We start from the raw sequence: 72,089 nt of genomic DNA, 5'->3' as shown, positions 1-72,089 counted from the left end.
TTCTTCTAATAGAATTGTTACAAAAATGTGTTTAGTAATATATTTATAATTGGGCTTGGGGTCTTATCATCTCTGGTCTATAGTTTAACGTGGCATCCATAACTAGAGGGAATTAATGAATTGTAATGGTAATTGTAGTAAACCAAAAGTTGAAAATTGGGACAGTATGCCTTGACGACTGTGACTTATATTTGTCTTTTTAGAAAGTACGAAGACCTAAAATCAAGGCTTTTAAGGAGGTTTTAGTTGAGGTGCCCCAATGCTCAAAGGTAGCGTCTTATGTTGAGCCATCTTCTGTTCAAGCTATTGGTGCTTTTATTTTCTCAGGTTGACGGCGATCACTCTTAGCAATTAGCTTAGGTGACTAGCTTTAATGAATAATGATGGTGACCAACCTTAGTGATCATCTTTAGTGATCATCTTAGAGATCAACATAGTATTTTTCTTGAGCAATTAACTTCAACTTTCATTATTAGCATTCTGAGATAATTTATTTTTATCCTTGGCACTGCTCTGTGCTTTAAAGGATTTTATATGAAAATTTTAACCGTCCACTTTTTTGAGTTCGGGGTAATTTTCAAATCATTTTGTTCCGTGGCACTTTTGTGCCTTAGAGGAAACTTGAAATCCTCGAACTCTTGAAGTCCGAAGATTAATTTTATTCCTCAGCAGCTCTGTGTGCCTTAGAGGATTTAAAAATGAGAAGAGAATACGTAATGACCCGGTCATTTCCTTCCTTTCCTTTTTCCTCAGAATTTTACGGATGAAATTTTTTCGTTGAAATTTCTTTTCTGAATTCAGTTTCTCGTCACTTAGTGTCGTCTTGAGTGCTCGAAAATGGTTTCTGAGACTTTTTTCTTTGGATTGACAAATTCCTTTAAGGACCGAGTCATTTCCACATTTTTCGTTTTTCAACACTATTCACTTTTCGTCATTTTCCCTATTTTGTCTTTTCCCCGTTTGTCACTTTGTTGGCATAACCTCACTCCTTGTGTTTGGAGTTGGTTTTTGACTTCACGTATCTTCATTCTAAGTGGTTTCTATGAAATATGTATTTTTTACTTTTGTAGAAAAGTACCTTGGTTGCTCTCGGTGTCCATAGGGGCATGGATGCATAGTTCTTCAGAAACTTTTTCTTTTCTTGGAGTGTTTTTCGTAAATATCTTTTGGAGATATTTTATTTCAGGGGTTTTTAAGAAAATATTTTTGGAAGATATTTTCATTCTGGGTCATTAGTGCAGTTTTCACTTTTTGGAGGCATCATTGTGCAATTAATGAAAGTTATTGCAAAATGTCTTGTTTTGAGTGTGGATTCTCGTACAGGACTCATTTTCACTTTTTGTTGAGTCACGTACTCTTAGAATTTCCTTCTGGTTATTTTTCTCCAGTTTCAGGGTTTTTGGCCCCTGTTGCCGCTGAACTTATTCGGGGCATATCTTCCTGCACGGGACTCAGTTTTCGACAAAATTTTTCTGTTGTTCATCTTTACTCATTTTGGTTCTTTTTCATTCACAAAGTTTTTTCATTTGAGCGTGTCTACTCAAATTTCACTTTTTCGGACCCGGTAGGGCCCTTTTAGGGTTTTTCTATAAATAGGGTGACCTAAGATGAAAAAGAGATATTTTTCTCTCTTTGCCCTCTCTTGATCGGCAGCCATGGCAGCCAAGGGGCTGCCACCTTCTCTTTCTTCTTTTGAACCTCTTCACTCGTGTAAAATGTTATAGTGCCTTAGTGTTTTATGCTTGCCTTGGCGACGCGCATCTTTCCCTCCTATTAGAACCCATTTCTGACCATTTTTCGAGTTCGGGTTTGAAGCCAAGTTTGGATTTTCATGGTACCTTTTTGGTGTTTAATGTTCACCGTGTTGTCCTCAACAAAACCTAGAAGTTTCGTCGGATTTGGAGCCGTTTCATTTCGGTGGGGATTTGAGATTTCATCTCAAATGGAGGTAGGGATGTTTTAAGTTTATATTAATGTTGTATTGATTATTTTATAAGCATATACAACTTATGACCATACCTTTGTTTAAGATCTAGAATTTAATTTAATTATTTTCTATGTTTAAGATTTAATTCTTATGATGGTAGGCATCTTGGAATTAAATTATGGTATCCTAGTAAATTAGGCCTTGGAATGTTTATCAACATATATTAAATTGGGAGCATTTGAATAAGAATTGCAAATTTTATTTAATATTTATCTTTTATGAAAGTTTAATTCACATAGTTGTATCAAACATGAAATCAACTTGTAATGTGATATTAAAGTAGGCCTTGGTGAATTCTTTAACATATGTTAAATTGAGGATATTTAGAGTTGTTTAAAAATTTAGAGAAAATTTATTAATTAGCTTAATTAATTTTATTTTAAGTGTTGTAGTCACTTAAATTGATTTTGGGTAGAATATATGTGATGACATGTTATATCATTTTACAGATATTAATTTGAGCTTAATTGGAATTTATTTGAAATCTAGAGACTTTTCATGTTAAGATGATAATCTCATGAAATGTAGTGCAATAAATTACCTTGTGAGCATTTTACTAATTAGATGTAGAACTAGTACTTGGGGCATCTTAAAATGGTAATTGGACTTAGCTTGATATGTGATATCATTGTCTTGAATAGCTTATTTAAATATATCTTGTGTAGGTATATAGCTTGTTTAGAGTATTACAATTGTTTACCTTGAAAGTTAGTTACTAATTTGAAGCTTATTTAGTACTTGTGGCTTAGGATGGTAATGTGGCTCAATTATTGTAAAATATTCTTACTTTGTGTATAAGTTGCATATTGAGGACATGACATGTCATATGCGATTTAGACTTGGATTCTAGGACATGGTTTGTATGGATTCAACTTACTTGTGCATGGAATGTAGTAACTTGCATTTGATTTTGTATAAGTTTTGAACTTATTGATTTTGGAAAGCTTGTGAGAACATAATTTATGTGATGGCTAGGTTTTGGCTCTAGTACAGAGACAAGAGTCTTCTAAGACATAAGTGCGCACTAGGTGGTACCTTGTGGGTCGTAATTACTCAAAAATACTTGCTTGGTCTAGCGACCGCATGTTCTAGTCTTTCCACTATGTGATTTTGCATTTAATTTCAAGTTGTTAATCATGGATTACTTGTAGCTTGAGAATTGAAGCTTGCTTTGGATATTTGAATCCTATTTAGTATACTTGAACTTGTATACTTGCTTCATGATTTTAAATTTCATTTAGTATGCTTGTGCCGTGTATACTTGTTTTAGGCGTATCTCTTTTAGCTTAGTATACTTGTATTCGTATACTTGATTTATGAGTACTCTGCATATATTGAATACTTATGTTGTACACTTGATTTACAAGATTTCCATATAAAATGTACACTTGTGCAAATATGCTTAGACATTGTATGACTTCTCTAAATATGGTTTATTATATTTGGAAATGTATGCTTGTATGTCGTATAACATGTTTTAACATTGTTTAGTATACTTGAGCATGTGTACTTGTATGTCGTTGTTCACTTTAAATTGCATGAGTAGTTTAGGATGCTCCCTGAGTCTCATTCTGACATAGACATTAGGTGACATGAGCCCCTTTGACTTGTTTCACCTTAAGGTGATGATTTTGTAAAATGCTAGGTTTATGCATGCTCATCTCCTACGAGTAGCTTTATATTACTCTCCCCGAAGTTACTGGGGATTTGTTTCAGGTACGAAGGCTTGGTTCATGATGCTCATCATTCCTTAGATGACTTGTAACTTTTAAATTTTCATATCATGCAAATGTTAGCATGAAATGTCAATTGTAGCTTCATTTTATGTGTATGACATGAGGCCAAGGGCCAAGCATATTAAATTTAGCACTTGTACTCATTGGGCGACATATTTTGTTTAAAGATGTATTTTTACCAACTATAGAGGTTTGGCATGTAAAATTTTGTAAATGAAATGTAATGAGGCCGTAGGCTATTGTAACATGTTCAAAATGCTATATTACACTTGCGTGTATGTTTACATTCTCAATCTCCCTTAAAAAGATTCAGTTTTTGACCTATGCATGTGGGTGGAATGAATCCTATAGGTCCCTTGCAAATCTCACATGTTTAGTAGAGCTTTCAGCAAGATTTGAGGAGTTTCGGTCGTTTGAAACTCCATTTTGGTCGACTGATGGCTTATTTCAGTCTACCGAAGTAACCTCCCTTCAAAATTATGTTTTCAGGAAAGTTTCTGCCCAGTTTGGTCATCCGAAACTCTAGTTTGGTAGACCAAAATAGCCCTCATTCACCAGCCTCTTCAGCTTTGTTTCAGCATTGATGTTTTGACTTTAAATGGTCATATCTCCTTCATTTCTAATCCAAATGGGATGATTCTTGAGCCTAAATTCATAAATTTTGAGTCCTCTTTCCAATGGTACCAATACCATTCTCATATTCAAATCACAGTGGGAGTTATTAAAGTTTTAGTGAAGTAGTGTCAGGATTCAGTTCGAATCGAGAAAGGGCGTTTCGTGGAATTCGTGTCCAAAGTTCTTAGAACCTCTTGGAATGTTGTAAAATAATTATTTTAGGTTGTATGGACCTTATTTGACTTGCTTGGAGTCAAATTTCTCTTCTTAGTTGTAAATTGACCATTTTGCCCTTGATTAACGGATTTTGCTCGTTTTTCTGTATCTTGTCATATCTCCTTCGTTCGGACTCCGAATCATGCGATTCTTGAGTCCATCTTGATTAGTTTTTTGTTCTTTCTCCAGTGGTGTACTCAGTGGCACCTGAATCCATAATTTCAAAAATAACTATTTTGTCCCTAGGGGCTTAATTGTTATTTTCCCTATCTCTTGCCTACACACTTTTTTCTTTTGGGTTCCGTGACTTCATGGAAGGTCATCTCAGGGTCTTAGAGGTGTGTTATACCTTGAGAGACCATTATCTTATTTCTTTCTTCCACATCTAGATCCGTTAATGGGTTAATCTTCGGTTCATCACTGACGCACCGGGTTGAATAAAACTCAGATCACTACAGAACACTTAAAAATAGTAACCGTGATTAGGTAATCGGCAAAGTGTGACATCCATAAATAATATTTGCTCCCACTTGGGTTTAGATCCATTGACGTAACTTCGGACTTTTGACGTCCGAAGCAGCTAGTTCCTTGGTAGTTGAGTATGCCATGGAGGAATACTTTAATGACTCCGGACACTTAGGGTCCAAAGCATGTAATTCCTAGGCTATGAGCCTAAGAGGAATTGTTAATTTATACCGGACACTTAGGGTTCGAAACATGTAATTCCTCGGCTATGAGCCTGAGAGGAATTGTTGATTTGTACCGGACACGTAGGATTCGAAGCATGTAATTCCTCGGTTATGAGCCTGAGAGGAATTGTTGATTTGCACCGGACACTTAGGGTCCGAAGCATGTAATTCCTTAGTTATGAGCCTGAGAGGAATTATTGATTTGCACCAGATACTTAGGGTTCGAAGCATGTAATTCCTCGGTTATGAGCTTGAGAGGAATTATTGATTTGCACCGGACACTTAGGGTCCGAAACATGTAATTCGTCGGCTATGAGCCTCAGAGGAATTGTTGATTTGCACCGGATACTTAGGGTCTGAAACATGTAATTCCTTGGCTATGAGCCTAAGAGGAATTGTTGATTTGCACCAAATACTTAGGGTCTGACGCAGGTAATTCCTTGGCAATGAGCCTGAGAGGAATTGTTGATTTGTACCAGATACTTAGGGTTTGAAGCACGTAATTCCTCGGCAATGAACTTGAGAGGAATTGTTGATTTGTACCAGACACTTAGGGTCCAAAGCATGTAATTCCTCGGCTATGAGCCAGAGAAGAATTATGTTGTACCCTTTGGACTCTTGAGGTCTGAAGTCCGAGTTAGAGAAGATACCACGTATGTGGGAGATTATATTCTATTCTTTTTTGCATTCGATGTGGGATAAAATATAATAGAGTTAACGTATATTGGGCCAAGTATTTTGGGCTTTCTGTTTGTAAAAAATGGGGGAAGAATTATTGCAAAGAGTATCATTTGGATACAGGGCTTGGAGATCGCTCGTGGGCTGCCTCTGTTACCAATGGATCCTCTTTGTAATATGCTTATATGTTTTTGAGTATTTCTTTATCTAAAGGAGTCGATAAAGTTGTACTTTATAGATGTGGGACAACATATATAGTTTTGTTTGTGTCAGCCGAAGAAAGAAAAAGAGAGAATATATTTTCTTTTCTTGATATCTCTTTAGGGTTACTTATCTTGCCCCCATTACGGAAGGTATTGCCCCATTAAGGAAAGAAAAATATGTTTCGTTTTTGCTTTGCTTTTGTTATATGCCATTTGCTTGAAAAGCTGGGATAATATGCCTTGATGGCAGCAGTGTAGGTAATTTTCATGAAAAGTTAACCTTCGACTTCATTGAGCTTGAGGTAATTTTCATGAAAGTTTATTCATCGGCACTATTTTGTGCCTTGGAGGATTTTACATGAAAATTTAACCTTCAACTTATTTGAGTTTGAGGTAATTTTCATGTAATTGTATTTATCGGCACTATTTTGTGCCTTAGAGGATTTTACATGACAATTTAACCTTCGACTTATTTGAGTTCAAGGTAATTTTCATGTAATTTTATTTATTGGCACTATTTTATGCCTCAGAGAATTGTGTATGAAAATTTAACCTTTGACTTATTTGAGTTCAAGGTAATTTTCATGAAAGTTTATTTATCGGCACTATTTTGTGCCTTAGAAAATTTTACATGAAAATTTAACCTTTAACTTCTTTGAGTTCGATGTAATTTTCATATAATTTTATTTCTCGGCAGCTCTTTGTGCCTTAGAGGAAATTTAAAGTCCTCAGACTCTTAAGGTCTGAAGACGAATTTTCTTCCTCGGCAGCTCATTGTGCCTTAGAAGAAACATGAAGTCCTCGGACTCTTGAGGTCCGAAGACGAATTTTCTTCCTAGACAGCTCGTTGTGCCTTAGAGGAAATTTGAAGTCCTTGGACTCTTGAGGTTCGAAGATGAATTTTCTTCCTCGGCAGCTCTTTGTGCGTTAGAGGAAACTTGAAGTCCGAAGATGAATTTTCTTCCTCGGCAGTTCGTTGTGCCTTAGAGAAAATTTGAAGTCCTCGGATTCTTGAGGTCCGAAGATGAATTTTCTTCCTCTTTGCAACTCGTTGTGCCTTAGAGGAAATTTGAAGTCCTCGGACTCTTGAGGTCCAAAGATGAATTTTCTTCCTCGGCAGCTCTTTGTGCCTTAAAGGAAACTTGAAGTCCTCGGACTCTTGAGGTCCGAATACGAATTTTCTTTCTTGGCAGCTCGTTGTGCCTTAAAGGAAATTTGAAGTCCTAGGACTCTTGAGGTCCGAAGATGTGATAACCCTCAGATCCGAGACACGGGTTGATCAGACTCAGGCCTAAACCCGAGGGAATATCAAACAATTAATATTTAACAAACACAGAATACAAATCAAAATAAGGAATAAATAAATAATAGCTGAAAAGAATTCTAATTGAAAATCTTCAAAATATAATTATTAAAATCTAATACTCCAAAATAACTTCATAAAGTTAACAACTTGGGAATCCCTCAAATGGACCCCTAATAATAAAATCCCAAACTGAAAAGGAAATAACTGTAATCCAAATCCAAAGCTAAATAAGAAAGTAGTCCTACGTAATCGGAGGAATGAATGTCTGTATCTGCTCTGCACGATCAAGCTCTAACCCTGGAATTGACGAGCACCTGAAAAATAAGAGAGTGGGTCAGGCCCACATGCAAGTCCTATTCTACTACGATCCATACAGAAACCCGATACGTAGATACATCCTAGATAGCTCAACAATATCTAGAGTAGTCCATATATGTATAAGTACACACTATATGACGCTCACTAGTCCAAAAGGTCTGTCTCAGCCTAAGTAGATTTACCATGTAAATCGCACATAATGTGGTCATATGTACCTAGATCTATCAGGGAACAACACCTCTATTCAGTTATCCATCCTAGGTGATATACGCACCCTAACTATGATCCTGAGACTCAAGCTCATACCATGGCACCATATCATAAATATATAAAGTCCGTGTCCTCCTAATACAAAATATCATCCATCTGGTACAGTGGCTTGATACATGTATAACAATCAATCCCAGAAACCAAATTATGTCGTTCAGTTATTTACTGACCAGACACCAATATGAGTCGGACTTAACCTTTATGGTTAATCCATACCTCAATCCAGATTAGGTAGAACTTAGTGTTTGAATTAATCCCTACCTAGTATGCCATCGTCCCATACCGGTGCATACAATCCTCCAGCTAACATAGTTGACAAAATAATATAAATATTCATCAACGACATTCCAAAATAAGCGTAAATACAGTCTATCATGTGAATAACCAAATTATGCATCCAATATAAGATTTAGAAACCCTATTCCAGTCCTTTAAATTGATAAAGTAAGACTACGCAATTAACTCCTCCAAACAGTACCATAACTGATGCAATATACAGTAGATTTAAACATCAGTTAATTCCATCTAAGCATACATATATTTAAACAACTCTATGTTTATAACACAGCTGAAAAACATAATTCACAATATAAGATCATGTAGAGAAACCAATCTGCTAACAACAGTAAGCAATTTAAGTTACTTGTCCAACCTTCCACATGCCAGTTTATTATATAACCTTGGTTGTTTTATGCTTCAATATTAATATCAACATGTTTCCCAATCATTTTTACATCTCTAAAACAGTTGTCTAGATCATCCACAGCCCTTGAAATAATTTAGAAAACTCCCTACAGGCCAAACTGAACCCAGAACCACGAAAAACCAAAAAATTAGAGAATGAGCCATCTCCCAAAAGAGGGAGCCGGCTCTTCCCTTGGGGGTAGAGCCGGCTCCCACAAGAGGGAGCCGGCTCTTCCCTTGGTAGAGCCGGCTCCACCCTTGTGGGGGCCGGCTCTACCCCTTATAGAGCTGGCTCCACCGGCTCCACTTTGTGGGAGCCGGCTCTCTCATCCCTAGAGCTGGCTCCCTCCTTTGGTAAGCCGTCTCTTTTCCGTTGAGAGCCGTAACGCCTAACTTGTTCATCTTCTTCTCCTCCGGCAAAATTCAGAGCCTCTGTACTGTTTTAATACGTGTTCTAAGGTTCCATCATAGTTCCAAACTAATCATAAAGGAGTATAATCCAACCATGACAGGAAATTAAACAACAATTTCAAGCAACGGCAGTAGGATTACAGTTAGAAATTTTAAACAAAACTCAAACCAAATTAATTCAATGCAATTACACGGTTTAAACATGCATACAAGATATATTTTAGCATCAGTTTAATCCCCTGGAGTTTACCTAGGCATGCACAGAACACAGGTTAAAGGAAAAGAGTAGAACAGAGACTTACCTTGAGTTTCAGTTTTGAAACTTTAAACTGTCGTCTCTAGCAACTTCAGCAACGTCAGTTGTTTTTACCGACCTCTGCTGTTCCTTGTTCAACCCACAAGCATACGCCAAACTCCCCTCCTTGATTCAGTCTTAGCCTAAGCCAAAACCCTAGCCTTCCTCTCTTTTTCTCTCTCTGTATCTCTCTCTCTCTGTTTTACAAAATTACGCTTAATTTTCTAAAACCCTAAACCACCGTAATGTTTAAATTTATAGGTTTATAACAATAACCCTAGTCCATGTATAATTAGAGATTAAGCCCTAATCCAATCCTAGTCGGCCCATAAAGCAACCTAAGTTGTAACATACGTCGGCTACATATATGAACCCTCTTAGAAAACCCTACTGTTTAATTAAACTCCTGTTAATAAGTTAATTTAATACATTATCATGTTACTACTTTAATCTAATTACACAAATTAATCTCATAACATATTTAATTAAACTAATTTACACACATACAATTACCAAATAAGCAAATAGTCACACAAAAATAAAATAAAAGAAAAAATAAAATGGCATATTTAATTAAGCTAATTTACACACTAAACAATTACCAAATAAGCAAATAGGCACACAAAAATAAAATAAAAGAATAAATAAAATGGCATATTTAATTAAGCTAATTTACACACTAAACAATTACCAAATAAACAAATAGTCACACAAAAATAAAATAAAAGAATAAATAAAATGCCGAGATTATCCTATTAAAATTAGGGGTATTACAGAAGATGAATTTTCTTCCTCTTTGCAGCTCGTTGTGCCTTAGAGGAAATTTTATTTTTTGGTACCTACGGATTCTTGAGGTCCAAGACTTTTTGTGGTTAGGCTTGCCCCCACTTTTTTTTCTTTATTTTTGACGCTCTGACGTCATAGCTGGGTAATTGGGCTATTTACCACTTCACTTGGGGATCGATCTTTATTGCAATGCGAATAAATCAAACCCACATATTAATCAACATACGAACAAGGAGCAAATACAAAGTTATTTGTAAACAAAGTTATCAGAAGTATGTAAAAGAATTACATGCAGCATACACCAACTAATTGATGGCAAGAAAGAATTTCATATATTTCTCGATTGAAATTGGGAGTTCCAACAATTAGTGAGCATTTATACGTTTACTACATATATGTTCTCTTCTAAAAATTATTTGTGGCATGCTATATGTTTAGAACCTTTAAATAACAGATCCTACATCACATCTTAGTGGAGAGTCAAAAGTAATACCTATAGGAGTGTATGACTAGATTATGTAATCAATCAGAATATATATATATATACATATATATGTACAATCACATGTAAACACATGCTGGATAAAGTAATTTGACATGCAATCATCAAAATCAAGATTCCTACACTAAAATTTGACAAGTCAGAAAGTGAAGTGATATGAATTAAACTTCACACATGCATATTTGAGAGTCATGCGTGATTGTATGGGATTTGAAAATGCAAATTATATATTTGCTTTCAATCTGTCCACTGGTAAAATATGTAGCAGCTGCATATACAATATATAGCAGCTGAATATATATATATATATATATATGCCTAGATGGGCAAAATTATTTTATCTTTATTGCCTAATTTATTGTACTGGCAAAGAGAGAAACCGTAGGCCTCCGGCTAATATTTTTGTCTTATGTAACAGTAAAAATAATATTAAATACTAGATATTTATTGTGTTCATAGAGATAAGAGTGTGCAGAAAAATTGTATTTCTTGTTTCCTGGATGAAAGAAATAGACGAAATTGTCTGTCAAATCAATTGATTGTAGTGAAAGATATAGCATGAAGTGGCCAGCAATATATACATATATATATATATATATATAATGATTATGATTTGGGTGAATGCAAGCAGCGATAGTAGTGTTGTTAGATGCAAGAAGTGAAGAAATCAAGATTCGCAAAATAACACAGGTAACAAGGTGTACATGAGCAATATTTGTAAGAGGAAAAATATTGAAATAAGGAAAGAGACGGAGTGAGATCACCGTATGAAGCGTGAGTTCACATAGAGAAATCTTTCATTTTTCATGGCAGCAAGTGCAAAATTGCAGCCCAAATCAGTAGATCAATCAGCCCAAACTAGTAGATCAATAGAGGAGGCGAGTAAGGAGAAGCTCGGATGTGGTGGACGGCGGGCTGTTCCGCCTGTGGGCGACGGCTTGTTGAGGATGAAGATGGACAGCGAGCTCATGGCAGAGATAGACGGCTGGTGAGATAAAAACTGCCGGTGAGATAGATCCGTGAGCTTAGTGAGGACTTGCAGCCGGCGATGATGGAGGTAGCAGTGCAGACGGGTGGTTCGGCTGGGATGAGCTCTGGTTCGGTCATAAGGAAGCGGTGTGAACTCTCGGCGGTGCACCGGCAGGCTTGGCCGGTAGTGACAGTCTAGGCCACTGAGGTGATGGCGGCTTGTGCAACTGTGGGCGACGGTCCGGCTCAGATGAGAGCGGTTCGCAACATATTAGACGAGAGAGACGGTGAGCATGGGCCTGATGGCGGTACAGCGGCTGTTGATGGGTTTGATGGTAGCCGGCTCGAATGGATTCTGTTCCACCTTTTAGAGCTTAAATGCCTGCTGTTTGCATAGAACCATCAACTTCTACTTTGACAGCATAGTAATATATATATATTTGATTACTACATAATTTTTCTTTGCTCCTATCTCCTATCTGTTGTCATGGTCACATGTGTGGAGGAGCAATCTCGTCAATTATAACAGTTTACTACTATGTGATACATTTTTGTATTGTTCCCCCACATTTTGCCTTGAACTTTGGTTGAACTCGCGGTGGGCTTAATGTGCAGCCGGTGATGGGTGAAGATGGTTGGTCTGATTGCAAAGGATTGGATTCAAATCTTAGAGAATCACTTTGCTGGATTTGAATGCGCAGACTTCGCCTGGATGAATACCGATTATAATTTTGGTGGTTGGATAGATCAGGTTCAAATCTCATACATCAAGTTATGGCTGGAGATAACTAATCACTTGTGGGGGTATATTTCTATACGTTTCCCACAGACGGTGTCAAAGTGTAAGTGCAAACATTCGTTCAACTTTGATAAGTCAATGAATTCTCAACAATTATTACACCCAAAATAAAAATAGAGAAAAAATAATGAACTAGAGATATTATATAGAGATGAGGGGGTATTTTAATGATATGACCGAACCTAGGATTACCTAGATTGCCTACGTATCCCACCTCATGGGGCATGGGAATCAGGTTGGAACGTAGTTCTGGCTATGAGAATTGGATCTCTCTTTAGAGACTTGCCCTTTTTTCTGTCTCCCCTTTATTGAGGGTCTTTGATAAGCGCTGAATATTGCATATTCAAGCACCCTTATTTACATTAGTTAAATCCATTATTTTATCATATTGCATATTCTAGCTTCATTTGCATGCTTTTGTTTATTTTCAGGGTGGTTCCCCAAAGAGAGTTAAAAGAGATGCTTTGACGAGTTCTTAAAGAATCAAAGCACGCCGTTGCCAGGGGCTTTCATTTTGGCCAAGATTAATGATCTACGAGACTCATGACGCTCTATGCAAAAAGTTCTAGGAAGAATTGTCACGTCTTCGGGCCGAGCCAAATCATTTCAGGTTGCAAGTAGCAAATTGGTGCATGGCTGTAGCAGCGCGGGCGCCGGTTCATTTTCCATCAGATTTTGGCCTCCAATTCTGACCCTTTGTATGTGTGAATTTGGTCTTTAGTAAAACATGAAATATGAAGGACTATGAGTCAGCTTTCCATAGACATAAAGTTTGCCTCATTTGGAGTTCGGAATAAAGAGTTATGTCATTTTTACCAAAGGTGCGCCGAACAGCCTGGCAGCAGTGAAGTTCGACTTTGCTCTTCATTTTAGACCCACCAAACTTGAGAACTAGACTTCCATTAAAACATGGCGTACTTAGAGCTTTGAATTAGCTTTCCAAATCTTCAAACGGTTTGTCATTTGGAGTTTGGAACAGAAAGTTGTGGCCATTTTACCAAAGTAGTGCAAAGGAGATCAAGTGGAAGAGTGCAAGCTGATGAAACTTCTAGCGCTCGAAGGGCTTACTTCGAGCGCTCAAAAATTGGGCAGAATGCTCTCCGGGAACCATCATTTCAGCCCACTTGCACCTTGATTCCCTCAATTCTAATTTCCATCTTTATGAATTAGTTGGAGATGTCTTTTAGTAGAAAAAAGAAGGGCCTTGTTTGGTACGGTTTGGTGGATAACATGTCTACAAGGTGGGGGGAACCACACATAATATATCATATCTCATCTTGGCAAGATTTTTAGAGAGAGAAAGAAGAGGAGAAGATAGAGTTCCTGTGGCCAAGAATAGGGAACTCGAAAATGGAAGGATCTTCCAAGCTTCTTCCTTCTTCTAGGGCTTCCATGGGTAACTAATTCCTCCTCTAGGGAGGTGATGAAGCCCCTCCCTTGTAAGCATGATCTAGTATAGCTCTATTTGATTACAATGTATTTTTTATGGTCTTTTCATAACCAAGAGCACTTCATTTATTGTAATGAATGTTGATATTTGTGTGGATGATTTTTTTAAGTTGATTATCTTGTTTTAGATGACATCTTATATTAATCATATTGCTTGAGTTTTCATGGTGAGAATGGAGACAAGGTTATGAAATGGTTTAATGGCATGTTGATAAGTACTTTGATAGATCATTGCTTGGGCGATGCCTTTGATGGTTTATGCTTATTTCTTACCTTCATGTGCTTCATCATTTTATCTAGGGCTTGATAATCTTTCATTCAAGTAAATGTGGTTAAGCTACACCTTAGTTAGGTAGTCTAAACATGTTCACCTTTGATGGGTCATGCTTGCTTTAGATTTAATGTGCATCTTGTTGATCATATGGCAACTATGTGTTGCTATATATTTCTTGACCATCATATATTGTTTTTCCCCCAATTTAGCTCTAATCTAGCATGTGTATAGGGATGGAGGCGGATTCACTTCCCTAGTCCTCTTTACTTGTATTTCATCTCCTTTAAATTCTTGCAAGCTTTTATTTTATGCATCTTAATTTCATAACTTAAGTGACAACCAACAAATCCTCTATGAACACCCCGTATCATTCTAAAAAGACTCTAGACACTTAGGTTGTCATAGATTAGCGTAGTCCCAGTGGTTCGACTTACCCGACCAATAGCCCTATTTTACAATGATTCGTGCTATTGCGAAGGTTGATTTATTATAGATCGAATTCTCAACCGATCAATTTTTTGCGCCATTGCCGGGGACTGCATACGGTTTAGCAACCGAAGTTTTAGGGTTAATTTTAGTGTGATTGTTAATATCATGAATAGTGAATATTTCTTGTGTAATTTGACCATCTTGTGTTGTAAGTGAGATTCTAGGGACTCGAAGTTCACCGAGGGAAAGCTAGCTAATTTGTAAGTCTAGAGGACCCAGGTAAGTCTCTTGACCTTTTAGTTTCGACATTGTGAACATTGTGCATGTGCTAAACTTAGTGATAATTTAGTTTTGAAGCCCTTGTTGAGGTTATTATCTTGTTTAAATTTCGTGTACAAGCATCGGTCCTTATCGTGGCCATTTAAATTCTGTCTAAATAATTGAGGAGAAAGGGAACATTGTATGTGGAGTTGATAATGATGAATTGTTGTGTTGATTGCATTATGTATTGTTGATGTTTGGCCGTAGGTCACTTTCCTTACCAACTCTTGACTCGCCAGTTGACATAAATTCACTTGAAAGAAGTCTTAGACGAAACCTTAGGGAATCTTCTAGCGTAAGAGAACTTGAAACTGAATTTAACACAATGGCTGAAAATGTAGGAAATGTCAGAAATGAGGGAATTAATAATGATAGGGCCGAAATTCCAAATGTAGAGCCAATGACTCTCAGAGACCATTTCATCCCTACCACCTATGTTTCACCCTCATGCATAGTGATGCTAAACATCGATGCGGCTCAATATGAGATCAAATTAAGTACCATTCAAATGCTTCCATCTTTCCATGGCTTTGATAATGAAGATCCATATAAACATCTTGATGAGTTCCTTGAGATTTGTTCAACCATCAGGTTGCACGGTTTCCCTGAAATGCACTCCATTTGCATCTTTTCCCATTTTCCTTAAAAGATAGGGCAAAGTATTGGTTGAACTCCCTTGCTGCAAATTCCATCACTTCTTGGGCTCAATTTCTATGATGCGGCAGTGCTACCTACAACGATGATTAGGATAAGCTATGTTTTTAATGACTCTTATACCTTGAAAATTTCAAGTGGGGTATGGTAGGATACTTTTAATAATAAGTCACCTATATGAGTGTGAAATGGGGCCGCTTCTATGAGAACGTCTAAGGCTAAGTTTTCAAGAGCACTCACGAAATACCAATAATTGTGCAGGGCCATATGAATATAACCATGAGAATCGACTTTGTACAGGAAGGAACTGTGTGTTTGCTATTATTTTGGTTTACATCAACGGTTGAAAAGTTCAAAACATCATATTCACTGGTTAGCTAGTAAATCCGATAGTAATACACAAGGGAAGGTTCAAGGCCAAAAACTACCTATCTTGATGCAGTAACTTTCCAATAGTACCATATCTAGTGTCTACATTTTCATCATTTGCAATTGATGCAAATTTTCATTCATGTGGGGGATTGTTGGAAATAAGGCATACAAAATCGAACTTTGGATGAAATTTAGAATAGATTTCGCTAAAAGTTTTTTTGCAGATCTATAGACGAACGCGTTCCTCTCCGCAGGGAGATGAATGTGGTATATTTACTTTCTCAAATCCATTTTAGGGTGAATGAGAAATTAGCTCCAAAGTGAGGTGTTTGATAAGCCTAAATGGGCTTACAAAATGTGGGAAGTGTTTATCCCACATGGAAAAAATGTTAAAACCATTTGGAGTTTAAATAAGCCAAGTATGAGATTTGGGTTTGGGCTAAAAGGCACCCAAGTTTTTAAGAGGGGGAGGACCTGGGCAAGCTTGGGTTCAAACCATCTACCACACACGCGCGCACCCGGCCCTTCCGGTCCGGTCTGGGCTGGGGCTGGGCTTGATTGTAAAATTTAAACAAAAATGGGTCTGTATTAGATTTTATTTTAATCTTTGCTTGCTTTATTCAAGATGGGCGAAATTGGGCCTGTGGTTTAGGATTTTGGCTGGGCTTTAGATGGGTTTCATAAAACAGTTTTTCTGGTATTTTGAATTTAAATTAAAAAACCAGAAAATAGTTTTATAGTTTGTTTCCAAAGGGTACACCTGGTTCTGAACCATCACAACCCATGGTTGCACCCATCCTAACAGGTACCTAGCCTATATAAACCCCCCTTGGGTTCATTTTCTAAGCACACCAAAATCCAGAATCTTTCTTTTCTAATTTGTATTTTCTCATCTTCTCTCATCTTGCATACAGAGCCTTAGTATGTGGGTTCGGGTTTTAATCTTCTGGGTTCGAGCCTTAGTCTGTGGGTTCGAGCCATAGTCAGCGAGTTCAAGTCCTACTTTGAGTCAGAGAGTACTACACCGAGCCGGATCGCCTATTTCTTCGGTTTGCAGTGCTACTACCGAAAAAAGTCAAGTTGTTGTATCCTAGGAGATAGACGCCACTGAATCCGTTAGCACCATAGCGGGGTGAATCTGTCTTAAGGATATAGAATCAAATTCTAACCTCGACTTTTAATCAGGTTTTTTCATTTTATAGTTTTTATTTAATTTTATTATATTAAACTAATAATAATTATATATCTATATAATCATTATATTTTTACATAATATTTAAAGAAATAATACTGTAGTATATTGTATAATTAGACCATATTTTGGACTACATGCACTTCTTCCTTCGGATGCTCGTTGCTCCCTTCCATTGGAGTGGGGAAGTGCTGGCCTGTCTCCCATGACTACAATAAACTTGGCGTGTTTTAATAAGTGCGCTCCGTGAGTTTTTTTTACGCCGTTTTTGTTTTTGTTCGGCTAAATCTGCTCCATGAGTGGATCTGTTTTGTTTTTCTTCAATTAGATCTCTTATTTAGGTCGGTTTTGATTGGTTCCCGCCTAGATCTAATCTTTTTTCTCATTGATTTGATCTTGTGCGGGGTTTTGGGTGGTCTTCCCTTGTCGAAACGCCTTGTGATTGTAGCTTTGGAGTTATTGCCTTAATGATGGCCTGACCTTTGTGTTACTCATGTTGCTACATTTCTTCTTTGGTGGTTTCCATTGCGTTTCTCCACAAATCTAGAGGCCTGATCTTCAATTTTTATTTTATTTTTTTTTTTGTTTCAAGATTTGTATGTTTATTCTAGCTTGGCTTTTTTTGCCTTGTATTGTCTTTATGGCTTGGCTTTGTGCCTTTGAAATGACAAAAAAAAAAAAAAAAAAACTTTGAAATGACAAAAAAAAAAAAAAAAAAAAAAAAAAAAAAAAAAAAAAACTTAGAAAGGCGTCTCAAAAATTCCGGGATAGAGAAAAATATGGTTATTACTTATTACTTCCTATTATTCAAATATATTCTAGTGCAATGGATACTAAGTTAGACCACTATCCAATATTTTGCCCGTTAAAATTTCAAAATTGAATCTGTTTTGAACCATTCTCAATCAAGAACCAGGATTGATTGTAGCCCAGTCAGGCCTATAATTGAAATCAATCACTAGCCCGGATCCCGGCTCGAAGATAAAGTGTAATGGCCTTTTTCTTTCAACCTGTGGCCTGGGCCTTAGTTTCGTAAAATTTGGACTTAGTGCATGAGTAGCCCAATAGGCCTGTTCCTGACCTACAATGTTTTAGTAGCTTTAGATACTAAAGGTTAGTTGATTAAAACTGACTCTGATAGGAGAAAAAAAACAAAAAACTGACTCTGATAACTCTCTTTGGTCAACTGTGGGTAAAAGAGTAAGAGCAATCTCGAATTAAATTTTATAGAGACTATTGCAAATGTACACAATTATTCAGGGAAAAAAAAAAAGTACACAATTGTGGGGCTCAAGTGTTTTTTATTTATTTATATATTTTTATGTTATTTCTAATCCCATTAGAATATGAATTTAAAGGGCTTCAATAATTTAAGTTTGGGTGTTTTAAATGACATGAAAGCATGACGAAAGAATGAAGTCAATAACTACAAATAAGAAATAAGAAGACAATGCTTTAAGAATGCAGACGCCGTTTAGATTGTGAACAATAAGAAACCGTTATCTTGAATGTTTTTTTTTTTTTTTCTTAAGCTAGATTCAGTATTTTGTGTATATTCTTGCATTCTGCAACAATTTTGTTTCTTTCGTTTAAATATCTTTAACATATCATTGACTATGTAATTCTATTAATCCAATATTTTTCAATATTCAAATTATGCATCAATATATTTGTGTGGTAATGGCTAAACTCAACAGCATGAAATTTATTATATCATATTTGCATTTTCAGTTAATTTGTTTCAACTCACAAAATGTTTTCTTTCCTTTTACTCTTTTACCCCTATTCCTATTTCCATGCAATTTGTAGGTATGAGTCAAATTTTATCCAGAAAATCGTCAAAGATGTTGGAAACAAATTGAATCGTACAATGTTGAGTGTTTGTTTTACTCAATAGGATTAGATTCTCATATAAATGATATTAATTTGTGATTACAAGATGGATCTAATGAAGTTGGGATAATATTAATATGTGGGATGTCTATAATAGGGAAGACAACTATTGCAAAAATTGTGTATAACGTGAATTTTGACATATTTGAAGGTAGCAGTTTTCGTGTAAAGGTAAGAGAAAGATCAAAAGAATCCAGTGGTCGAGTTCGCTTAAAAAAAAAAAAAAAAAAAATTGGCTATGTTGACGAAGGAATCACAAAGATAGAAAATCCTATTTGCTGCAAAAGAATATTACTTGTTCTTAATGATGTGGATGAACAGGACCAACTAAATGCCATACTCACAAAGAGGACTTGGTTTCGGCAAGGAAGTAAAATTATCATAACAACTGCAAATGAGCAATTGCTGAGGCACATGAACTATACAAGAAGTACGGAGTTGAGCAATTAATTGATGATGAATCATTTCATCTCTTCAGTTGGCATGCCTTTGGTTAGGACCACCCCGAGGTTACATGGAGCTTACAAAAAGGGTTGTAAATTATTGTGGAGGGCTTCCGTTAGCTCTTGAAATCTTGGGTAAAAACTATGCCAAACAAGGGATAAGACTTTGTTTCAAAAGAGTTTTCATACTGTACTTTGTGGAAGTGCTTGAATTGATCAAATGACGAGCTTTTGAAGGTTCTTTTTAAATTCTTTTCATCAAAGTTGATAAGAAAAATTCTTACACTGAAGGTTTCAATTTGAATAACTTTGAGGAACAGTGAAACTAAAAGAAGGGAAACTAAAAATCCCTCTACTTTTGCAGTATTCTTAATCTCAATGTTCAAGTAACATCCAATCTTTATTTGCTTCAATTCGGATGAAATTAAGAATATGGATAAATGGTAAGATTGGTATTTATATAGTTTTTGGTTATCTGTTTTCTGTAACACCCAAAATTTGATTCATGCTACCTAGAGGGTTTAATCATAAAAAGGACTTTTGCTGCCGAGACTGGTGGATCATTGGTGTGAACAGTATGTGATATTAATAATTGAGATTATATGCTCAAATAGTGGTTGACTTGACAAGAGGGCTTTTTCAATAAAATTTTCCTTGGTGGACCCCACTCCCATCATTTATTTCCTCTTCCCTAATTATCATCACCTGACAGTGAGACTCTTTCCTCTCTATTTGGCTCACACTACATTCTCTTCTCCTTTGTCTGATCGTCAATCTATGAAGTGGCCAATCCAACTGCTGGAGGGATTTTTCTTGGGAAATTACAGGTAATTTTCCTTTTACTACCTTTGGATGTCACCTATCTCTCACAATCCAATGCCCTTCTTTTCTTTCTGAAAGCTTTGCCCTCTTTCTCTATAAGAGTACTATGAATCTGTCAATAAAAATAGAAGAAACTATCCAAGTAATATATGCATTTATGTAATGATCTCTTCCTTCTTGTTGAGTTGACCCATGTGAATGACTTGTAAGATCAGTTGTCTCTCTTTCTCATATCAGATTAGTCGCACCTTAATTAGTTATTCTTGTTTTACTTTCTTATTACAGTTGATTCATGTATTGATTGACGAACGATGAAAGGCGCAACAGATCAGGTTAGTCACACCAATAACACCATATCAGATTAGACCTAAACAAAGCATTGTTTGGTTACCCAATTGCAATTTTAATCTCTCTGTGAAGTGATCAATCATCTAATACTGGAAAGGATCTTTCTTCCTCAATTACAGGTAACAATTTTCACCTTTGAAAGACCCATTGTTCATTCTCCAATGCTAAATATCGCTCAAAATAGGAATGAATATAAGATGATTTAATTTGTAGGGCTCCACTATTAATACATGCTATTGGTTAGGCCTAAGAATATAAGATGGATTATGTGTATTCAGAGGCCTTGTGTTGATACATACTATTGGATGGTATTGAAACATACTCAAGGGGACCCTGGTTGAGTTGAGCCATGTTGATGACTTCTTAGATCGGTTCTCTCCCTATTTGAGCATATAATCCCTATTTGAGCATATAATCTCAATTATTTTCATGCGGGGTTAATCTCTTTCTGTTCGCATGGATTAGTTGACACTTAAAAAAATGCAAAAAAGAACACAATAAAGATACGAACAGAGTTAAATAACTGAAAAGTTTTACTCCAGAAAATGGAAATAAACGAAGAATCCAATCTCCTCTTACTGGAAAATGACAAGCAAATAAGAAAAAGGTGGACATCTGTCTCCATAATCAAAATTTGCAAATTCCTCAACAAAATTTCACTATTTTTTCACTTTTTGGGTTAAGAAGTGTCCCACCAGAAATTGCAAGTAAGCTTCGTTCAGTGGATGGATGCACCTATATATGCTTCTTGCCTTTTCCTCCCTTCTTTTTCTACCATTTCAAACTTTACCCTCTTTTATCTTGCTCACTACTCTCTCTCTCCCCCCTCTCTTCTTCAGTTAACAGGTGACCATTTTTTACCTTTGAAAAACCCATTGCTCATTGTCACTAGTTGGTTAATTCTATGAATCTTTCATACCAATAAATTTATTACAGGTAATGTCTCTCTTTTCTCTTGGTGTATATGCTTTGAAAGATCTAAGGTCAAGAAAAACCAATAAGAATTTTTTTTACATAGGATTCATTATTTAATTGGTGGGAAGCTTGAAGATGATGTTGATTATGTCAAGGAGTAGTGCTTCTAATGACCAAATAATTGAGGCAAAATTTTGTTAAGTTATTGGGTTAAGCTAAAATCTTTGTGAAGCCAATTTAAAGCATTTGTATTTGTCTGCACTTTTTGTTATTTGTGTTTTCCATTCAACTCTTGCTCCATGTAGAATTTATTAAACTATTTATTTTTGTAGCATTTTCCTAATGTAGGAAATATATATAGGACTTAATTAATTTTACTTATTTCAGTACATAATATTGTTTAGTTATTGACATATCATATATACAAATATTGGTTGTGAATATACAGATTGTGTATAGCACTTGTTCGTTGATCTCCTTGATCTTTGTTTGATGGCTGCTATGGCATCCTTAGAAGCCTCCTCAACTCGGTGTTCTTATCAAGTTTTCTTGAGTTTCAGAGGCAAGGACACTCGGAAGACCTTTACCGATCACCTTTATAGAGCTCTGCTAAATGCAGGAATACACACATTTAGGGATGATGATGAACTTGAGAGAGGAGATGATATCTCCTCAAGACTAATAAAAGCAATCGAAGAGTCGAGGGTTTCAATAATTGTCTTCTCAAAAGACTATGCATTTTCAACATGGTGCCTTGATGAACTTCTAAAGGTCCTTGAACGCAAGAAGAGTGTTGGTCATGTGATTCTGTCCGTGTTCTACCATGTGGATCCATCTGATCTAAAGTCGCTAAATGGAAGTTTTGGTGATGCATTTGCAAAACACGAAAAAAGATTGGAGTCGAAGTCCAATGAAGAAAAAGAGAAGGGAATGGACAAGATAAAGAGGTGGAAGGAAGCTTTGGGAGAAGTTGCAGGTTTGTCAGCACATGTTTTAGGAGAGGATGAGTAAGCTCCTTTCTTTGACGTCATTTGGTTCAAGTACTCAATTCATTAACTACATGTCTTTAGATACTTATATTACTGTCCCTCCATTTTATTTTTAAATTATAGTATTTAAAACAGGATGCAAGTTTCAACTATCCCAAAACTTTACTAACGCTTAGTAATTATATTTAGCCCTTTTAGAATTTTTTATTCTGAAAAATTGAAGTTCAAAAGCTTAATTTATAATTTTCTTACAAATTAGAATTTAGCTACCTGAAAGTTTATAGGTTTCTTTCTTCCAAGATTGTTTTCTCTCAATCCTCGAGTCTTTACAACTAGAATTTTTGGGTAATCCTAATTATTTATATTAACCTATTTATTGGAATGTGAAGAACAGAGCACTCCACTGTACATACAATAACACCATTACATACTATCATATGATATATCGGCTTTATAAATTTAAATTTTGAAACATAGTTTGAGTGAATTTGAATTTAGTCTTGCAATGTTTCATATTCATTTTGACATTGACAATTTTTGAAGTATAATTAAGAACCACTCTTTTTGTAAGCCTAGAAGGTTAGTTAGCCATCAAAAGGAGGTCCAAGATTGGAGAAGCAGCTGGCCTAATAAACTAAAAGGATCAGGGTGGGCCTGGGCTTCAGGTTTTGATATTAGGCCTGGCTCAATTATTAGCCCAACTTAATTGGTGCCAGTTTTGGGTCTATTATAGCTCCTTAGCCCATGAATTAAAAGACGAGAGATGGAAAGAGTTTGGAATCCCAACTTCCAAAAGCCCATTTGGCCATTGTCAAATGGCTCGTGCTCTTTTGGAGGTTGCCAAACAGTCCAATTTACATGGCCAAAAGCTTTTCTTTTCTTTTCTTTTCTTTTTTAATTATTATTATTATTTTTTAATTTATTATTACTTAATATATGTTTCTTAATATCAAGAGATGTGATTGGTTTGTAAAAACTAAAAATTAAATTGTCTTCTCTTATTTGAAGTGCTCTAATTCTACTCATTAAGTCTCAAAGATGATGTGGGCTTGACAACATTTGATGATGTGCTTTTATAAGCTATAATTAGGACACCATATGTCCTCAAAACCTTTTTCTTTATAGTAAATATAACTTGTATCTGTAATTCTTGTCATTTTATAAAGTTGATTTAATAAGTATAATGAATTTATAGTAGTATAACTATATGCTTTAGTATGTAAGTATAACAATGCTAATTCATCGTTTTCATGTATTTATATATATGTTATAATTAACAATTCAACATATTTGGTTATATAGGTAGACATTTAAGTAGCTAAATATATATATATATATATATATATATATATATATATATATAAATTTATTTATCTTGGATTACACACAATGAAGGATCGTTAACCGGCAGGCCATACACACACACACACACACATACACAAATAAATAAAAATTTGTAGCCCCCATGTCAGCCAAACTGAGCTTATTGCAAGCCTGAGTGTAGCCAACTTCAAGCCCAATAGCCTAATTTTCCTTCAACCAGGTGCCTGCGTGGTAGTGGTTTGCAATTTAAATTTTTTTATTTTATTTTAAATTTTTATTTTTTTTCTCCTAAATGATCTATTGAATAGTCAAAGATGAGTACACTCCAGTCATTAGCCTCAAAATGTTAACAGCTTGGTGTAGGTGAAAAATAGGACTAATTCCTAATTAATTTTATAAAGAGACTAATGCAAAATGTATACAAAATTTTGTGACTTTAAGCCAAAGACAAAATGTACTCAGTAGAATAAGGGGCATCAATAATTTCAACTTTGGTTGTTTTAAATGAAATAAAAGCTCTTTGAAAGAACAAAAATAAAATTAAAGAAAGAGCCCAAAAATGGACGAATTTTTAAGAATGGAAATACCATTAGGATTGTGAACCATTAAAAACCCTTATCATGAAATCGCTTTCACTATTAAGTTGGATTTCATTCAGGAAAAAAGATCAAGTTGGATTTGAGATTTTGCGAACATTTTTGCATTTTGTGACAATTTTCTTTCTTTCATACATTTTTAACATATTATTGAATTGTGTAATTATATCTGCATTGTGGTGACCACACTAAAAGCGTGAAATTTACGTTATTGTGTTTGCATTTTCATTTAACTTATTGATTCATTTCAACTTACGACGTGTTTGCTTTCTCTTTTTTCTATTTCCATTGGAACTTGTAGATACGAGACAGATTTTATTCAAAAAATCATTGAAGATATTGGAAACAAATTGAATAACAAAGTCTTATGTGTTTGTCAGTACCCAGTTGGAATGGATTCTCGTATAAAAGACATTAATTTGTGGTTACAAGATGGATCAAGCAAAGTTGTCATAATGACAATCTATGGGATGGGGGGCATAGGGAAGACGGCCATTGCCAAAACTTTGTATAATCTAAACTTTGACAAATTTGAAGGTAGCAGTTTTCTTGCAAATATAAGAGAAACATCAAAAGAGCCCAAAGGTTTGGTCAGTTTACAAAAACAACTTCTTTCAGATATTTTAAAGGGAAGAAAGGTAAAAATTAGCAATGTTGATAGAGGAAGTGTAATGATCAAAGATCATATTTGCTTGAAAAGAGTTCTACTTGTTCTTGATGATGTGGATCAATTAGATCAATTAAATGCAATGCTCTCAACAAGGGATTGGATTAAAAGAGGAAGTAAAATTATCATAACAAGTAGACATAAGCAATTACTGAAGGCACATGAATTGTATGAGACTCACTGTGTTGAGCAATTAGGGAATGATGAATCGTTACAGCTGTTCAGTTGGCATGCCTTTGAACAAGACCATCCCGTCGAAGCTTACATGGAACAATCAATAAAGGTAGTGAAGTATTGCGGAGGGCTTCCTTTAGCTCTTGAAGTTTTGGGTACTTCTCTATCTGGAAGAAGTGTAGATTTGTGGGAAAGTGCAGTAAAGAAATTGGAAGGAATTCCTAATAAAAAGATCATAGAAAAGCTCAAAATTAGCTTTGATTCTTTAGAAGACGATCACGACAAAAATTTATTCCTCGACATTGCTTGTTTTTTTGTCGGAAAGAACCAAGATTTTGTAATTACAGTACTCGATGGTTGTGAGTACAGCACAAAATTTGGGATTGACAACCTCATTAAAAGATGTCTGTTAAATATATACAACAAGAAGCTGACAATACCTCAGTTGCTACAAGACATGGGAAGAGAAATAATACGCCAAGAATCACCAAAGGAGCAATGGAAACGCAGCAGACTGTGGCATCACGAGGATGCCTTAAATGTATTGAGAGAAAAAACTGTAAGAACTATGCCTTTTGAGTCTATATGCATTTTTTGGTTGCATGGTATGCTTGCTTAGTGAGTCCTCTTTACCAGGGAACAGAAGCCATTGAAGGTCTCATCCTCAACTTGCATGGAAGCAAATCATTGGAGCGGCACAGACTAACTTCCACTTTGACAGAGTCATCTTCCACACCAAATGAAGAAGACTTGCAAACTGATGCATTTTCAACGATGCACGCTCTAAGACTGCTCCAGCTCAATAATGCAAGGCTCGCTGGAAACTACGAAAAATTTCCTAAGAAGTTGATATGGTTGTGTTGGCGTGGGTTCTCTTTGGAAATTATACCCATCGAGTTTCCTCTAGAGAGCTTAGTTGTTCTTGAGATGACATATAGCAGCTTGAAACAAGTTTGTGAGGAAACAAAGGTATGACATTAAATTCTCTTTAATCTCTCTCTCTCTTTTATTTGGAGATTCATATGACTATTCATATAGAGTAGCTAATTTTCTCCACCCCGCCTTGCCTCAGAAATGGACTCAACTTACACACATATATACACATTAAATTGATATGAAAATTCCTAGAAATTGAATTCACTATGTGCTTATACACATCTACACATGCATGTATACACTTCTTCAGCACAAAACCGTACAAAATAATCAACAGAAGTCAACACTAATCATGTTAAAACATCATCTTTATCACAAAGAATACAAACAAAAAAAAGAAAGAAAGAAAGAAAGAAAGAAAGAAATTGGAAGAAACCGAAAACCTAGGTTGCAAGATCTAAACCAAAATGAATTTTTTTAGTAAACTAACCTTACAAACCACTGACTACGGGAGATATTCACAACATGAAACCGAGCAAAAATTTCTCAGATTCAAGAACAAAACTAACCTGGAGGTTGAATCCAAAAGCATTATCGAATCGATCTTCATCAAAGAGAGAGAGAGAGGAGATGGAGTGAGAGACAACATAGATGGGGGTTTGAATACAGTAATTAAGAATGCTAGAAAGTCTTCTTAGGATCATTTGATGAGAGATGGAGAGAGAGAATAAACAGAAATGGAGATCTGAGAGGGAGAGCTGAGTGAGAAAGAGGTGTGTAAGGTAAGTAAATTATGGTTAAGGATATTTTGCACAGATAATAAAATATTAGGGGTAACCTTCTCCCATACCCGCCCAATTCCAATTACACCCTCCCCAAAACCGCCCCAATAGGGGCGGGTACCCTCTGGAGCGGGGTAAATTGCCACCCTTATTTATGCTCCAATCACTTGGATTAGAGAATTGCACAAGACTTTGATCACTTCCGGAACTTCCAAAGAGTTTAATGAGTATTCGTTTAAAAGATTGCAGATCATTGGATATGTTAACAAATCTGCCAAACCTGTCATGTTCACTTTACATGGATGTAGATGGATGTTGTTGAAATATCTTACTTATTATTGTTTTATTTATTTTATTTGTTGTTTTTAGCCTTTTATGTAAGATCCCCATAATCATGGGATCACGTAGATTTTGGCATCTTTCCTGTTTTCTTTGTTTTGGTTTCCTTTTTTGGTACTCTATTCTTATATATAAATATAGCTGTTGGCTCTCAGTTTGAGTAAGCCAAAACCCAAAACTTCTTTTTGGTATCAGAGTAAAACAAAAACCTTCGCATCCTCATCTTCCTTCCCTAACGCTGCCACCTTCTCTTTCCTCTTTCCTTCACCTCTGGCGCACCTCCCTCTCCTCCCAGCCTTTGTTTTTGACCACTTTTTAGGGGAATTCCCTCAGGTTTTTTTATGACCTAAGGGCCTTTCTGTTTATTATTATTATTTTTTTACCTTATGGGCTGCCGGTGTTTGTTCGGCAGCATATTTAGACGAAAGCGCCAATTTTTCCGGCCTTGTTTTTCTCTTTCCTCCCTCTTTGAGGTGTGGACCAGCCTTGTTTTGGTACTATAGGTGATTCTGGTAGCCAAAATGATACTTTATTCTCGGTGCAGAATACTTTATCTTCGGCACAGCATGCTCCGGCGCAACGGGTTACTAGTGTGCAATGGGCGCAACTTCGTATCTTGGTCCCATTCTCTTCAACTCTATATTGGAGGGAAAGGGAAAATTGGTTGGCTTTTGGGTCTAGTCGAGGAACTGGAAAAGACGGATACTAAATATATTGCATGGGACATGGACAGATGCACCATTCTAGGTTGGATCGTCAACTCAATGGAGGAGCGTATCTATAATATGTTTCTGTTTCATGTTTTCGTTTCTCATCTGTGGCAAGCGCTTAACAAGATGTATGCCCACTCCCGTAATGTCGCTCTTATCTTTTGATCTTTATCATGAAATTACTCATGCATCTCAGGAGACACTCAAGTAGTCAGTATCAGAGTATTTTGGGTACCTCCTGTCTAGGTGGGAAGAATTAGCATAGTATGAACCTCTCTCCGATTTATCTGAAGAAGTTGCAACTCTTTTGGTTAAGAGACTGGGATCGCAGCATACCTACCAGTTTTTTTATGGGTCTACGATCTAAGTATGATGCGTTTAGAACTCATATCATAAACACCTCTTCTATGCCTGATTTATATGATGCTTTTGCTATTATTGACCACGAGGAGCATAGACGCCCATATCTCTCAGCAAGTAGCTTTACCAGAGATTTCAGTTCATCAAATGGCTCTTGTTGCTTGTTCTAGACTTTCAGAAGGTAAGGTTTTTTGTCAATATTGTTGAGCCACGATTCATGTAAAGAATCACTACTTTAAGCTTCATCGTGAGCTAAAGTAGAAATTTTCTTGCAATCGTCCTTGGTCGTGGCTGACTGCCGCAATAGCCAATATTATTGGTGGGTATCATACTCCACAAATTGTTGCTCCTTCAACTCCAATGGTATCAATTCCTCTAACCATCTTTTTAGGACTTCAGACAATTACAGTCCCAGATTGGTCAACTTCAGGAGCAGTTCGGAGCTTTATCTACTAAGACTGGCTCTTCTATTCCTCCTTCTGCTTTTCATGTTAAACAAAGAGGGGCTGAAATCTTGTAATATCTGATTTTACACATAGTGAAAACTTTCGCCGGATCCTAACCGTGGAAGTAGGCTATTGCCGAACCACGTATAAATTTTTGTGTTCTTTGTGTGGTGTGTTTATTTTTCTGTCGTGATTCTTGGTTCAACTTGGGTTTGTTGTGTTTGTCATAACAGTTTCAATATGAGATTTGTGAGCTTTCTAAACATACTAGAATTAGTTATATTTCTCATATGCATCGTGCACCTAGTATATTTGATCTTATACATTTTGATGTATGAGGTCCTCCTGATAATGCTTTTTCAGGGTATCATTATTATGTCACGTTCATTGATGATTATTCCTGCATCACATGGGTATATTTACTTAAAAAGAAATTTGAAGTTTTGCCATTGTTCACTCAATTCCTCCGAATTATCAAAACTCAATATAAAACTGTTGTTCGGAATATTAGGTCTGACAATGGTCGTTGTTATGACAAACGCAACGAACCCAATATAAAATCAAGAATCATGACAGAAAAATAAACACACCACACAAAGAACACAAAGATTTATATGTGGTTTAGCAACACCCTACGTCCACGGTTGAGATCCGGCGAAAGTCTTTACTATGTGTAAAATTGGAGTTTACAAGTTTTCAGCCCTTTACTCTGTTTATGTACGAATTTTTGAGTCTCTCGCTTCCACCACTCCAAACCCTAAGCGCCCTTATATATCGGGTTACAAGAGACTAATTAGGGTCTATGACCCATGAGTAAAAAAGGGGTTGTTGGGTCATAAGTGGGTCACCTTCCCGACACCAAATTCGGGCCACAACATCACAGTCGTGAATATATTTCCAATGAGTTTGGGTCTCAACTTAACCAACATGTTATTCTTCATCAGCTTACTTATCCACATACCTCTGAACAGAATGGTATGGCAGAGCGTAAAAACCGCCAACTAATATTAGTTGTTCGATGCCTCTTAAGTAGTATGAATGTGCCAAAGTCATACTCGCATTGGCACATGGCAGTTCTTACGGCTACTTTTCTCATTAATCATACCCCTTGTCCATCCCAATTTAAGTATCGCTTATGGGGAGTAGTAATTTTTAAGGGGACATGTGGGACATGTATTGTCTTCCTGGAAAGTTACTAACTTGCCCTTTTAAGTTTTGAAAATTTAAACTCAAAGGACGTATATGGAAAGATGTGAAATATATTGTTTGAAAAAGGAAAGTGGACTATTATTTTGGGACAGACAAAAAAGGAAAGCATGACACTTATTTTGGGATAGTGGGAGTAAATGGTATGACCCCTTTACAAGTGTTTCAGCCTGATATTACTCTTTTCTCGATCATGCCTCGGGTGTTTGGATATATATATTTTATTCAGAATCGTGGCCCTTATCATACTAAACTTGATGACAAGGCCATGTAATGTATCTTTTTAGGACATTCTTCTATGTCAAAAGGTTACCGGTGTTGTGATCATATGCACAAACATATCTATCACTCTCTTGATGTCACCTTTCACGAGCATACCCCTTTTTAGATTCTATTGATATGCTCGAGTTTTCTTCTTGAAGTGTGTAATAATATTTTTGCTCTTCTTCTTTGTCATGCGCTCTTTTTTGGAGGTTGCTAGATTGCCTCGTTTGTTCCAAGGTGGATCTGCTAGATCTGCAAATCCGTATCGAGGCCCATCGATTTTCTTGGTTGATGATTCGGTTCGAAGAAGAAGAGATGATCTTCGGTCGTGTCTGGTTGGGAAATTTGATAACGAAGTGGGTGATGGGGCTCAGATCGCAGCTTGGGCCTCGCGTATTTGGAAGGTCTCCTCAGGTGTGACGGTCTCGTCTCTGCCGGATTCCTTTTTGCTTTTCCGGTTTCCCTCCTCGACGGAAGCCTATCATGTTCTCAAAGGGGGTCGTTGTGACTGGGGAACGGCATCTCTTTGTTTGGAGGCTTGGAGCTTTAGGGTAGGGTGCTCGGAAGAGTTGAAAGAGAAGGGGCTGAAGAAGGTAACGCTGTACGGTCTTCCTCTCCACCTTTGGAGTCATGCTCTGTTCGTGATAGTCGGCGATCTTTGTGGTGGGTTTATTTGGGTGGATGCTGATGAAGCTTTGGATGGTGAACGAGTCCGTATCACCGTCTCTGTTAGTCGGGTTTGCCCTCCGTTTGTGTTCATTCATGATGATCAGTTTTGCTATAAGGTGTTTATTTGGGAGGAGAAGCCTCCCGAGCTTGTCCCAACAACAGATAGCTTGGAAGGCGATGATGGTTCGCATTTGCTTAAGGATAAAGAATGGTTGCGGTGGGAATCCATGGGGAAAAAAGGAATGGTAGAGTTCCAGATGTGGAAAGAATGGAGAGATGCGCTTTGGATTCGTAATTCGGAATGCTTTAAACGGATTTTCAATCAGAAGCAGAACCGGAAGGAAGGGCTTCCTGCTTTTCAGAATCGCCGACGGCAAGAAGGGTTTCGGACGTTGCAGTGGGGAGGAGGTCTTGCCAGAAATGGTCGTCGGCCTTTTGTGCAGCAACGGGATCAATCAAGACGACGCGGTGGCTTTCACGCTCTTCAGGCGCGTGGGAGGGGGAGGTTTCCCAACCGTCCACGTGGTTGGCGCTCAGGCCCTGTCCATTCCCAGTGGAGAACAACTGTTCCCACGATCATTTCAAATTCAGTTGGGTTTAATGGTGGGCTTGGTTACGAAGCTCTTGTTTCTTCAAATGTTATGCCTGAGTCTGCTGGGCTGCTTGATGGGCCTAAAAGACCTCCTTCAATGTCTATGAGGCCTATTTCTGGTGTTGTGGATGGTGGGCCATGCACCCAATCTTCTAAAGAAATGTCTGTTGGTGGATCGAATGCCCAATCTTCTAAAAAAGCTTCTGTTGGTGGGCTGAGCGTCCAATCTCCTAAAGAAGTTTCTGTCGGTGGGCCGAGCATCCAATCTTCTAAAGAAGTTTCTGTTGGTGGGTCTTTGGGGTTAAAGACTGGACTGAACTGTGGATCTGGGTTGGTGTCTAACAGTTTCGAGGCCTTGTCTTCATTAGGAGATGTCTTAGGAGATGTCATAGCTCCTTGTGCTGCTGGTTCGATGAAAGCGAGAATCAAGGGTGATCAAAGAGTGAAGGATCCAGTGTTGAGACATCGTCTGCCTAAGAAAAAGGTTATCCTTCTTGCTTTTCGCAAAAAGTGGTCACGAAAGGATAAGCAAAAATGGGTGGCATCTTCGCAGATGGGTTTTGACTCCGGTATGTTTTCAGTTCCCTCTGGTTCTTCCCCTCCTAAGATGTGCTCTTCTTCCACTTATTCTCCTTTCTTGGGGGGGTCAACCACTTCTTTGGGACGGGAGATGGGTGGTATAGATAATGTTTCTCACTCCTTAGCATCGGTGGGTGAGAGGGACTCTGTTTTGGCTGACAGGCATGATGGTGTTTCTGGGAATAGACTTGGCTTCTCTCGGCGATGTGATGGCTTGTGTGAGGGAGTTACAGTTTGTGTAGGTCGGGATGTGAAGGTGAAGCTTGATGATGATACGGCCTCAATTCTGCTGAAGGAGTTACGGAACCATTTGGCTTTGAAAGGTTTTCTTTGTGATTCAGGAGGCATTTTGACTGAGGAGGAGCCTGTTTCGCAGTTTTGCTCGCATTCTTCTTCTGTTCTTGATGATTGGGAGGAGGCTGCAGGTTCTTCTTTTGATGGGGACTCGGGCATGATTCCATGGGAAGACTTGGAACAAGCAGTGAATTTGGCTATGCCTTTGGCTGTTGTTCCCCCCGGGGGGAATTGGGCTAGTGACTCGACGAATGTTGGAGTGAATGACCTTGAGGAGGAGTGGGTGAGGGAGAAGGGATTGGAAGTGGGTCCTCTGTTGGGTGTTTCTTTTGAGGGCAGGGTGGATGAGGCGATGTGTCTATTTAATGATGTTCTCAAATCTCATTTTCAGAAAAAGGAGGGTGATAAGGTTGGGTTGCAGGAGGAGAAAGGGGAGACAGTGATGCAAAGTCTCAATGATTTTATCACGTATGAAAGGAGAAATCGGGGGTCCAGATCAGGAGGGAAAGGTGGAGGAAGGGAAGGAGGGTTTGCTATCCCAAGTGTTTCCCTATGAAGCTACAAATTCTTTCATGGAATGTCCGGGGTCTCAATGACCCGATTAGGAGGAAAGTGGTGAAGTCGATTATTCGTAAAGGTGGGGGCCATGTGGTGTGTCTTCAAGAGACTAAACTTGCTTCGATGTCTGAGAGGATTGTGAGGAGTCTTTGGGGTGGGAGATTTGTGGAGTGGATTGCTTTGGATGCTATTGGTTCCTCGGGGGGCATCTTAATCACGTGGGATAACAGATGGGTGTCTAAAGTGAATGCTCAGGTTGGGCGTTTCTTTGTTTCATGTGTTCTTGCTTTGGCTGAGGATGGTGTTCATTGGGTTTTTTCGGGTGTCTATGGTCCTTCGGAGGACGGTATGCATCATTTACTTCGGGAGGAGCTGGGGGAGATCAGAAGTCAATGGTGTTTGCCTTGGTGTATTGGTGGGGATTTCAATGTTGTTTGCTCTCCATTTGTGAGGTCAATGGGTGGTAGGTGGACATCTGATATGGAGGCTTTCTCGGAGTTTATTGATGAGTTTGGGCTGATTGATTTGCCTTTGGTTGGAGGGCCGTTTACGTGGTCCAGTGGCCGCTCTCCCCCTACCCTTTCTCGAATTGACAGATTCCTTGTGTTGGGGGAGTGGGAGGAGAGGTTCTCTGATGTTGTTTAGGCTACCTTGGCTCGTCCTATCTCTAACCATGTTCCGTTGATGTTGGATTGTGGCGGATTGTGCAGTAGACGCTCTCCTTTCAGATTCGAGAATATGTGGTTGTAGGCTGAGGGCTTTCTGGAGAGGGTCCGTCTCTGGTGGGAGGGGTATGGTATGGTTGGCACCCCTAGTCATGTGCTAGCAGGCAGATTGCGTCTCTTAAAGTAAAATCTTAAGACTTGGAATAAAGAGGTATTTGGGAATCTTGAATGGAGGAAAAAATCGGGTTCTTGGAAATAGCGGCTATTGACCAGATCGAGGGTCAAGGGGATTTGGTGGAAACTTTGAAGGCTAGGAGGGCGGGCAAGGCGGAGTTTACTGAGATTGCTATCATGGAGGAGATCTCGTGGAGGCAAAAATCGCAAGCATTGTGGCTTAAGGAGGGGGATAGAAACACAAAAATTTTCCACAGATTGGCCAATGCTCATAGAAGAGGCAATCATATAGGGAGGATTTGAGTTGAGGGGGTTATTTTTCGTAAGGAGGAGGAGATTTGCAAAGGATTTTCAGAGTTTTTTGAGAATTTGTTCACGGAGTCTGTTGAGTGGAGACCTTTGCTCGAAGGGTTGCAGTTTGACTCTATTTCTGAGGAGGAAGTTCTGATTGCTTTGAAGAGCTGCAATGGGGATAAGGCCCCAGGTCCAGATGGTTTTATCATGAGATTTCTTCTTGAGTGTTGGGAGGTGGTTAAAGGGGAGGTGATGGGCACTTTCCATGCTTTCCATTCTCGGGAATCTTTTGAGAAAAGCTTGAATTGCACGTTCATTGCTCTCATTCCGAAAAAGGGAGGGGCGTTGGATGTAAGGGATTTTCGCTCTAGTAGTTTGGTGGGTTGCATCTACAAGTTGGTTGCCAAGGTGCTTGCTTCAAGATTGAGGAAAGTTTTGGATGGCATCATTTCGGACTCTCAAAACGCTTTTGTAGGAGGCCGTCAAATTTTGGATTCAGTCCTTATTGCGAGTGAGTGTGTGGATTCCAGATTGCGTAGTGGGGTCTCTGGTGTCCTTTGTAAGTTGGACATTAAGAAGGCGTATGACCATGTGAGTTGGAGCTTTCTTCTGTACCTGATGGAGAGGATGGGGTTCGGTGATAGATGGAGGAGATGGATTTATTTTTGTATTTCCAGTGCTCGCTTTTCGATCCTTGTTAATGGTGCTCCTACTGGTTTTTTCTCTAGTTCAAGGGGCTTGAGACAGGGAGATCCTCTCTCCTCCTTCTTGTTCTTGTTTGTGATGGAGGCCCTTAGTAGATTGATGAGAAGGGCTACCGGTGATAGATGGAGGAGATGGATTCATTTTTGTATTTCCAGTGCTCGCTTTTCGATCCTTGTTAATGGTGCTCCTACTGGTTTTTTCTCTAGTTCAAGGGGCTTGAGACAGGGAGATCCTCTCTCCTCCTTCTTGTTCTTGTTTGTGATGGAGGCCCTTAGTAGATTGATGAGAAGGGCTACCGAGTTGGGTCTTTTGAGAGGCTTTCGGGTGGGCAGGGATGATGTTTCTCAGTTGGAAATCTCTCATTTGATGTTTGCTGATGACACTTTAGTTCTTTGTGATGCGAACGTGTCCCAGATTAGATGTTTGAGATGTGTTTTGATTTGGTTCCAAGTTGTCTCCGGCCTTAAAGTGAATGTGGGCAATAGTGTTTTGGTGCCGGTTGTGGAGGTCCCTGAGATTGAGACTTTTGCTGACATTCTTGGTTGTCGTACTAGTTCATTTTCCATTTCTTACTTAGGATTGCCTCCGGGTGCTCCTTCGAGATGTGTGGGGATTTGGGATCCAGTGGTGGATAGATTTAAGAGAAGGTTGGTGGGTCGGAAGAAGCAGTATCTCTCCAAAGGCGGCATGGTCACTCTGATTAAGAGCACCCTCTCTTGTCTTCCCACTTATTTGATCTCTTTTTCAGATTCCCTCTTCAGTTGCGGAGAGGATTAAGAGGTTGCAGGGTAATTTTCTGTGGGGGGGTAGAGGCGAAGAGTTTAAGTTTCATTTGGTGAGATGGACCAGGTTTGCAGACCAATTCGCAATGGTGGGTTGGGTCTCCGTAAATTGGTGCCTTTTAATAAGGCCCTCCTTGGGAAATGGTTGTGGAGGTTTGGGGTGGAGAGACATTGGCTTTGGAGGAGGCTTGTGGCGTGTCGTTTTGGGGAAATGAGGGGAGGGTGGAGTTCTTTGGAAGTTAGAGATCGTGGGGGTCTGGAAATTTATTCGGAAGGGTTGGGATGATTTTTCCAAGCACATTTGGTTTCATCTTAGAGATTGGAGGAGGATTTGCTTCTGGGAGGATGTGTGGTGTGGAGATGTTCTTCTTGCTCTCGCCTTTCCTCAGCTTTACGAGATTGCTACGGATAGGCAGGCCATGGTGGTTAACTGTTATCATCTAGATAATGGGAGAATGGTTTGGGATGTTCGATTCAGGCATTCCTTTCAGGATTGGGAGATCGAGGAGGCCATTTGTTTCTTGGAGTTGTTGTATCGCCAGAAGATTGTGGAAGAGGATTCGGATTGTTGGTCTTGGGTTGCAAACTCTCAGGGGCATTTTGAGGTGAGGTCTTTCTTTAGGTGCCTCTCATTAGTTCCTGGAGTTCATTTTCCTTGGAAGTCTGTTTGGCGTTCCAAGGCTCCTCTCAAGGTGGCTTTCTTTGTGTGGACTTCGGTTCTGGGTAGGATTTTAACCCAGGATAATTTGAGAAAGAGAAGCCAGGTGGTGGTCAATCGTTGTTCTATGTGTCTTGGTGATGAGGAATCTGTGGATCACCTTCTCATTCATTGCTCTTTGGCTAGAGAGTGTTGGGTTTTGATGCTTGGCTTATTTGGTGTTTCTTGGGTTATGCCAGGATCTGCTAGAGGGTTGATTGAGGCGTGGAGAGGTTACCCTGTGGAAGCTCTCAGTCAGGATGCGTGGAGGGCTATGCCGCTTTGTGTGTGGTGGTGTATTTGGCTTGAAAGGAATAGGAGATTCTTTGAAGGAAAGGCATTGTCGATTTCGGTGCTTAAATTCTCGATTATTTTCACTCTTTTTTGTTGGGTTTTAGGAAGAGATCATAGATTTTTGGAGGAAATTGTTAACTTTTTGGCCTCTTTGAAGGCTTGAGGCCTTTGTGGTCTTTTGTATTTTATTGGGTTCCGCTCCCCTTCTGAGCTTTTTTTTTTATAAAATGTTTATTTATCCAAAAAAAAAAAAAAAAAAAAAAATGAGCATACCCCTTTTTGTGGTTTTAACACTATCTTGCAGGAAACTTCTACTCCCAATCAAGAGGCTTCTCCTCTTGTTTTCCTCTTCCTATTTTTCAAGAAGAGGCTCTCCTGTGGTTTTCTCACCCCTTTTGCAGGTCTATTCTCGACGCCCTCGTGCTCCGCCTCCACTGACTTTATCCTCCTCAGATACGGGTTTAGGAACATCTCTTTTCTCAAGTCTCAGTATCCCACTCTGGACCGCAGACCCCAGCTAGATTTGGATTCGATTGTCGTACTGATCATCTTATATCGCAATATATCTCTTATGATGTCTTTTCGGGTCTTACCGAGCCTTTATAGGCAACCTTGATTCCATTTCCATTCCCAGAAATGTGTCTGAGGCTCTCCGAAATCCCAATTGGATATCTGCTATGAAGGCAAATATGGATGCTTTGCAGCATAATGAAACATGGGAACTTGTATCTCTCCCTTATCGTGAAAAGACTGTTGGTTGCAAATAGGTATTCAGTGTTGAATATCTGGCTAATGGCTCTATTGATCGATATAAGGCTCGTTTGGTGGCCAAAGGGTTTACTTAGCTTCCTGGTAAAGACTTTAATGATACCTTTGCTCCTGTGGCTAAATTGACCTCAGTTCGTTTGCTTGCCTCCCTGGCTGCCTCTCACAATTGGCCTCTTTATCAGCTTGATGTGAAGAATGCTTTCCTTAATCGTGATCTTCTTGAGACCATTTCCATGGATCCTCCACCCGGTTTTCGGGTCGAGGGGGAGTATGCTGGAAAGGTTTGTCGATTGCGGAAGTCTTTGTTTAGGTTAAAACAATCTCCTAAAGCTTGGTTTAGCTATTTAAGTGATATAATTCTATCCATGGAGTTTGGTAGGTGCCATTCTGACCGTACATGTTTTATCCACCGTTCCTCCACTAGTCGTTGTTATCATTCTTCTTGTCTATGTTGATGATATCACCATTACTGGCAATAACATCCCTCGGATTGCTCAAGTAAAGCTTCAATTGGCTAAAGCTTTTAATGTGAAAGACCTTGGGCAACTCAGATATTTCTTGGGAATTGAGGTTGTTAGACCTAAGTAGGGTATCTCTTTATCGCAAAGGAAGTATGTCTTCGATCTTCTTCGAGACACGAGTATGCTTAGGTGTAAACCTACTTCTACTCTCATGGCCAAGCCTGGAGATCTCCTTTATGTTCTCTCGCAGTATCAACACTTGGTAGGAAGATTGATTTATCTTACCAACACCCATCTTGATTTGGCTTTTGCAGTTAGTGCTATGAGCCAATTTATGCATGCCCCTCATACAACTCATATGGATGCGATATATCATATTCTTCGATATCTTAAGTCCTGTCCTGGACTTGGATTATTCTATTTTTCTAGCAAGTAGGTTGGGCTATCCTATTTCAGTGATGCAGACTATGCTGGGTCCAATACCAACATGCCTATGGCCTAGCGGTATAAGGCTCCTACTTTCCAAAGGAAGGTCAGGGGTTCGAACCTCAGAGGCAATATGTGTCTTCGATCTTTCTTAGAGGAGCTAGGGTTTAAGTAAAAAACAATCCTCAGACTTGTTTTGTGACAATAAGTCAGCCATCATGCTCGCTTTAGATTTTGTTCTTCATGAGAGGACTAAACATATAGAGGTGGACATTCATTTTGTAGAGAGAAGGTTTGTTTGGGAATTATCAAGCCATGCTTTGTTCCGTCCTTTGATCAATTTGCCGATGTGTTCACCAAATCTGTTGGTCTATCTTTGCTTCATTCCATAATTCCCGAGCTGGACTTTATTGATATCTACACTCCAGCTTGAGGGGTGAGTGTTGAAATATCTTTATTATTATTGCTTTATTTATTTTATTTGCTATTTTTAGCCTTTTATTAGGTATTTTATGTAAAATTCCCATAATCATGGGATCACGTAGTTTTTGGCACATTTTCTGTTTTCTTTGATTTGGTTTTCCTTTTTTGTACTATATTCTTGTATATAAATATAGTAAAAAACAGTCCTTAGACTTGTTTTGTGATAATAAGTTAGCCATCATGCTCGCTTTAGATTTTGTTCTTCAAAAAGGGCTAAACATATAGAGGTGGACATTCATTTTGTAGAGAGAAGGTTTGTTCGGGAATTATCAAGCCATGCTTTGTTCCGTCCTTTGATCAATTTGCCGATGTGTTCACCAAATATGTTGGTCCATCTTTGCTTCATTCCATAATTACCAAGCTGGACTTTATTGATATCTACACTTCAGCTTGAGGGGTAAGTGTTGAAATATCTTTATTATTATTGTTTTATTTATTTTATTTGCTGTTTTTAGCCTTTTATTAGGTATTTTATGTAAAATCCCCATAAACATGGGATCACGTAGTTTTTGGCATATTTTCTGTTTTCTTTGATTTGGTTTTCCTTTTTTGTACTATATTCTTGTATATAAATATAGTTTTTGGCTCTCAGTTTAAGCAAGCCAAAACCCAAAACTTCTTTTGATGTGAAAATCTAATTGAGGTTCAAAGATTAAGTTAGAATCCATTGCAATGTTGATGCAAAAATGAACAAGAAGTTGGGCTTGTCCAACTTTGAATTCTTAGGAAATGTTGAGGTTTGCTTGGGGAATGTGTTATCACTTACCGTAAGAAAGGTTCCACTCTAGTTGAGCCTTGATAAGGGAATATCTGATCTCCTATTTGGGATTTCCCTAGGGAGCCTTATCGAGGAGGATTTTAGTTTGGGATCCCATAGTCAAGCGCTTTGAGAAGAGGCTTGTAGATTGAAAGAAACAATACTTGTCAAAAGTGGGGAGGCTTACTCTTAGGAAAAGCACTATTTCAAATCTTCCTACCTACTTCATATCGTTATTCTCGATGCCTATAACAGTTGTTGAGAGATTAGATGAGATTGAGAGGAAGTATTTTTTTTATTTTTTTGGATAAATATAGATTGAGAGGAAGTTATTATGAGGAGGTATGGGAGATGAGTTCAAACACCACTTGGTTAATTGGGAGAGAGCGTGTGCCCTTATTTAAAAGGGAGGTTTGGGGATTCAAAGGATGGATTTGTTCAACAAGGTTTTGTTGGGCAATTAGCTTTGGAGATTTGGGGCGAGAGGACCAAATTATACAGGCAAGTCATTTCCTGTCGTTGCAGGAGGAAGATAAAGGGTGGCAGTCTAGGGAGGCCTAAACTCTTAAGGAAGGGATGGGATGAATTTTCCATATGTATTCGGTTTAGAGTTCAGAGTGGGAGGCAAGTCAGCTTTTGGGAGGATGGCTGGTGTGGGGATGTCGTTTTGGCTCATAGGTTTCCTCATCTTTTTAGGATTTTTGTGAAAATTCATGTTGTGGTTGTTGATTGTTATCGGCTTGATAATGGGAGGGTGACTTGGGACGTGCAATTTCACAGAGAGTTTCATGATTGAGAACTTATCGAGGTCACAAAGTTCTCAGCTTTGATCTATAACCATGTGGTGGAGGGTGAAGGCATGGACAAGATGGTATGAGTGGGCACCTCAATAGGGGTGTTTGAGGTTAGGTCATTTTATTAAAGCCTAACGGAGATCCCAAGCCTCACTTTCCCTTGGGAAAGCGATTTTGAGGACAAAAGCCCCTTTGAAGGTGGCTTTCTTTACTTGGTCTATTACCCTTAGAAATATCTCTCTCGACAATCTCAGAAGGAGATGTCAAATTGTGGTAAACTGGTATCGCATGTGTAAGAAGTCGGGAGAATCTGCGAACCACCTTCATTGCCCAGTGGCGAAGGATGTGTGATCTATGTTCTTAATTGTGTTTGGTTTGGTTTAGGTGTTCATAGAATCCACGGTGGGCATGTTAGAGGCTTGGAAAGGGTGTACAGTGGATAGCCGAGTCAGAGATGTTTATGGTGGGTTTTTGGCACGAGAGAAATAAGAGATTCTTTTATGACGAGGAATCTTTATTTGGTCTCTCAAATATAATATATTGTCTTTATTTTTTTGGGTAAATGGAATTGTAAATCAATGGATCATCTTTTGGGTTTTCTATATAGCTTGAAGTTATAGTGTCGCCATGGATGCCTTTTGTATTCTTTTGGGAGTGCTTCCGTCTTGGCACCTTTAATGATAACTTACTCATCGAAAAAAAAAAAAAAAAAAAAAAAGTGTTCCATTTTAGTCTCTCTCTCGTTGTGATTAGGGTTTTTGAAGGAGAGAAGAAGATGGAGAACTTGGAAAAAAAAGTGTATTAGATAGCCACTCTCTCTATCTCACTCTTTATTGTTAAATATAGCTGTGTTCAAGGGTAAATAGACTATACAAAGACTAAATTACCCTTGTGGGGTAAACTAATTACATGTGTGTTCTAATATGACAATTCGAACACTCCCCCTCGAACTGGAGAATATATATCATATAATCCCCCATCTTGGAACAAATAACATTCAATCTGTTATGACTAAGAGCTTTAATGAACATATTAGCCAATTGATCTTTAGACTTCACAAATGGAGTACAGATGTTTCCACTGAATATTTTCTCTCTCATAAAATGACAATCAACTTCAATATTTTTAGTCCTCTCGTGGACCACTGGATTAGAGGCAATATGAATAGTTGCCCGATTATCACAAAACAACGGAAGAAGAGTTTGAACTCCTAAACCAAGTTCTTCAAGAAAATGTTGTAACCATGTCAACTTACTAGATGTATAAGCCATCGCCTATACTCGGCTTTAGCACTAGACCGTGCTACCATTGTTTGCTTCTTACTCTTTTATGTAACTAAATTACCTCCTAAGGGGGTGCAATATTCTGTAGTGGATCTTTTATCTGGGGGTGAACCAGCCTAATTAGCATCTGTAACACCTTTTGCCTTAAGGAACCCATTGGATCTATTCAACAACCCAAGCCCAAGAGCTCCTTTGAGATAACGAATAATCCGAACAACATCATTCCAATGTGGCACTTTAGGTGTTCCCATGAACTGACTCCGAGCCTAGGAGCTCCTTTGAGATAACGAATAATCTGAACAACATCATTTCAATGTGGCACTTTAGGTGCTCCCATGAACTGACTCACTACACTAACCGCATATGAGATATCGGGACGAGTAATGGTGAGATAAATTAGTTTGCAACCAGCCTTCGGTGTTTGCCAAGGTCATCAAATAAATCACCTTGAGGTTTTGTGTTCGGATCCATAGGAACATCGACTGGACGACCACCTAACAAACCTATTTCTTCTAACAAGTCCAGCACATACTTTCTTTTAGACAAATTGATACCTTTCTTCGATCTAGCAACCTCAATGCCCAAAAAATATCTGAGTTTGCCTAAGTCTTTAGTATGAAGCCAATGTTGTAGAAACTCCTTCAACATAGCAATGCCCGCATAATCATCACCTGTGGTAACAATGTCATCCACATACACTTAAAGGAAAATGAAACCTACTCCAATATGTTGATGAAATACTGAATGATCTGTCTAGCATTTATGAAGACCAAACTCTAATGCAACCTTAGAAAATTTGCCAAACCAAGCTCTCGGAGATTGTTTCAAACCATGAAGGGCCTTCTTTAAGTGACAAGCACTGTGTCGGTACTCCTCTTGAGCAACAAACCCAGGTGGTTGAAGACCTCTTAAGCTAAGTTGCCATGTAAGAAAACGTTATTAAAGGCAAGTTACGATTAGCAGCATTAGAAATGAGGACTTGAATAGTCGAAATTTTGGTAACTGGAGAAAATGTTTTATCATAATCAACGCCATAAGTCTGTGTGTATCCATTTGCAACAAGGCAAGCCTTTAAATGCTCAATGGAACCATCGGGAATGTATTTGACAGTATAGACTCACATACAACCAACGAGTTTGGTATTAGAAGGCAAGGAAACAAGATCCCATGTCCTATTATGATGAAGGGCATCCATTTCATCTTTCATTGCTTTTCTGCGGCCCAGATCAGAAAGAGCAACCTGCATCGTCTTTGGAACAAGAATAGTAGACAAATGGGATGAAAAACAAGAGAAAAAGGGTGACCAAGAATTATATGACACATAGTTACTAATGGGATGATGAGTAACACATGACCGAGTACCCTTATGTAGAGTAATGGGTAAAGAGTCGAATACAGTAGACGTGCCAGATCTATAGACTCCAAAGAGGTGGGTGAAGCATGGTAGGCGGCTTGGGTCTCCGAGTGTAAACCAGTAAAGGAGCAGCAGATTGGGGAGGAGCAGGGCTAAGAGACATTGAGGAAAGAGGAACAAGTGGCAAAGTTGATTCAAGAGTAATATAAAATGAGAACTGCAATCCGAAAAATACGGAACAGACTCGTAAAAAGAGATATCAACATTAGTGAAATATCTCCGATGGTTCGGACTGTAACAACTATAACCCTTCTGAGTGCGAGAATATCCAAGAAACACACATTTGGGGTTAAAAAGTCCGAGGTTATGGACATAACATAAACACCTAAAGACACGAGGAGTAAGAAGGAATAAGGCGGAATCAGGAAAGAGGACAGAATGAGGAGATTTTTCATGCAACATGGAGGATGGCATACGGTTAATGAGATAGTAGGCCGTAAGCACAACATTACTCCAAAATTGTTTAGGGACATGCATGTGAAACAAAAGAGTGCAAGCCACTTCCAAGAGACGACTATTTTTACGCTTAGCCACCCTGTTTTGTTTTGGGGTACAAGTACACGAGGTTTGATGAATAATGCCTTTAACGCAAAAATAACTATCAAATGGATTATAGACATATTCTTTGGCATTATCAGAACGCAAAACTTGAATGTAGCAATGAAACTTGTTTTGATTTCTTTGCAAAATGTTTGAATTATGGAAAATAATTCAAAGCGATTCTGCATTAAAAACAACTAAGTCATACGAGAATCATCATCCACAAATGTCAAAAAAATAACGAATTTTATTACTAGAAACATACTTTATTGGGCCCATACATTGGAATGAATTAACTGTGAAGGACTAGACACGATTATTAACTCGAGATTTGAAACATACACAATGATGCTTGCTAAGCTGACACGCTTCAAATGACAAAGACAAAACACTACGAAGACTTGGGACTTGACGGTGCAAAACAGGAAGCGAAGGGTGGCCAAGACTACAATGCCACTGAAATGGGGATTGTGATGTTAAGGCCCCAATTTAGTCTAAATCTTTATGTTCTTTGTGTGGTGTGTTTACTTTTCTGTCTTGATCCTTGGTTTTATCACGGGTTCGTTGCGTTTGTCATAACAAACTGGTATCAGAGCTTTTAGTTCGAAGCAGGGATGACGTCCAAGTTTCTGGAAATCAAGAAGTTTAACGGCAGAAATGATTTCAACCTATGGCAGGTTAGGATGCAGGCTTTGTTGGTGGGTTATCCAAGGTGCTGAAGGGGAAGGATGCATTGTTAGAAAAGATCAAGGGCAAAGATGAGTTGAGGTTATGGAGAAAGCACACAGTACGATTTTGTTGTGCTCGAGTAACGAGGTTCTGCGAGAAGTTGCTGGAGTGACTATGGCAGATGGGCTGCGACAGAAGTTGGAGTGCCGGTATTTGACTAAATCTCTTGTGAATCGCCTGATCTAAAGAAGCGGTTGTTCACTCTTCAAATGCACGAAGGTTTGTCTCTGAAAGGCCATCTTAACGAGGTAAATAGTATCATCATGGACTTGAATAATATTAATGTCAAGATAGAGGATGAAGATCAGGCTATTATTCTGTTGTGTTCTCTACCACCCTCGTATGAGAACTTTATCGATACAATGATGTATGGCAAAACTGCTTTGTCCATGGAAAACGTGAAGGCAACTTTGAATTCTAAGGAGTTGTAGAAAATGACATTTGAGGGCAATACAGAAAGCTCGGCAGAGGGGTTATTTGTTAAAGGGAGAACGAATCAAAATGGAGGGTCTGGCAGCAAAGGTCGTTCTAAGTCTAAGAACAAAACGAATGTGTTGAGATGCTTCATCCTTCATAAGGAAGGGCACTCCAAAAAGGATTGTCTGGAGCGTAAGAAGGGAAAGGTAAAATCCTCTAAAGTTGAAAGTGTGGCATTTGCAGAGGGTAATGATTCAGATGGTGGTAATGTTCTCACAATTTCAGTCGGCAGCTCTTGCGATGTGTGGATTCTTGATTTAGGTTGCTCGTTTTAGGCTTGTCCAAACAGGGACTGGTTTATCTCTTATTGATCAATTGATGGAGGAGAAGTTCTAATGGGGAATGATGCGGCGTGCAAGGTTGTAGCTATCGTTACAATTCAAATCAAGATGTATGATGGCATAGTGAGGACATTGACTGATGTCAGGCATGTACTAGAACTAAGAAATAATTTGATTTCCCTGGGTACGCTGGATTCCATTGGGTGCACTTATGAGGCAAAGTGGAGTCATTCGGGTTTCCAAGGGTGCTCTTGTGGTGATGAAGGGACTGAAGAAGCATGGTTTATATGCTATGCAGGGTAGCACAATCACGGGTTCAATTGTTGTATCATCCTCGGATCCGGATTCAGATACTACTAGATTGTGGCATATGCGGCTTGAGCATACGAGTGAGAGGGGGATGGATGTTCTGAGTAAGAAGGGTTTGCTTGGTGGTCAGAAAACTGGGAAGCTGGATTTCTGTGAGCATTGTGTCTTTGGGAAGCAATGCAGAGTGAAGTTCAGTACAAAAATTCACAGGACCAAGGGTACGGTAGATTACATTCATTCTGATCTTTGGGGTGTCTCTCAGGTTACTTCACATGGTGGTAGTGGATATATGATGACGCTGATTGATGACTTTTTTTAGAAAGTTTGGATTTATATTCTAAAGCACAAGAATGAGGTTTTGTTACATTCAAGCAGTGGAAGACCTTGATTGAGAAGCAGACAGGAAAACAGGTCAAGCGCTTAAAGACAGACAATGACTTGGAATTTTGTGATGGAGAATTTAATGAGTTCTGCAAGACTCACGGGATTGTGAGACACCACACAGTGAGGAAGACTCCGCAACAGAATGGAGTTGCAGAACAGATGAACATTATGCTATTGGAGAGGGCACGGTGTATGTTGTCCAATGCAGGGTTAGACAAAGCGTTTTGGGCTAAAGCTATTTCTTCAGTTAGTTACTCGGTGAACTGGTTTACATCAACTGTAAGACTCCAGAGGAGGTATAGTCTGGTTCTCCTGCTAGTTACAGTAATTTAAGAATATTTGGGTGTCTAGCGTATGCTCATGTGGATGAGGGGAAGCTTGAACCGAGGGCTAAGAAATGCATATTTCTTGGTTATTAGCCTGGGGTCAAAAGATATAGATTATGGTGCTCAGAGGCTTCGAGAAAGAAGATACTTGTAAGTAGGGATGTGACCTTTCATGAGTTTGCAATGCTTACTCTGCAGAAGGAGGTAGTTGATTCAGGGAAAGCTCAGGGTGTCAGTGAGCAGGTGAAGCATGTAGAGGTTCAATTAGAGGATAGTCATGTTTGGTAGACACACAAGCACGTGTAGTTTCGGGCTGAGGGAAATGCAAAGTTGCAGCAGTATAGTGTGGCTAGAGACAGGTCTAGGAGGGATATTAGGCCACTTGAGAAGTATGTATTTTCACATGCTGATTCAGTTGCTTTTGCGCTTAGTGTGGCAGAGGAAAGCACATAAGCAACCGAATCAGCATGTGAAAATACAAGAAGAAGGAAGCACAGTGGTCAATGAAGTGTTTTCTCATGTGGTGAAACTTAGCTCAAACTGGGTGTTACTTGCTATGGTTGCTCTGTATGACTTGGAGCTTGAGCAGTTTGATGTTAAGACTACTTTCTTGCATGGTGAGTTGGAATATGCATCAGCCTGAGGGGTTTGAGATTTTGGGAAACGAAGATCATGTTTGCCTACTGAAGTTCTTGTATGGGCTGAACCAGTCTCCTAGACAATGGTAAAAGTGATTTGACACCTTTATGGTTGGGAATGGCTGCTGTAGGAGTAAGTTTGACAGTTGTGTGTATCACAGGAAGCTCTCAGATGGTCCGTATTTGTACTTGTTGCTCTATGTTGATGACATGTTGATAGCTTGCAAGAATATGTCCGAAATCAACATGTTGAAGGCTCAACTAAGTGGTGAATTTGAGATGAAGGAACTTGGTGCTGCAAAGAGGATATTGGGTATGGAAATTCACAGGGACAGAGGAGCGGACATATTGTATTTGTCACAGTAGAAATACATTGAGAAGGTGCTGGAACGCTTCGGTATGTAGGCATCAAAGCTTGTGAATACTCCATTGGCTGCCCACTTTAGACTTTCAGCATGATTGTCACTAGAGACTGAGGAGGAGGTGGAACACGTCTCGTGTTCCTTATGCTAGTGCAGTTGGTAGCCTTATGTATGCTATGGTGTGCACTAGGCCAAACATTTCACATACAGTTAGTGTAGTGAGCAGATACATGGATAGACCTGGGAAGGTCCATTGGCAGGCTGTGAAGTGGATATTACGATACTTGCGAGGCACTGCAGCTGTTAGGTTAGTATATGACAGAAGTAGTGACACATGTGAGAGTGTTGCTGGATATGTTGATTCGGATTATGCTAGAGATCTTGATAAGAAAAGGTCCTTGACAGGGTATGTCTTCACTCTTTGTGGGAGTGTGATTAGTTGGAAGGCGACTTTGTATCCCGTAGTTGTATTCTACTGAGGCTGAGTACATAGCAGTTATAGAGGCAGTGAAGGAAGTTATATGGTTGAGAGGCTTGGTTGGTGATTTGGGCTTGCAGCATGATGATTTGAATGTGTTTTGCGATAACTAGAGTATTGTACATTTTGATTAAAAATCAGATGTTCCATGAGAGGACCAAGCACATTGATGTCAGGTTTAACTTCATTAGAGATGTGGTTGCACATAGTGTTATTGCAGTGAGGAAGATTGGGACAGCAAAGAATCCGACAGATGTAATGACTAAGGTCATTCCTACACTCAAGTTCAGACACTATTTGGACTTGATTGGTACCTGCAGTTGCTGAGGCCCTTAGGGGCATATAGAGGAGGCGAAAGGAGTAGTTGGAGATTGTGAAACTTGGTGTAATTCGAGCCAAGGTGGAGATTTGTGATGTGTGGCCCGAATTTGGTGCTATGCCGTGTCGCGTTACAACTCGCTTATGACCCGACGACCCGTTGGATGAGCTTTGTGTGGACCCAAGCCACACAAAGTGAAGACTTAGGATTTGAAGTGGTGTAAGAGAGAGACTCTTAAATGCGTACAGAAACAGAGTGGGGCTGAAAACTTGTAATCTCTGATTTTACACATGATGAAGATTTTCGCCAAATCCCAACCGTGGACGTAGGCTGTTGCCGAATCACGTATAAATTTTTGTATTATTTGTGTGGCATGTTTACTTTTCTGTTGTGATTCTTGTTTTTATCTTGTGTTCGTTGCGTTTGTCATAACATGGATAAAGATGATTGGAGGGCTCTAGGGTGCTGCTCAAGATCGAGGTAATACTAGCCACCTACTTCATACCCCATGCCTATCTTCTTCTTTCGCCTTGAGATTCTAAAAAACACAGCGCGAGGAATAAAATGTAATGGAACACTCAAGAGTTTTAGTAATCTTTCTAATAGACATCAAACTAAAAGGAAATTGAGGAACATATAAAAGAGAAGAAAGAGACAAAGAAGAGCTAAGTTGATCCCTTAACTCGAAACCTTAGATGATGGACCATTAGCAAGAGTAAAACTTTAAGAAGGAGTGAATGAATGAAATTCAGATAAAAGGTGAGAACTATCGGTCATATGGTCTAATGCTCCAGAGATGATAATCCAAGGACTGTAAGAAGAAGACACGAAACATGCAGGTGTACAACCTGATTGGGCAAAAGAAGCTGTGGATGATGAGGTAGGTGCCCGTTGTTGAGACATAAGCTGAGCATACTCATCACGTGGGATGGTGATCATATTGGACTCGACAACCTGGTGAGAATCAGTCGGTGGAGTTGTTTGACTAAGAACATCCTCTTTATTGGACACCTGATTTGTGTGGGTAGATGGTTTCGGTTTACCATGAAGATCCTATGAGTAATTCACAATGTGATTAGAGAGACCACTGTGAGTACATTTTCTGAATTCTCTACCACGGCCACAACCCCCCCTTGAGTCATGACCACCATGTGTAGAACTACCCTCATGACCTCCACAAGAATTATTGGGTTCACCACCATTATCATTATCAATTTGTACAACAGAAGTGCCACGAGAGAGAGTAGCTCACTGGAGTCAGGAAAACACCTCAGGAATAGATGGAAGACTGGGGCTGCCCAAAATCTGGGCACGAATCAGCTCATATCAGTGAGAAACATTAAAATCTGCACGTTGTTGTTGCATACGCTGAATATTAGAGGAGAGTGCTTGATACATATTCAGTTCCTCGCAAATTCTCATTACTTTGTGTGATATTGTGGCCCGAATTTGGTGTTGGGTCACAACGCGACCCGCTTATGACCCGGTTTTTTGCTTATGGGTCGTGGACCCTAATTAGTCTCTTGTAGCCCGATATATAAGGGCGCTTAGGGTTTGGAGTGGGGTAGAGAGAGACCCTAAAATTCGTACAGAAACAGAGTGGGGCTGAAATTTTGTAATCTCCGATTTTACACAGTGAAAACTTTCGCCGGATCCCCCAACCGTGGACGTAGGCTGTTGCTGAACCACGTATAAATCTTTGTATTCTTTGTGTGGTGTGTTTACTTTCCTGTCGTGATTCTTGGTTCAACTTGGGTTCGTTGCGTTTTGTCATAACAGTTTGGAATAATATGCTTCTAAACTTTGATTGCCTTGCTCAAGATTGAAAAACTGCTTACACACTTCATAGACACAAGTTATATTGCCAGTTCTAGATTGCAATTGCTTGAGATGGTCCCAAATTTCTTTGGCAGTGGCGCTAATCTCAGGTTCAGTACTGATTAACAATAGGGAAATTATCTGAGCATCCTGTTGTTCCCAGGTACTGAGATTCGGATCATCTAGTTTTGGTTTATCCTTATTGAGATGGCTGCCAAGGCCTCTAGCTTTAAGAGAATACTCTACTAATTTGGCCCACGGGATGTAATTTTTGCCATTACGCTTAACACAGGTCATTGGAGGGTTGAATGAGATGGTGGAGGAAAAAAGGTCAGAATTTGATGCCATGATAGAAAGGACAACGGTTAAATGAGATGGTGTTCAGATTCAAGACTGAAATTTCAGGAAAGAACCTCATGTGACCAGAGAAGGAGAGGAACACGAGAAGGAAAAAAAAAACCTGGAACAAAATATTCTATTCACGTATCCGGGTCGGATCGGATCAGAAAACTGGATCAAATTGGGTTGTTCTAAACGGGTCAAAGTGGACAGCAAATCTGTATCGGATTGTTTGGACTTGGAACAAGCAATTTTCACTACCATACACACCCTATCTTCTCCAAACTAAGGTAAGATGTTCAGAAAAACAGGCAACCGCTAGTACACACACACGCACACATATATATATGGCGATGATAAAGATGAACTGAGACGATGGGCTGAAACGACAACGAGAACGATGATGGGCTGAGACGACAACAATGGTGATGATGATGACTACCAGCAATTGGAATAAAGACAACACAACTGATTTGATCTCGATTGCAATTGTGATCTCTATGAGAACAACAATCACTCGTGATGTTGATCTGCTCTGATACCATGTTGTGAGGTTTTTGATGGAGAAAGAAGATGGAGAACTTGGGAAAAAACAACGTTTAGAGAGCTGCACTCTGTCTCACTCTTTCTTCTTACATATAGCTATGTACAAGGGTAAATAGACAATGCAAAGACTAAATTACCCCTGTGGGGTAAACTAATTACATGTGTGTTCTAATATGACTATTCCAACATCTTCCGATGAGAATTAAAAATTATGTTCTCCATGTTGTAGGGACAGTATGAATTTGGTATATTTAGCACTTTTGTCCCAGTGAGAGGTTCCAGGCTGGTTTAGCTTTAAGAACATGGGATCTTCAATATGTTTTGAGGTGCCTTCACTTTTTAATCTCAAGATCCAAGGCTTCAGTGCATGTGTTGTCTATGCAAATACCACGATTGTTTAATGATGGGTTTGTGTTTAAGTAATAGGACCAAGCGTCTGAAGTGGATGTTCCTCCCAATGTTCATGGGCATTCTGGATGATAAAAACAATGAAATTATATGGTTAAGCCATTGGCAGATCAGGAATCAGTTGGAAGTAGATGACAAAGTGAATGTTTCAGTGTTGTCAGGTGATTATGGGGTAAAGGAGTTGGGAATCCATGTGTTGGAGCAAGATGACAAGGATCTGAGATATAGCACCAATCCTTATTATTATGAAAATGCCAATGTTGCAAATTTGTTAGCATATTACTTACCAAAAGAGGTGGATGACGATGATGATAATGATCAGTTGACTACAAGGACATATTTCCTTCGCCATTTTCAGTTTTCACTTGTTCCTATGCCATTGTTCTGGGAATCTGATCTTTTATAATGGTCTCATTCTTGATCGGTTGAGAATTCGATCTATAATAAATCAACCTTCGCAATAGCACGAATCATTGTAAAATATGGCTATTGGTCGGGTAAGTCGAACCATTGGGATTGCGCTAATCTATGGCAACCTAAGTGTCTAGAGTCTTTTTAGAATGATAGAGGTGTTCATAGAGGATTTGTTGGTTATCACTTACGCTATGAAATTAGGATGCATAAAATAAAAGTTTGCAAGAGTTTAAAGGAGATGAAATACAAGTAAAGAGGACTAGGGAAGTGAATCCGGCTCCATCCCTATACACATGCTAGATTAGAGTTAAATTGGGGGAAAAGCAATATATATTATGGTCATGATACATAGCAACACTTGGTTGCTATAATATCCTCAAGAAGTTCATTAAATCTCAAGCAAGCATGATCCATCAAAGGTTAACATGTTTAGACTACCTAACTAAGGTGTAGCTTAACCACATTTACTTGAATGAAAGATTATCAAGCCCTAAATAAAATGATGAAGCACATGAAGGTAAGAAATAAGCATAAACCATCAAAGGCTTCACCTAAGCAATGATCTATCAAAGTACTTATCAACATGCCATTAAACCATTTCATAACCTTGTCTCCATTCTCACCATGAAAACTCAAGCAATATGATTAATATAAGATATCATCTAAAATAAGATAATCAACTTACAGAAATCATCCATTCATATATCAACATTCATTACAATAAATGAAGTGCTCTTGGTTATGAAAAGACCATAGAGTATACATTGTAATCCCCAAAATATAGCCTAAATTAGAACATGCTTACAAAGGAGGGGCCTCATCACCTCCCTAGATGGAGGTTTAGTTACCCATGGGAGCCTTAGAAGAAGGAAGAAGCTTGGTCTCCATCCTCATTTTCGAGCTCCTTTGTTGTAGCTTCAAGAACTCTATCTTCTCCTCCTCTTTCTCTCTCCAAAAATCTTGCAAAGATGAGATATGATTTATTGATATGTGGTTCCCCTCACCTTCTTGTAGACATTATCCTACCAAACCCTCACCAAACAAGGCTCAACTCCCACCAAAAGACATCTCCAACCAACCCATAAAGATGGAAATCAGAAATGAGGGAATCAAGGAGCAAGTGGGCTGAAGTGATGGATCCCGGAGAGCATTCTGCTCAAAGTTCGAGCGCTCGAAGTAAGCCCTTCGAGCGCTTGAAGTTTGGGCAGAATGCTCCTTTCTCTTGATCTGCTTTGCACTACTTTGGTAAAACAGCCATAACTTTCTGTTCCGAACTCCAAATGACGAACCGTTTGAAGATTTGGAAAGCTAATTCAAAGCTCTAAATACGCCATGTTATAATGGAAGTCTAGTTCTCGAGTTTGTTAGGTCAAAAATGGCGAGCAAAGTCAGACTCCACTGCTGCCAGAACTTGAGCCTTGAGCATTGTTATTCAAAGATTGAACAAAACATCATTTTTGCTCCTTTTTGGCCAATGAACCTGAAAATATATAAAAACATGCAAATGAAGTTAATCTACATAAAATAATCAAATAATGGACTTAACTAATGCAACTAAGGGCGCTTGAATATGCAATATTCGGCGCTTATCACACCCCCAAACTTACATTTTGCTAGTCCCTTAGCAAAACTAAAATGAAAAACTCAATGAAATGACAACAATAGGAATGCTACCACAAAAATATCACCCATGGCAAAATGAAATATATACATAGCTCAAATACAACTCGAAACAAGCAAAGGACTGGAGACGGGGTCATTAAATAGACTACCATGCATATATGAAGCATTGATACAAAAATTGGCTAAACACATTTCAATATACATGCATCAACATCCTAGTCTATATAAATAACTCAATTGTCATCTCTTGAATGGAAATCAACTCTAGCTTCAGTGAAAGTGGATTGGATTCACAACATGCGGCTTTTACTTTCTATTTCCAATTTCAAGACACAAGTCTTTAAATCATTGAATTCCCTTTTAAATGAAGTCCCTAAGGCATGAATTTATTTACAAAACAACTTTTGTTGCTTGTTGACAATTTATTATGACTCAAAAATGATACATAAAATAGTTGTGCAATGCTGAAATCCTTTAAGCTTTCTAACCAATCCATGTAGCAAGCGTTAGGCCAACAACTCAACCAGATGGCTTTAGGGTGCTGAGTGTAGAGACACTCCTAGGGCTTAATAGCTTGAATTGGTAAGGCTACGAACTCCAACGAACCTTGTTTATTACAATATATATATATATATTGAATGACCGTGCAATGTCTAAGTCTTTTAAGCTTTCTAACCAACCCATGTAGCAAGCGTTAGGCCAACAACTCCCAAACCAGATGGCTTTAGGGTGTTGAGTGTAGATACACTCCTAGGGCTTAATAACTCGAGTTGGAAAGGTTACAAACTCAAACTGGTCATTATTTTCTTTTTCATTTTTTTTTTTTTTTTTTAAATCATGCCAAAGGTATCCATCTATTAGGTTCATCAATTCAGATTAACTAGGTCAAGATCAAGATTAATCAAGTTACATGCCTCACGGTTAAGTTTCCAATGTGCATATGTGCATTGTGAAGCATAAAAGAGTATAAGATCCAGCTAGAATTTAATTGAAATATTTATACAGAATAATTTGAATCCACATGATCATTTTAAATTTACATTTTTCTTTATTTTCAAAAATTCACAATTGCTTCTATATACAAGATATTAAACATATGCTTCATCCCCGACAAGTTTTAAATTATACTATCATTGCTTAGCAAAAATGTGGAACCAAAAATGCAACTATCATTGCTTAGCAAAAATGTGGAACCAAAAATGCAAAATTGCACCCCCAAACTTGAAGTACACATTGTCCTCAATGTGTGAGACAAAGATGTATAAATAAAGAGCATATAAGGTAAAAGGAACAAGAATACCAAGTGGACTAACGAAGGTAAAGGTTTCCATCTATGTGAATGCGCAAATGTTTCCCCCAAACTTGAAATGTGCCACCTGAAATGGGACACGAAGAAAAGGCAGAAACAACTACAAAAATAGTAATAAACAGTAAAACATGGAAGGAAAAAATGCTGAACAGAAGATAACGGAAAAGCTAGAGAATTTGCATTCAAAATGAAGTGGACATGATTACAAAAGGAATTGAAAGCCAATCATGTCTAACCAGAGAAACCCCTGCATAGCACAGTGCTAAAGTTTAAAAGTAAAACAAAAACAGAAAGGAGAAATATACACATGCGAAACAAAATGATAAAGTCCAACACTGGCAACTATCTATGGGGCAGGGGGAAAACGGGAGAAGATGGCATTGAGGAGAGATTGAGTCTCACGCCGTTCCTCCTGTGCCACGCGACGGTCCTCCGCCGCAACACGTCGGTCGTTTGCAGTAAGACGACGGTCTTCTTCTGCACGGAAGTAGTCCTCTCGCACGGTCTGAGTGTAGTCTGCCAAAGAAATCTCAAAACGATCCATCTGCTCATGAATACCGGCAAGACTAGCCCGGATGAAGGCCTGGTCCGGCGGAAGATCAACAGGAGGCTCGTCCCATTCAGCGTCCTCCGCCATGGGATCATCCTCAGAAAAAGGAGGAGATGGAGAGTGGGGCAATGGAGGAGCAGCGAGCCGAGGATGCCGAGAATGGCTTAGAACATTGGTCCACCGGCGGAGAGTGAAAGTCTGAATCTTTTTGCCTCTCGGTTCATAAGGAGGAACAATGAAGCCTTTGTGCTTCAAGAGCTTGATAACGAAGAATGGCAATGGCAAAGGCCAATTTTTAAGACGCTGTTGCCGTGCATTGATACACTCGTCCCAGAACCGCAAAAATGTGTCCCAAATGAGCTCCGGGACAGAGAACCATTTGCCTTGGTCCATGGCATATAAGGCTTGCAACATCAGGCCTCGGCGCTCGGTGCTGTGCGCCAAGGGATAAACATTATGCTTGAGAACGGAGTCAAGGAACCAAACTCGCTCCGGAAGAATGGATTTGAGGGTAAAGCTCCGAGGTCGATGAGGGTCATCCACGTTGCAAATGGCAGCGACAACCTGCTCCACAGTTAAAGTATCCGGCTCCTCATATAAAGGAAGATTCTCACGATTGACAATGTCATCGGGACACTCCAGAGGACAGCCGGAGACTGCTACCATGTCAGCAAGAGTGAAGGAAAAAGGGATGCCATCAATGGAGGTGGTGAGAGAGACAGGCGGCTCTTCAAGGCAATTGAGATTCTGGTAGAAGAGTCGCACCACACGGGGGTAGGTGACCTTTGCAACGGGTTGGCAAATGTGCTGAAGGCGCCGGTTGACTAATTCTGCGGCCGCCCATGAAGTGGTGGGAAGAGTGTCAAAGACACCCGTGAGCGGGAAGAGAAGCTCATAATTGAGCTTTTTGTCGAGCCAAGGGGCGCGGGGCTGCTCATAAGGAACGACGGGGACATCCTCAGAGGGTCTAGGACGACGAGAAGGGCCGGCACGAGACATTTGGAGAGGCGAACGTGGTTTGGGAATTTCAGCGAGCACCTAGCATGCACCAAGACAGAGAGAATGTGAGAATGAGAGGAATTGATGAAGAAACCCAAAAATTTTCAGACACAATGCTCTCTATCTTAGAGCATAGCAACAATCACAACCAAACTTCAAGGATTTGATGCCCATACACTACAAATGGAACACAAATGGAACAAAAAGAATGAAGAGAAAGAGAGAAGAGACATACCTTGAAAGAGGAATGAAGAGAAGTACGGATGGAATAAGGAGGAATAGTGGGGGTGATGGGTATTTATAGGGATGGCTGTGCATGAATGAGATGAGTGAAAGGGGTAGAGGAGTTATGGAAGGGAGGGGAAAAGGTAGGAGGACATGGGTGGTTGGTGCATGAATGAGAGTAGTGGAATAGGTTAGGAGGTAATGGAGAAAGAGAGGAAGTTGGAAGGGTTGAGGTCGTGGGGTGATGGAAGGAGTGTGGGGGTGGGAGGGAAGTAATGGAGGAGAGGAAGAAGGAAATGGAGGAGTGCGGTCGTGGGTGGAGAGAATTGAAAGACGCGGGAGAGAGAGAGTCAAGATTAAAAAGGAGGGAAGGGGTTAGGGCGCTCGAAGTTAGTCCTTCGAGCGCTCGAACTTTGGGCAGCAAGTTTCGAGCGCTCGAAAGTGACACTTCGAGCGCTCGAAGTTTGGACAGTGAGCTTGGATGGGCTTTCGAGCGCTCGAAGTGTGTCTTTGAGCGCTCGAACTTGAGGCAGTAGCTGTTTGAACGAAAAATGGAAGCTTTGAGTGCTCAAAGCTTGGACTTCGAGTGCTCGAAATTGGACCAGTGAGCAAAAGCCTGGGTGAAATGACTGAAATTGCAAATTTTTCAACATCTCTTCAATGCATGGATGGAATTTGGGAAATTTTTTTCAAACTTTGCAACATCACTCCAATACATGGATGGAATTTGGGGAACCATGATCCAACAATGCATTAAAAATGAAAAGTTACACACATGTAGCATTCCAAAGATCCGATGAAATTGTTGGAAAGAGATGGAAACATCCGTGAATGAAAACAAGGGTTGAGAAGGTCTAAGAAAACCAGTCTGAATTGCTGGAACACAATTTAAGATGGTTCCAGATAAGGTTAAATTTTGGCTTTCCTTAGCAATTTCCCAGAAAATTTCAAAGCCCAGGCAATTGAAAATTAGGGAAGCGTGGAAATAGAAAGAATTTCTTCCCTTGGATGCTAAATTTAAAGTCGATAGCTAGACGAAGCTAGAGCAAGCATCAATCCTCGTAAATTGGGTCCGTCAAGAGGACTTTCTCAATTTTTCGGGTTAGGACTATGCCGTCAATGCAAGGCTTAAGCCGTTGGCCATTAACTTTGAAGAGCGATCCTTTTGTAGGATCTTGGAGTTCGATTGCTCCATGAGGGAAGACAGTAGTGACAATGTATGGACCATCCCATCTGGACCGGAGTTTACTGGGAAAGAGTTTCAAGCGGGAATTGAAAAGCCAAACCTTTTGTCCCGGGGCGAAAGACTTGCTGACAATGTGCTTGTCATGAAAAGCTTTAGTCTTTGCCTTATAGATTTTTGCACTTTCATATGCATCATTTCGGATTTCCTCAAGTTCATTTAGTTGCAAAGCACGATAAGAGCCGGCCTGTTTGAGATCAAAATTTAGCCTTTTTATGGCCCAAAAAGCACGGTACTCTAATTCTACCGGAAGATGACACGCTTTGCTAAAGACAAGTCGATATGGCGACATGCCAATGGGTGTCTTATAAGCCGTCCGGTAAGCCCAAAGTGCATCTAGTCTTAGTGACCAATTTTTGCGGTCCGGTCGAACCGTTTTTTCCAAAATGTGCTTTATCTCCCGGTTAGAAACCTCTACTTGACCACTCGTTTGAGGATGGAAATGTGTAGCAACCTTATGAATGACGGAATACTTAGAAAGGACGGATTTAAGATAACGATTTCTAAAATGTGATCCGCCATCGCTGATGATTGCTCGGGGCGTACCAAAACGACTAAAGATGTTAGATTGAATGAACTCGATCACGACTTTATAATCACTGGTTCTGGTGGCCGCGGCTTCCACCCATTTGGAAACGTAGTCCACCGCTACAAGGATGTACTCATAGCCATAAGAAGGTGGAAATGGTCCCATGAAGTCGATTCCCCATACATCAAAATTTTTAATTATTAAGATAGAAGTGAGGGGCATCATGTCTCTTTGGGACATGGATCCGAGCCTTTGGCATCTTTCACATGATTTACAGAAATTGTATGCATCTCGAAACAAGGAAGGCCAATAGAATCCGCTTTGAAGAACTTTGTGAGCGGTCTTTTTGGCACTGAAATGGCCTCCACAAGCAAGAGTATGAGAGAAATTGAGGATGCTTGTGGTCTCAGTTTCGGGAATACATCGCCGGATGATTTAGTCCGGGCAGTATTTGAATAGTTCCGGATCTTCCCAAAAGAAATGCTTGGCTTGGGAGAAGAACCGGTCCTTCTCTTGTTTGGACCAATGAGTTGGAATTTTACCTACCGCAAGGTAGTTAACAATATCCGCAAACCATGGAAGATTTGCATGAGAAATCTGGAAGAGCTGCTCATCCGGAAAGGAATCACGGATAGCGGCGAAATTGGAAGATTTTTCAATGAGTAAGCGAAAGAGATGATCGGCGACAACATTGTCTGACCCTTTTTTGTCCCGGATTTCAATGTCAAACTCTTGAACTAAGAGTATCCAGCGAATCAAACGGGGCTTGGTCTCTTTCTTTGATAATAAGTGCCGAAGGGCGGCATGATCCGAGAAAACTATGACCTTGGAACCTAGAAGATAGGAGCGGAATTTGTCCAAGGCATAAACTTTAGCTAGCAACTCTTTTTCAGTAGTGGTGTAATTTAATTGAGCATCAGAAAGAGTTCGACTAGCGTAATAAATGACGTATGGGAGCTTGTCCACACGTTGGCCCAAAACCGCGCCTAATGCATAGTCGGATGCATCACACATGATCTCAAACGGAAGAGACCAATTAGGCGGTTTCATTATTGGGGCAGATGAGAGGAGAGTGCGAAGTTTAATGAAAGCTTCCATACAAGCTTCATCAAAATCGAATGAAACATCCTTGGCTAAGAGATTACACAAGGGTCATGAGATTTTGCTAAAGTCTTTGATGAAGCGACGATAGAATCCGGCATGGCCAAGAAAAGAACGGATTTGACGGACGGAATTCGGAGGAGGAAGATTAGAGATTAATTCAACTTTGGCCTTGTCGACCTCGATTCCCCGTTTAGAGATGACATGTCCTAGAATAATGCCTTCTTGGACCATGAAATGGCTTTTCTCCCAGCTTAGAATTAGATTTGTCTTTTTGCATCTTTGGAGCACAAGAGATAAATTTTTGAGACAAGAATCAAAGGAGGAGCCAAAGACAGAAAAATCGTCCATGAAAACTTCCAAGAATTTTTCAACCATATCGGAAAATATGGACATCATACATCTTTGAAACGTTGCCGGAGCATTGCATAGCCCAAAAGGCATGCGTCAATATGCAAAAGTTCCAAAGGGACATGTGAATGTTGTTTTCTCTTGATCTTGGGGGGCGATTGCCACTTGGTTATAGCCGGAATAACCGTCAAGAAAATAATAGTAGCTTTGGCCAGCTAGCCTTTCTAGGATTTGATCAATAAATGGTAGTGGAAAATGATCTTTCCTAATTGACGAATTGAGCTTCCGGTAATCAATGCACACACGCCACCCGGTGGTGGTTCGTTGTGGCATGAGCTCACCCGCTGAATTTTCAACAACGGTGAGACCGGATTTCTTGGGAACAACTTGTGTGGGGCTTACCCACTTGCTATCAGAGATGGGGTAGATGAATCCCGCATCTAGCAATTTTATCACTTCCTTCATTACCACTTCCTTCATGTTAGGATTTAACCGGCGCTGAACCTCTCTAGTAGGCTTTGCGTCCTCCTCCATATGAATGCGGTGCATACAAATGGAGGGGTCAATTCCTTTCAAGTCAGCCACTGCCCAACCAATAGCTTCTTTGTGCTCTTGTAGCACCGCTAAAAGGTTGGTTTCTTGGTCCTTTAGAAGGTCCGATGCAATGATGACCGGGAGAGTTTGATTGGAACCAAGGAATACATACTTGAGATGGGCCGGGAGCGGCTTAAGCTCAAGTAGTGGTGGAGATTTCAGAGATGGAACCGGAGGAGTGGTGGAGAGCTGAAGAAGCGGCTCTTTTGGAATTTTCCAAGGGGGAATGTCCATGATAGCAGCAACATCAAGCAGAGAATTAACTTCTCGGATAGATTGATCAATGTCAAAGTTTGAGAAGTCGAAATGAGACATGCAAGTTTCAAGAGGGTCCTTGCTTAGAATGAAGGGGAGAGATTCTTCGACCACTTCATCAATGACATCAACAAGGAAACAATCATCCTCATTGGAAGGATGTTGAGTTGCATGAAAGATATGGAGTTTGGCTTGCATGTTTCCAAAAGCAATGTCCATCACCCCGGTTCGGCAATTAATTGATGCATTCGCCGTAGCTAAGAATGGCCTACCAAGGATCACGGGAATGTGCTTTTTTGGATCGTGGACTGGTTCCGTGTCAAGAACCACAAAGTCTACCGGGAAGTAGAATTTGTCCACTTGGATGATAACATCCTCAAGAATGCCTCGTGGATGCTTGACCGATCTATCGGCAAGTTGCAAAACCACGGAAGTCGGCTTTAAATCTCCCAGGCCAAGCTGTAAGTAAACTGAGTATGGAATTAAATTCACACTAGCTCCTAAGTCAAGGAGGGCCCTCTCGATTTTGTTGTCACCAATGACACAAGAGATTGTGGGGGCACCCGGATCCTTATACTTTGGAGGAGTGCTGTGCTGAATGATAGCACTAACATTTTCAGTTAACCTTACTTTCTTTGGCAAATGATTTTTAGAAGTGCGCTTTTGAGTGCACAAGTCTTTGAGGAATTTCGCATAGGGAGGGATTTGCTTGATAGCATCCAAGAGGGGCAAGTTGATCTTCACTTGCTTGAAAACTTCCCACATGTCTTGAATTTTACAATTCTTGTTCCCAATATGTGTTGACTCTTGAAGACGTTGAGGAAACGGAGCTTTTGGCTCATAAGTAATTTCCACATTCGGGTTAACATGTGTGAGATTTCCGTGAATGGTATTTGGACGAGAAGAGCTTGGAATTTGATTGGAAGAGCTTGAATTTGGATTTTTCAAATGAGGTTCTTTTTCATTTTTGTCTCCATCAACTTTGTTGTCAACCACTCTACCACTCCTAAGGGTGGTGATTGCTTGAACATGCTCATGACTCGGCCCACTCGATGGAGGGGTTTCATCAATCGCATGCATCCTTCTAGGATTTTCAAATGGTTGAGCGGGAAGCTTGCCTTTGTCCTTTTGAAGCAATTGGTTCACAAAGTTAGCTATTTGGCCCACTTGATTTTCGAGCTTAGCTATGGATTGAGTATGAGAGTGAACCATTTGAAGAGTAGGCTGCAAAGATGTCAAGAGTTGCTTGTTGGAATCCATAATTTGCTTGTTTAATGACTCCATCATTTGCTTGTTGTAGCCACAATTTCATCAGTTGGGTACACCGGAGGTTGATTAGAGACATTTGGATTATACGGAGGACGGTAGCTTGAAGAGGCTGGAAATTGCCTATTTCGAAATTGAGGAGGGGGCTGATTTTGATGCCCTTGATTTTGGAATTGGGAATTTTGTAGGGCTTGTTGCCGCCACGAAAAATTTGGGTGATCTCGCCATCCCGGATTGTAGGTATTGGAATAGGGATTATTCCCGGATCTTGAGAACATGGCATTAGCTTGCTCTTGATTTGGATTGGAAAATTGCTTCGGTGTGGGGCAATCTTCCGTGAGATGGAATGGACTAGTACATGATGAGCATACCGAAATTGCCGAATTTTGAGATAATGAAGGAGAGAGATGTGGTGCCATCAATTGATAGAATTTATGAGCTATGGCATCCACTTGAGATGATTCCTCCCTTATTGATTTTGGTTGACAAGGGTTGGTGTTCTTTGCATTGGTTGAGGTCGGAGTCCTACGAGAATTATGTTGAAGTGAATTTTCGCTTAAATTCTCTAATAGGGTCCAAGCTTCATCCGCATTCTTGGACATGAACATCCCACCACAAGAAGAGTCAACCATAAATCTATGGGGTTTGGTCAATCCAGCATAGAAAGCTTGCACTAATTGCCATTTTGGAATCAAATGATGCGAACATTTTTTAAGAAGATCTTGTAGCCTTTCCCAAGTCTCGTAGAGTTGTTCTCCATCCGTTTGAGAAAAGCTAAGAATGGAACCCCTCATTTGGTTGGTTTTACTCACCGGATAATACTTCTTAAGGAATTCTTACTGTAATTGAGCCCAAGAAGTGATGGAATTTGGAGTGAGTGAGTTCAACCAATACTTTGCCCTATCTTTTAAAGAAAATGGGAAAAGATGCAGATGGAGTGCATTCTCAGGGAAACCTCTCAACCGGATGGTCGAACAGATTTCAAGGAATTCATTAAGATGCTTATACGGATCTTCATTATCAAGGCCATGGAAAGATGGAAGCATTTGAATGGTACTTGATTTGATCTCATATTGAGCCGCATCGATGTTTGGCATCACTATGCATGAAGGTGAAGCATAGGTAGTAGTGATGAAATGGTCTCTGAGAGTCATCGGCTCTACATTTGGAATTTCGGCCCTATCATTATTAATTCCCTCATTTCTGACATCTCCTACATTTTCAGCTATTGTGTTAAATTCAGTTTCAAGTTCTCTTACGCTAGAAGATTCCCTAAGGTTTCGTCTAAGAGTTCTTTCAAGTGAATTTATGTCAACTGGCGAGTCAAGAGTTGGTAGGGAGAGTGATCTACGGCCAAACATCAACAATACATAATGCTATCAACGCAACTATTCATCATTCACAACTCCACATACGATGTTCCCATTCTCCTCAATTATTAAGACATAATTTAAATGGCCACGACAAGGACCGATGCTTGTACACAAAATTTAAACAAGATAAAAGCCTCAACCAGGGCTTTAAAACTAAATTATCACTAAGTTTAACACATGCACAATATATTACAAATTCGAAACTAGAAGGTCAAGAAACTTACCTGGAGTCCCCTAGACTTACAAATTTGCTAGCGTTCCCTCAGTGAGCCCCGAGTTCCTAGAATCTCACTTACAACACAAGATGGTCAAATTACACAAGAAATATTCACAATTCATGATATTAACAATCAAACTAAAGTTATCCCTAAAACTTCGGTTGCTAAACCGTTTGCAATCCCCGGCAACGGTACCAAAAATTGATCGGTTGAGAATTCGATCTATAATAAATCGACCTTCGCAATAGCACGAATCATTGTAAAATAAGGCTATTGGTCGGGTAAGTCGAACCACTGGGACTGCGCTAATTTATGGCAACCTAAGTGTCTAGAGTCTTTTTAGAATGATAGGGGTGTTCATAGAAGATTTGTTGGTTGTCACTTAAGCTATGAAATTAAGATGCATAAAATAAAAGTTTGCAAGAGTTTAAAGGAGATGAAATACAAGTAAAGAGGACTAGGGAAGTGAATCCGGCTCCATCCCTATACACATGCTAGATTAGAGCTAAATTGGGGGGAAAACAATATATATTATGGTCATGATACATAGCAACACTTGGTTGCTATAATATCCTCAAGAAGTTCATTAAATCTCAAGCAAGCATGATCCATCAAAGGTTAACATGTTTAGACTACCTAACTAAGGTGTAGCTTAACCACATTTACTTGAATGAAAGATTATCAAGCCCTAGATAAAATGATGAAGCACATGAAGGTAAGAAATAAGTATAAACCATCAAAGGCTTCACCTAAGCAATGATCTATCAAAGTACTTATCAACATGCCATTAAACCATTTCATAACCTTGTCTCCATTCTCACCATGAAAACTCAAGCAATATGATTAATATAAGATATCATCTAAAACAAGATAATCAACTTACAGAAATCATCCATACATATATCAACATTCATTACAATAAATGAAGTGCTCTTGGTTATGATAAGACTATAGAATATACATTATAATCCCCAAAATATAGCCTAAATTAGAACATGCTTACAAAGGAGGGCCTCATCACCTCCCTAGATGGAGGTTTAGTTACCCATGGGAGCCTTAGAAGAAGGAAGAAGCTTGGTCTCCATCCACATTTTCGAGCTCCTTTGTTGTAGCTTCAAGAACTCTATCTTCTCCTCCTCTTTCTCTCTCCAAAAATCTTGCAAAGATGAGATATGATTTATTGATATGTGGTTCCCCTCACCTTCTTGTAGACATTATCCTACCAAACCCTTACCAAACAAGGCTCAACTCCCACCAAAAGACATCTCCAACCAACCCATAAAGATGGAAATCAGAAATGAGGGAATCAAGGAGCAAGTGGGCTGAAGTGATGGATCCCGAAGAGCATTCTGCTCAAAGTTCGAGCGCTCGACGTAAGCCCTTCGAGCGCTCGAAGTTTGGGCAGAATGCTCTTTTCTCTTGACCTGTTTTGCACTACTTTGGTAAAACAGCCATAACTTTCTGCTCCGAACTCCAAATGACGAACCGTTTGAAGATTTGGAAAGCTAATTTAAAGCTCTAAATACGCCATGTTTTAATGGAAGTCCAGTTCTCGAGTTTGTTAGGTCAAAAATGGCGAGCAAAGTCAGACTCCACTACTGCCAGAACTTTAGCCTTGAGCACATTGTTATTCAAAGATTGAACAAAACATCATTTTTGCTCCTTTTTGGCCAATGAACCTGAAAATATATAAAAACATGCAAATGAAGTTAATTTACATAAAATAATCAAATAATGGACTTAACTAATGCAACTAAGGGCGCTTGAATATGCAATATTCGGCGCTTATCAATTCTGTACCGTGTTGTGCTCCGAAAACATAGCTTAAGTGATTACTACTATTTGAGTTTTATCAACTTTAACTGTGAATATTTTATTACTTATTGTTTTGGGTTGAATTCTTGCAAAGAGTCCCGCTCAAATCAGATCTTCATATTTTCCTCTTCTTTCTCTTCTTCATCACCGGTGTGTTCGCCACCTGCTTCCACAAGCAACATCTCCAACTTGTCTTTTACTCTAGGGTTCCAAAAAATTACAAAGGTATAAATGATAAAGGTAAAGAAATTATGATTTGTGGTTTAATAGCTTGGTTATATTGTTGGTTTTATTTCCACCCTTTAATTTTTATGGTTGAATTTTTTGGTAATATTTATTATGTGATGAATAGAGTTGTGTATATAGAACTTGATGATCAACACACTTATTTCATGAGCTAAAGTTCAACAACCTTTTTTTAAGGATTTTGTGTACTGACATCTATATTCAACAAACATATTTTGAGGATACCACTCCCTTAGTTCGTCATTCAACACAGCATTTCATGAATACTACACGCTTATTCGACAATTCAATACACTCGTTTCTACACTTCAACAAAATTATGTCGAAAAGTGTTGGTCATTTACCTCAAGGATTTTTGACATATTTTTTACGAATTGTGCCTCTTAGAGAAAACACTTTTTTTGATACTCCACACAATTATATGGTGAACGCCAAGCCCTTATTTCTTGAATTCAAAACTATTTCAATTATTCAATACATTTAATTCGTCATTTTAATACAATTTTTAAAATTCAACCCTTAATTTGTCATTTCAAGACCCAATGAGTTCCCTCTGGAAAGCCTAGTTGCTCTTAGACACGTGTAATAGTAGCTTGAAAAAAAGTTTGGAAGGGGACCAAGTTATAGTATTAATGTTAGCATATATGATAGCCACGATTTATGAAATGACTTACCATATTAGCAGAGATTTGATCATGCTATAGAATATGCTTTAGAATATGTTGTGATTTGATTTAGTTTCCTTTCTTGTAATATGAGCATGTGCTCTCTTTATCTATAAATACTAGAGTTGTGAATGAATGATTCATCTTATTCAAGCCTTTACACAATTATCTCCTTTTTCTTCTATATTGTTTTCTACGTGATATCAGAGCCAGGTTTCGATCCTGGGACTTGTGGGTTATGGGCCCACAGGTCCCAGGATCGAAACCTGGCTTGGCTAATATGGTAAGTCATTTCATAATTGTGGCTATCATATATGCTAACGTATGCATAATCAAATCTCTACTAATATGGCAAGTCATTCCATAAATCATGGCCATCATATATGCTAACAATTAACTTCTTTATCTTTTTTCTTTTCCTTGGGGATTAACATGAATATTCTTAGGAACTAAATTCCTTCTTTTTTTATGACAGTTTTTCAAATCACTGAAAATCCTCAATGTCAGTCATTCCCATGGGCTTACTAGTACCCCTAATTTCTCAAAGTTGCCTAATCTTGAGAGATTGATCTTTAAAGATTGCATAAATTTGATTGAGGTTGATGAATCGATTGGAGAATTGGAGAGACTAGTTCTGGTGAATCTAAAAGGTTGCAGAAAACTCAAATCACTTCCAAAGCTTCCAACGAGTTTAAATTACTTGGACATACGCAATTGCAGGTCAATGGAAATGGTAGCAAATTTACCAAACATGTTGGGTTCACTGCTGTTTATCATGCTCGGTTGTGGCAAACTAGTTCAAGTCGAGGGAGTGTTCAAGTTAGAACCCATAGGAACTGTTGATGCAGAAATTATCAACATTTTGGGCTTGTCCAACTTCGAATTACTAGGAAATGTCAAGGTGAATTTGTACAGTAACATGACATTTACAGAAAGGAAAGTTCGCCTCCAGGTGCGCTCTCTCTCTCTCTCTCTCTCTCCTCTGTGTGTGTGTGAGAGAGAGGTTTTTGAGATTATAATTTACTGCTGTAGGGGCTCTATGAATTTGGAATGTTTAGCACATTTCTTCCAGGGAATGAGGTTCCAGTCTCGTTTAGCCATAAGAGCACCGAGTCTTCAATATGTTTTAACATGCCTTCAATTCCTAATCTCGAGGTTCAAGGCTTGAATGTATGTGTTGTCTATGCACATGCTGACCGCCGACATTCCAGTTATATGAGAGAAATGTATTGGAATCTGTTATATGTTACAAGTAGCAATGAGACCAAGGGTCTGAGTTGTACATATAGGCCAACCTTCATAGGAATTCCGGATGACAACAAACATATGATATGGTTATGCCACTGGAAGCTGGGGAATACGTTGGAAGTCGGCGACACAATGAAAGTTTCAGTAGGTTCATGGGCTTATTTGAAGATAAAGGAATTCGGAATCGATGTTGTGTACGAGCATAAAAAGAATGGCATCTCAAACAACACCAATGTTCGTTGTCAAGAAGAAGTCAATGATGGAGCGCTGTCAACATATCACTTGGGAGGCAACTCCCTATGCAATTTTATCCATCAAAAACGCTTCACAGGTATGGCACTGATATTTACTGCTCGGGAAAACTATCATGGGATGTAATTAGGGAGACTAATTACACTGCCATGGTAGTCTAAAGGCTGCATTTCACTAAAATCAACTTAGACAAAGTAATTATGGAGCAGCCTCACATTTAGCATTTATGACTGAAATTTATTGCTTCACTTTCATATGGATTTCTCGCTTTCATTCGGCCATCTCTCAAGTGAACTTCTTGGAATTAGGAAATGGAGTCAAATCAAGAACATATTCGGCTGTCTCAAAAGGAGAAAAAAAAATGGTAGACTGACGTGAGCACAGGAAAACTATTTGGCATCGTTTTACAACATAAACCATAAGCTTTATATATATATCGTAAATCCATATATCTATAGTTTCTTTCATTTTCTTCAACATTCTTTATAACCAAACCAGATTTGTCAAGCATAAACTTGAATACATTAAAGAAACACTTGAAAATCTATATTTGGCTACCAATGAAAAGAAAATTAATTTTGGAATCTCACAAATTTTCTTGTTTAATAACTAGTTATCTTTTATCAGATTTCTGATTAACTGAACAGGGGAAATTCATTAAAGTTGGAAGAGATTTCATGGATAGATTATGGATTATATTAACTAGATTTTCATCATTGATTTTAACTAGATTTTCATTATTGAAATCAATGTGCAAACCCAAGTTTTATACTGTGATGCAGGTAAAGATAGCAGTTAACACAAGAACATGCAACTGTTTATTAGCAATTCCAAGGCTAAGAAATAGACTGCAAGACATTTGAAATCCCAAGGTAAAGATTGCGCAAGTCCTGGTATTTCATTCCAAGATATTCTTTTATCCTGTGGGTAGCAGCTAGAAATTGACTGCGAACTATGGATCTTCTAGTGCAGTGCGGAGTAGCTCAGAATGATATATGTATCTTATGCAGAGGAAGCTAAACTGTGAATTATCTGTTTTTTCAGTGATCTTATTCTCCCAAGGTTTGGAATATACTTGCCTCAGTGGAGGGATTGCCTCGAACTCATACCCTAAATTTGAATAATTCCCTATCTCGTGGACACATTCACAAATGGTTTTATTTTCTTGTGACTGCAAATAATACTTATGATGGCTACAGAAGGATAAAAGACAATGCCATGAAAATTATATTACCAAAACTTTGTAAATGATGAGATATTGTGGCACAGGACTATAGTAGTTTGCCGGCTAGATCCCATCATAACTTTGATAGAGATTTGTAAGTACAACGTCTGCTTTAGGAAATATTTTTCATGTTTCTTGTTCTTTTGGTTTAATTTACATGTACTAGTTCTGTTGATGGAAGAAAAGAAAACCTAAACTTAAGCTGATCTCCTTTTCATGATTTGGCAATGAAGAGAGAAAGTATCCTGGCTAACAAGCTAATGCTAAATGTTCTTTTTATGTTCTTCTATTCTACTCTTCTTGTTGAACATACCTTTCTTTTTACTTTGTGCTCCCCTTTTCAACATGGACAAACACAAGGGATTAACTTTATTTATTTATTTATTATCCAATACGGTAATTGTCACGGGTCAATTTTTCGCAGCAAAATCCTTACCTTATGATGGCACTAAACCAAAAATAAAAACACTTTCAAATTCTGACTTAGTCAGCCACTCAACATATGCACAGCATATAAACAGAACGGCACAAGAGACGCACAATATTTACAGAGGCTAAAGCCTCCAACCTTTGCTATTATTCACGAAATGGTACAAGGAATTCTTAATGTTTGTACAAGATCACAATATATCTCTATATGCCTCTGACAGACTCCCAACCTTGCTATTTATAGACAACTTTACAAAATTGTCTACGACTGCAAGGGTGGTGGAGACAACCCCCTCCACTATAGGATCATGCTGGCATTACTGCCAACAGTTTGAGTTGTGGTGGCACACTCCAGCACTGCCACGTCGCCACAGAAATTGCCCATATCTTCAGATCCTGGTCGTGTCTTTAGAAATGGAGGGAACTGTTATGTGTTGTCAACCCTCAGAGAATGCCACATGTCATTGGTGGTTGCTAGCATAACTTCACTATTACATCATGGGTGCATATAAGGAGGAAATGCTCAGCAACCACTCCCAACTGTTGGAACCACTACTAAACCCGAACCATTTAGCCATGTCGAGCCATGGGCCATAAACCGCATCATTTGATTCAAGCCAACACTCTGATGTTCCTTTCTTTGCAATGTGAACCTTAGCCAAAGCTTAACCAAGCCTAGCCCACGCCTTGGTTTGTTGGGGCATAGCGCTGAGCCATGCTCACAAATTGAGTCAATTTGAGCCACCACTTGCCCATAGGCAAGTTAGCACAATCCAAGGACCCATATGTAATGGTCTGTTAAACCATGCACAAGGCTTGGAGCTTGCTTGTGTGTACATGAGGGCATGATGCACACCTTATGGATGCGCCCAACGGATGCTTGCGCGCGCATGCACTGCCCATCCCTGGTGACGCCGGCGCGCCACCGGATGTCTTCCTCAAGCCACCACCTTGGGGTGGTGCATGCCATGCCTAAGCACGTTAACTAAGCACCCAACACTTGTTTAATGCATAGCAAGCCATTGCCACGCTGAATGGTGAGAATGTTGGCGAGGGGTTTCAACTCTATACCCCTCCCTTTTAATGTAGAAGGGCAAACCAGAACTCTGCCAAGGGTAAACATACCCTATATTCGAGGAGGCATAATGTGCAAATTAAATTCTCTGGACCTCCAAGTTGAAATCCGTTTTTATCAATAGACTTCAAGGAAGCTCCCATAATTTTCTTATGACTAAACTCTAAACATCATTTTTTTGACATATTTATGAAAATGCCACTGCCGCATGTAGTGTGCACCTGACAGCCATTTGTGCCCTATACAGGTTGTCAAGAGCCTTGTCAGGATGCCTCCCGACTTAAGCCCTGTGTGGGGCAAAGTCTCAACCCTGTAACAAACCTCCCCCACTAGAGGAGCCCAACGCCCTTGTTGGTTGTTGATCCAAATACTCCTTAACCTGTTTTTCAAATTGCCACAATGTAACATCACGTTCTTAGCTAGCAACTGCTTCATTGCACCCCTTCCATTATACCAAATAGTCAGTCTTTCTGTTCTTCTCACTCTGCGCTTGAGTTATTTGATCAATGATCTTTTTAACCTCTTTATCGAATTGCTTTCTGATAACCGGGGTAGCTCGCTTAGTCTTCTGTCTACTTTCATCAGCAGAATCCTTATAAAATGGCTTGAGAAAGCTCACATGGAATGTATGGTGGATCTTGAGGCGGTCATAGAGCCTCAAACGATAAGCAACATTGCCTACCCATTTCACCATTTCGAAGGGACCATTATACCTTGGAATCAGCCCTTTGTGCACTGTTTTGCTGGTAATCTTCTTCCATATCTGGGGCATAAGCTTCAGCAAAACTTTGTCACCAACATTAAATTTTAAAGGCCTCTAATGCTGGTCTGCATATTTCTTCATGCATCGGCTAACCTTAGCTAAGCTATCATTCACCTCATTAAACATCTCTGTTCTAAACCTTGCAAACCTGTAAGCTATAGGACACTTATCGCCTGTCCGCTACACGGCCACCTTTTGTGGCGTCCTTGGTTGCCGCCCAGTGGCTAACTCAAAAGGGCTCATACATGTTCCTGATGAATAGTACAGTTGTAGTAAAACTGAGCTGCGTCAAATAACTCAACCCAATTCTTTTGAGAAGCAATCACTTAATACCTTAGGTACTCGTTCATCAGCTAATTCATTCTTTCAGTCTGACCATCAGTTTGTGGATGATTAACTGTGGAGAGCTTTAACTCAAATCCCATGAAGTTGAAGAGTGCCGTCCAAAATCGGCTTGTGAATCGTGCATTACGATCACTAATTATGTCCTTAGGCAAGCCAAAGTGTTTCACCACATGTTTAAAGAACAACTTTGTTGCAACATCGACGGTGCAGACATGTGGTGATGCAATAAACACTGCATATTTTAAATATCTATCAACTATAACAAAAAAAAATGGAACGCATTTCATCTACCTTTGGGAGACCAAAAACAAAGTCCATGGAAACTGACTGCCACTTTCAGTCTGGAATGGGCAGGGGCTGCAATAATCCTGCCTCTCTCTTCCTTTCCAGCTTATCAAGCTAGTATACCAGGCAAGTCTTGACCTATGCCTCAATGTCATCTTCCATCTTTGATCAGTAGTAACTCCGTGAAATAAGAGTATGCATCCTTTCAATAGCTGGATGTCTGGCCCAACGAGTGTCATGCACCCGCCGCATCAATTCTTTTCGAAGTCCTTCATCGCTATGGACATAAAGTCTGCCGCCTTTGGTATAGATTAAGTCATCTTCTATCCAGTATCTGCGTAGCAAGCCATCTTTCTTATCTATTGTTGGAGTGTGATATAGGTAACATCTCCTATAATTTCTTACTTAATCCGTGCAAGGAAGTCTGTGTGCACAGTGGTGAGTGCAGTCATATACGCCTGCACCTCTTTTCTACTTAGGGCATTTACAACTTGGTTCTACTTTCCTGGTTTGTGTATAATGTGTATGTTTTTTTAATGATAAAAACCACTCGCAATAGAATGAATCTTTGTAGGATATGGTAATGTTGAGAGTGTCGAAGCTCAAGGACTTTGGTGGATTGCCAAGGATAAAATTAATCGTTAATTTAATTCAATGGAAAGATGATTTGGTTGTTTGATTATGTGTAAATAGCATTAAAACTGAAAATAAGCAAAATTATCAAATAGTGAGATCAAAGG

General features: G+C 39.2%; 1 protein-coding gene across 6 annotated transcripts; it reads left to right on the top strand.

The window, feature by feature from the left end:
- The first annotated feature begins 20,191 nt into the window (after window positions 1-20,191).
- LOC132299473 (disease resistance protein RPV1-like) lies at window positions 20,192-68,741 on the top strand. 6 transcript variants are annotated; one of them, XR_009480128.1, is made up of 9 exons: window positions 20,192-20,318; window positions 20,599-20,780; window positions 22,025-22,583; window positions 24,786-25,884; window positions 25,962-26,294; window positions 66,203-66,679; window positions 66,760-67,306; window positions 68,010-68,099; window positions 68,272-68,741. XR_009480128.1 is itself a non-coding variant. In XM_059796115.1 (8 exons), the coding sequence occupies exons 3-8, from the start codon at window positions 22,069-22,071 to the stop codon at window positions 68,024-68,026; spliced, it is 2,988 nt and encodes a 995-aa protein (XP_059652098.1). In that variant the 5' UTR covers window positions 20,192-20,318; window positions 20,599-20,645; window positions 22,025-22,068; the 3' UTR covers window positions 68,027-68,741. The 6 variants fall into 6 exon arrangements, 3 of the variants coding, with proteins under 3 accessions (XP_059652098.1, XP_059652097.1, XP_059652099.1); XR_009480125.1 differs by having other exon boundaries at window positions 68,200-68,741; XR_009480126.1 differs by having other exon boundaries at window positions 68,195-68,741.
- The last annotated feature ends 3,348 nt before the right edge of the window (window positions 68,742-72,089 follow it).

This window comes from Cornus florida, unplaced genomic scaffold (assembly GCF_030987335.1).
Source record: "Cornus florida cultivar Cherokee Brave unplaced genomic scaffold, ASM3098733v1 CherokeeBrave_3.0.0_Hap2_Chr03, whole genome shotgun sequence".
Lineage (NCBI taxonomy): Eukaryota > Viridiplantae > Streptophyta > Magnoliopsida > Cornales > Cornaceae > Cornus > Cornus florida.
This window is presented reverse-complemented; position numbering and strand designations above follow the sequence as displayed.

Excerpts from the sequence above, each read along its gene's own strand:
- LOC132299473 (XM_059796115.1), top strand. The coding sequence starts at position 22,069 with ATGGCTGCTATGGCATCCTTAGAAGCCTCCTCAACTCGGTGTTCTTAT. Across the intron at positions 25,885-25,961 it reads ATGTATTGAGAGAAAAAACT|GGAACAGAAGCCATTGAAGG; the intron begins GTAAGAACTATG and ends CCTCTTTACCAG. Across the intron at positions 26,295-66,202 it reads AAGTTTGTGAGGAAACAAAG|TTTTTCAAATCACTGAAAAT; the intron begins GTATGACATTAA and ends TTTTTATGACAG.